The 69,494-nt window shown below is 36.3% G+C and overlaps 8 protein-coding genes and 2 non-coding genes across 11 annotated transcripts; 7 read left to right on the top strand and 3 right to left on the bottom strand.

Moving 5' to 3' along the window:
• Positions 1–1,502: 1,502 nt before the first annotated feature.
• On the top strand, positions 1,503–9,323 carry LOC125478094 (potassium transporter 5-like). Its single transcript, XM_048585875.1, has 8 exons — positions 1,503–1,778; positions 2,036–2,261; positions 5,514–5,762; positions 6,717–6,767; positions 6,868–7,128; positions 7,569–7,736; positions 7,862–8,116; positions 8,335–9,323. The coding sequence occupies exons 1-8, from the start codon at positions 1,584–1,586 to the stop codon at positions 9,321–9,323; spliced, it is 2,394 nt and encodes a 797-aa protein (XP_048441832.1). The 5' UTR covers positions 1,503–1,583.
• An 8,412-nt stretch (positions 9,324–17,735) lies between these two features.
• On the bottom strand, positions 17,736–18,892 carry LOC125477996 (nuclear transcription factor Y subunit B-5-like). Its single transcript, XM_048585581.1, has one exon. It carries the CDS (start codon positions 18,581–18,583, stop codon positions 18,023–18,025), a length of 561 nt encoding a protein of 186 aa, XP_048441538.1. The 5' UTR covers positions 18,584–18,892; the 3' UTR covers positions 17,736–18,022.
• A 5,043-nt stretch (positions 18,893–23,935) lies between these two features.
• Positions 23,936–28,508, top strand: LOC125477998. Of its 2 annotated transcripts, XM_048585586.1 has the most exons (3): positions 23,936–24,454; positions 25,557–26,191; positions 26,499–28,508. In XM_048585586.1, exons 2-3 carry the CDS (start codon positions 25,580–25,582, stop codon positions 28,224–28,226), a joined length of 2,340 nt encoding a protein of 779 aa, XP_048441543.1. In that variant the 5' UTR covers positions 23,936–24,454; positions 25,557–25,579; the 3' UTR covers positions 28,227–28,508. The 2 variants fall into 2 exon arrangements, with proteins under 2 accessions (XP_048441543.1, XP_048441544.1); XM_048585587.1 differs by lacking the exon at positions 23,936–24,454 and having other exon boundaries at positions 24,937–26,191.
• A 5,713-nt stretch (positions 28,509–34,221) lies between these two features.
• LOC125478102 (zinc finger protein GAI-ASSOCIATED FACTOR 1-like) lies at positions 34,222–37,253 on the top strand. The gene is made up of 3 exons (XM_048585891.1): positions 34,222–34,438; positions 34,934–35,330; positions 36,065–37,253. The coding sequence occupies exons 1-3, from the start codon at positions 34,222–34,224 to the stop codon at positions 37,251–37,253; spliced, it is 1,803 nt and encodes a 600-aa protein (XP_048441848.1).
• Positions 37,254–38,307: 1,054 nt separating this feature from the next.
• Positions 38,308–38,402, top strand: LOC125478154. Its single transcript, XR_007258914.1, has one exon. It is a non-coding gene; the product is annotated as a small nucleolar RNA R41 (small nucleolar RNA).
• Positions 38,403–38,460: 58 nt separating this feature from the next.
• LOC125478155 lies at positions 38,461–38,536 on the top strand. Its single transcript, XR_007258915.1, has one exon. It is a non-coding gene; the product is annotated as a small nucleolar RNA Z155 (small nucleolar RNA).
• Positions 38,537–39,395: 859 nt separating this feature from the next.
• Positions 39,396–43,349, bottom strand: LOC125477942 (metal tolerance protein 2). Its single transcript, XM_048585468.1, has 12 exons — positions 42,869–43,349; positions 42,352–42,421; positions 42,121–42,218; positions 41,835–41,977; positions 41,585–41,700; positions 41,370–41,466; positions 40,954–41,038; positions 40,717–40,779; positions 40,528–40,633; positions 40,174–40,310; positions 39,816–39,907; positions 39,396–39,722 (listed from the first exon to the last, which is right to left on the bottom strand). Exons 1-12 carry the CDS (start codon positions 43,205–43,207, stop codon positions 39,602–39,604), a joined length of 1,467 nt encoding a protein of 488 aa, XP_048441425.1. The 5' UTR covers positions 43,208–43,349; the 3' UTR covers positions 39,396–39,601.
• Positions 43,350–45,877: 2,528 nt separating this feature from the next.
• LOC125478016 (homeobox protein LUMINIDEPENDENS-like) lies at positions 45,878–52,506 on the bottom strand. Its single transcript, XM_048585658.1, has 13 exons — positions 52,164–52,506; positions 52,005–52,032; positions 51,668–51,813; positions 51,058–51,407; positions 50,879–50,972; positions 50,673–50,766; positions 50,164–50,293; positions 50,034–50,088; positions 49,909–49,946; positions 49,740–49,834; positions 49,050–49,487; positions 47,169–47,746; positions 45,878–46,993 (listed from the first exon to the last, which is right to left on the bottom strand). Exons 1-13 carry the CDS (start codon positions 52,326–52,328, stop codon positions 46,244–46,246), a joined length of 2,961 nt encoding a protein of 986 aa, XP_048441615.1. The 5' UTR covers positions 52,329–52,506; the 3' UTR covers positions 45,878–46,243.
• A 1,964-nt stretch (positions 52,507–54,470) lies between these two features.
• Positions 54,471–56,590, top strand: LOC125477923 (bifunctional protein FolD 2-like). The gene is made up of 5 exons (XM_048585439.1): positions 54,471–54,612; positions 54,690–54,873; positions 55,102–55,259; positions 55,441–55,653; positions 56,070–56,590. Exons 1-5 carry the CDS (start codon positions 54,499–54,501, stop codon positions 56,298–56,300), a joined length of 900 nt encoding a protein of 299 aa, XP_048441396.1. The 5' UTR covers positions 54,471–54,498; the 3' UTR covers positions 56,301–56,590.
• A 955-nt stretch (positions 56,591–57,545) lies between these two features.
• Positions 57,546–66,953, top strand: LOC125477992 (desiccation-related protein PCC13-62-like). Its single transcript, XM_048585567.1, has 4 exons — positions 57,546–58,128; positions 62,768–64,762; positions 65,430–65,655; positions 66,392–66,953. The coding sequence occupies exons 2-4, from the start codon at positions 64,401–64,403 to the stop codon at positions 66,809–66,811; spliced, it is 1,008 nt and encodes a 335-aa protein (XP_048441524.1). The 5' UTR covers positions 57,546–58,128; positions 62,768–64,400; the 3' UTR covers positions 66,812–66,953.
• Positions 66,954–69,494: the final 2,541 nt, after the last annotated feature.

The following is a 69,494-nucleotide window of genomic DNA, read 5'->3' as shown; positions in this document are numbered from 1 at the left end:
TAAACGCCAGCACAACAGTTAAATTGAAAAATTAACTGCATAATTGCTCTCATGACACTGTTAATTCCAGCTATACTTTGGAAGATCCGATGAACTTTTTTCTCTCAAATTCTTGGTGAAATATTGTAATACAATCAACATCGATCTAAGTAGTTGGAAGTTGGCATAAAGCCATAAGGCTTGTTAGCAGTAGCAATTGCCACACAAGAAAAATTACCAAATTTGGCACTTAACGCCTGCTGATTGGCCCTACCGCAGCTAAACAGCATGTAGTAGAATTTTGACAATGCCAATGAAGAGCTTTGGTTGTGCCATTCCATGCATTCCCTAAGTCAAACACTTGTTGCTTTTCTCTGATACTTCCAAAAGCTTAAAGCCTGAATCCTTCTCATGTCACACGTGACGACGATTACGTACACATCTTCCACTAGAAAACTGTCTGTGACTTTTGCTCTAAGCTAGCTAGCTATCCGATTATAACTATGCAAAGCAACAAATTAACCGTGATCAGTGTTAATACAGTTTCTTATTAGCTGAAAATTTAGCTTAATTAGCTATACATTCCACCTGTTTCACGTACTTAATTATTTCATTACATACCAGTACTTAACTATTTCATTACACACAAGTTCTGATTTTCATGGTTATTATCCTATACTTTTTTCCTTAAGCATATTTGTGCAGTTGTGGGTAGAATGTTTGGCTTCTTCACATGATATCATTTCAACGTATAATATTATAATCTGAACCGTTCATTTTCTTATTATCATCTACAAATCATCTCAAAATTTATTTGTTGTACGTCTCCGAATGACATGTATAATTTGAAAAAGTGAAAAAGTTCACAGGCAAATGTAAGTGCAAATGTTGCTAGCATTTTTTAGTAAAATATGGTGGAAGCACAATTGGAGTATAAAATAAAATTTACTTATCAAGAACTTGAATTATTGGCCATTTAATTACTTATCCAAAAACAGAAATATCTAATTGGGCAACGTGCATTACAATTCCTATGCCAAAAGAAAAAAAGACCAAATTTAATAGTATATTAATATTTTTTTTTTTCAAACAAACTTTATAACTGTTTTATATGTCGTATTAATAAAAATTAAATACGCGTGTTGTAATTTGTGTAAAATAATACTGCATAATAATATTTTTTAATACAACAAAAAATCTCTCGTCCTACCTAGCTATTGTTCTGCTAGTACCATGAGATTTGTTTCTATATATTTTATTCAAACATTATATGTACATATGCCAACCATGCGTAAAAATATAGGTCAATGTATATGAGTATAAAAGTAAATGAGTATATGGGAGTACGCGTATGAGTTGTGGCCTCTTCCTTAATTTGCCTTTAAATATCACCTTCTATCCTTACATCCAGGAGAACACCTCCCCATACTTGCGCACCCCCGGATTTCAACTCTCTCTCAAACACCTAGCTTGCTTTTGCTCTCAAAGAGGAAACTACCTACAGTTCTCTCTCTCCCTCTCTCTCTCTCTCTCTCTCTCTCTCTCTCTCTCTCTAGAAATTAATTTGAGTGTGTGTGAGAAGTGGCTACCTAGGTGTTATAGAAATGCCTGATGAAGAGGTACTAGTGGAACACCCTACAGATCAAGGAAGCCAAGATCTTCAGGAAGTTTCTGATCATCATGATCATGGTAAGGATCAACTCAAGGGGAAGAAACTTTCATGGCAAAAGTTGCGAAGATACGACTCCTTGGACCTCGAGTCACGCAGTTTCACAGCTGCCCATGGCCATGCCTCCAAGGTCCGTCTCCATTTTCTTATGTTATTTAATAAAAATAGTACTATTACAAGTTGTTTTCAACAAAAAAAATATGACGAGGGTTGGAATTCAATCCTCATTTAACATAAGTTGTTTTCAACCAAAAATATATGACAAATTCGTTATTTATTCGAGTTAAACTTGAGATTATCATTTACAAGTACGGAGATATATAGCCAAACTTAAGTACTAAATGACAATGATTTCATGTGATTTATTTTCCTTTGGACATTTTTTAGGGCGCGGGCTGGGCAGTGATAATGCAACTGGCATTTCAGAGCATCGGAATAGTTTACGGGGACATTGGTACATCACCTCTGTATGTGTATGCGAGCACCTTCAGCAAAGGCATCAACCATGACGATGACATTTTGGGTGTTCTTTCTTTGATCTTTTACACTCTCACCTTAATCCCTCTCATTAAGTACGTTTTTATCGTCTTACGGGCCAACGATAATGGCGATGGTAAGACTCCATACATCTTCTACATCTGTATAATTACAAACAAAAAACATCGATCACTTATTAAATCCTTCCTACTTAACTATATATTCTTGTTTCCGTGGGGGGCAGCGCCAATTGTTTTCAAATGCCCCGTATCCTCATCTCTTTTTAGGTTGGCATAACAACGAAAGAGAGTGCCAAGAAACAGCACATTCAAAACAGCAGCCATTAATAGCAAACAGAAACCTCACTGAAGCTCTCAAAGACACCACCGCCCTAATCCAAACACTAGTCAACCAAATTCATATAACTATATAGATATAATTAAAGAGTCTATTTTCGATTAAATTACTCGATTTTATTTAAAATTAAATATTTAAATATATATATACACACACACGCATTCCCCTCTCTTCCCGGCCTCATCCCACAACCCAAAAAAAAAAAAGAACACATAGCCTGGACCTGACCCGTAGGTCCGCTAACGTAAATATAATTAAACTATTCTCAACTTTTTCATAGGAAATAAATAAATATAAAAAGGAAATTTAACTTCCGGTGCCTCATCAGATATGGTTAGACTCAAACCTTCTTAGTTTGCATATTTTGGTTGCTGAGGTTAATTTGTCAAACTTCTTATAATTAAACTATAAAAAAGAATGAGGAATTCCAGAATGAAGAATTCCCTTATAAATTCTTCCACTTCAAATCCCTAATTTTGTCTTTTTAATCCGACAAAAGCCCCAACCTAACCCGTGTGATTTTCTGACCACGTATAAGATCAAATACACAGATGTAGGTTTTTTGGGTAATTTTTAATAAAATCAATAATATGTTATCTAGCAGCAAGTGATCTCCTACCATAGTGATGGTGAAGAGTGTTGTCCTTGCACCATGGCAAAAAGTGTTGCCCTTGCACCATGACATGGATTTAGATTTCGTTGGTTCTCTATTCTACCATCTAATTTAACAAATCTATCGTTTGACCAAAAAAAAAAAACAAATATATATATATATATATATATATATATATTATCTGATATAGCCTAATACCCAGTTATGATAGTTTTTTCTAAATTGCCAATTCAATCATAGTCTTTTCTATTTTTCAAAAAAAAAAAAAAAAATTCAGTCTTTTTTAATAACTGATATCAAAAAGATCTTTATAGGGGATCGAAAATTAGTAAGCAAATACAAGTTCAGTCAATTGCTTTCGAAAAAGCGTTTTATCTTTTGTGTTTCCTGTCACTTAATATTATGATCTAATAATATTTATTTTTATTTGTAAGTAAGAGGTTAGATTCGATTCTGGTCAAATGTGTATTTGAATCATATTATTGTTAGTTTTTGTGAGGCTAAACCCACATTCTCTCCTTAACGTAGATAATATCGTTTGTTAAAAAAAATATTTGAATTCTCCCTTACTCATGAAAACACAATTTGATTTTTTAACCATATTTCATTTGATTCTAACCCATAATACTAACAATACGCTTCATTTGAGCAAATGTACTCATATTTGTCAATGGAGTAAATATGCCCATATTGGCCATGTTACTAGGAGTTTAAGTGTCTTAATTTCTTAGTTGTGCGAAATTAACTTCAGATAAAAAAAAATAAAAAATAAAAAAAAACTAATGAAAAGGATTTCAAAACTTTATGTTTTAATAAAAAAAATCATCCTATAACTTTATTTAATTATAAAGACAAGAGAAAGAAAACAAAAACAAAAACAAAACAAAAACCTAACTAAAGGCGCGTGCAAAGAGCACCCAACCAATCCTTCAGTTGCATAACCCTTAGACATAATCCAAGCATATTTTATTCCTCTAAAATTAAATTTTCAAATTGAAGGGGGTTCTGATTCAAAACCACATCTGGGGCAGTATGATTGGGAGGGAGTCAATCAAGTGTGGTTGGGATGGTTGGGGGTAGGGGTGGGGCAACATCATTGACAACATCGTTGGACACATCACCCATTTTTCTAGTAATGGTATTGAGCTATTAGCCATGAGTGACTTTAACAGAGTGGATGTTGATCCCTATCATGTTTTTTTATTTATTTATTTTTATTTATTTATATATATATTTTAATCTTTTTATTGCATTCTGGTGAAAGAACTTGAAAATATGGAACGAGCATCTACCATTAAGTTTCATAAACAGTGTAGTATCATTATGTTTCATAAACAATGTCATACCGTTAAGTTTCATAAACAGTGTAGTGTCGTTAAGTTTCATAAACAGTGTAGTATCATTATGTTTCATAAACAGTGTCATACCGTTAAGTTTCATAAATAGTATAGTATCGTTAAGTTTCATAAACAATGTAGTAAGTTTCATAAACAGTTTATGTGAGAGGTGCGCAGGTCCGCAGGTTAGTTTTTTTAAATATTAAAATTATGTCTTTTTCATTAAAATTTAAGAGTTTTTCATTAAAATTTAAGTATTTTTCATTAAATAAAGTTATAGCATCATTTTTTTATTAAAATAAACTTAGTCCAAATCCTTTTCATGAAAGTCTCCAAAATAAATTGGTCACTAGAGCAAATATAACGCTTCAACTCCCAAAACCCAATTTTGTTCTGATTCAAAACTCCTTCGGATATTCAATCAAATTACTCACATTCGACCTTCAACTCCATAGCCACCTCCCTCCGCCAAGATTTCCATTGCCTTGAAGACTGTTATTTTCGGAGGGGAGATGGAGATTGAAAAGGCAATCAGAGAGTGTGATGATCGAAGGCTTAAGACCAAGTACAACAACGCTATCTATGTTACTCAGAGAGCTCTTGTGCTCTACTCTATTGAAGAGGTTGCCTTCAGATTTAATGGGGGAAAGGATTCAACTGTTTTGTTGCACCTACTCAGGGCTGGCTACTTTTTGCATAAAGGGGAGCAAAGCTGTTCTAACGGGGGTGTAAAATATTTTCCAATGCGAACGATATATTTCGAGTGCCCATCTGCTTTCCCTGAAATCAACTCGTTTACTTATGATACGTACAGCCACTACCTATGGTTTGCAACTGGACATCATTCGCTCTGATACCATTAACTACATTGCAAAAGATGAAGAGTTGGTACAGAGGAAGAGAAAGAATTGGTAGAGAGAAACAAGAGAGATTGTATTGATTGATTAAAGAAAATGTATACAACTGAACTTAAGAAAATGATAACTATACAATCCCTTATATAGTCATATAACCCAATTACAATAATACCCTTCTAACTATATTTCTGTTATATCAGTTATTAATTTTTATATTTTTGCAGGAGGGACGTTCGCACTATACTCTTTGCTGTGTCGATATGCCAAGGTTGGTTTGACTCCAAGTCAACAAGTGGAGGATCGCGATGTTTCAAATTTTCAGCTTGAGTTGCCTACCAAAAGAGTAAAGAGGGCATCAAGGCTTAAATCTTCATTAGAGAACAGCCCATTCGCCAAAGTCTTTCTATTATTCGCCACCATGCTTGGTACCTCCATGGTCATTGGTGATGGTGTCCTCACTCCTTGCATCTCAGGTTTGTCAAATCTTTAATTAAAAAGAAAAAAAAAACGTATATATCTATATCTCGCGTCATTTGACATGGTTGCTTGATAATGTGTGTGTGTGTGTGTATATATATATATATATTATATGCTAGAATTCTTGAAGCATATCCTTGTTCGAAAATTCTTTTTATATTGGATAGTATCACTACGAGTTCTATCTAGATTTTTTTGTTTTTTTTGTTTTTTGGGTATAAAATTTTATTGAACAAATGATCAAGTCAAAAACAATATCAATGTTGAGACCATCTTTGTAGTTTTGACAAAAATCTCTCTACTTCCATGCTCATTGGTGTCACTCGAGTCATGACCCTCCAAACTCCAGTGCTTCATAAAATGCTTCAAAGAGGAGTTGCCATTTTTATTAATTTTTTTTAATAAAATATTACCTAGCCAATTACATGTGTATAATCATGTGTATTTGCTAACTACATTGGCTATGGGTCTACTGGTTGTTGCTACTTCAGTAGAGAAAGCTTTTTCGCTATGAATATTGTGAAAAGTCCATTGCGTAACCAAATGGAGATCAATGGTTGAGTGATAGTATGATGGTTTATACTGAGAGCAATGCTTTTTCTTCCATTGATAATGAAGTTATAATGCAGCATTTTCAAAATATCAAAATCCATTGTGGACAATTGTAACTTGTATTGTTATCTGTTTTATAAATTATGAAAGATGGAACTATGGTTGATTTCTAAGGTTATTATATGTCTAAGAAATATTTTTAAACTTTTACATGTGACCCTCCGAATAATTTTTTTCTGAATCCGCCATTGGTGTTACTGACTGGAGCACTAAAACTTTGAGCCATTAATTCTGCAATAAGACAAAATCAGTAGCGTCCCTTACTCTCGCATAATTATGTGCTCGATTTCTTTTGACTTGATGTTGTAACAAATTTTTTTGTTCCAATTTGATGGCAGTTCTTGCGGCCGTTGGAGGAATCAAACGAGCCACATCTGCAATGACAGAAGGTATTGATAATTTGATACACATATTGTTAATTTGTGTGTGGTGTATAAAATGGATAGTGAAAAATAATGTGATTAATTCTAATTTAATATGTGTGTACAGATCGGGTTGTTTTGATATCAGTAGCCATCTTGATTGGTCTATTCATGGTTCAAAGATTTGGAACTGATAAAGTAGGCTACAGTTTTGCACCAATTATTTGCATTTGGTTTATCATGATTGCTGGAATTGGAGTCTACAATTTCATCAAGTTTGATCCGACGGTGGTCAAGGCTCTAAACCCACAATACATAGTAGATTACTTCAGGAGGAACAAAAAAGACGCTTGGATTTCTCTTGGTGGCATTGCCTTAGCAATAACAGGTTTCCAATTTACTTCATTCAAAAATTTAGTAGTGTTTATTTTGGATTTTAAATGAAGTTATAAAAGTCCAAAGGTATTTAATCAACATTTTTAAAGGGTTTATACAAGTTCATAAAAATGCAGGTGTACTCAATCAAAGATTTTGAAGGAATTAACTTATAAGTCCACGTGGATTCAATCATGATTTTGATTTAAAAAATTAAGAGTTTTGATGAATTTTGAGGAATTCCATATATAGTGTATCACTGTATTTTAGATTTTAGTGAATCCAGTCTTTCTCCCATCATATTTTAAGAGAATTCACTCAAAATTCACGTAAAATCTATGAAAACTCAATTAAAATTCCATGAGTTTATAACTCTTTTAAATTCTTCAAAATCACTAATTACACACCAAAATATTTATTAATGAAAGCGTCAATTACATTCACAAATTGCAGGAACTGAAGCTTTATTTGCTGACGTGGGACACTTCACAGTGCGATCCATTCAAATAAGTATGTGCGCAGTTACTTATCCAGCTCTTGTATTGGCATACACTGGACAAGCCTCTTTTCTTCGCAAGCACCATCTTCTTGTTGAAGATACCTTCTTCGAATCGATACCAAGTAAGAATATAATATTATAATAACCTTTTACGAGCTAAGTATCAAATCTCCATAATATCTTAATGGGTACGATGTTAAGTTTTTACCCATACGTCTCGGATTCTAATTGTGCTGAATGCATGCAGAACCTTTGTATTGGCCTATGTTTGGAGTGGCAGTAATGGCATCAATCATAGCTAGTCAAGCTATGATTTCAGGGACTTTCTCAATAATCCAACAATCACTATCATTAGGGTGTTTCCCTCGTGTGAAAGTCGTGCACACATCGACCAAGTATGCCGGACAAGTTTACATTCCGGAAGTGAACTACCTTCTCATGTTAGCTTGTGTTGGAGTCACTTTAGGGTTTCGAAGCACTGAAGAGATCGGCAATGCATACGGTAATGTTCGCTTGACAAACTTATATCATCAAACAAATGCTTTTTTTTTTTTTTTGGACAAATTCAAACAAATGCTTATGTTGCCATATCGATCTAACCCTGAGCCAAATTAAATTAATACATGGTCCACATTCAAGAAAGAGAGTCAAATTAATACATGGTCCACATTCAAAGTCTGACAGGAAAATTTTTTTGTGTCCGTACGGATATATATACAGGTATAGCAGTGGTGTTTGTAATGACGCTTACATCATCCTTCCTAGTGCTAATCATGATCATGATATGGAAGACCAACATATTCCTCGTCATCTCATATGTTCTTGTCATTGGAAGTGTAGAGTTTCTGTATCTAAGTTCAGTGCTCTACAAATTTAACCAGGGCGGATATCTTCCCCTTGCGTTTGCCACAGTGTTGATGTTTGTAATGTTTGTGTGGAATGATGTGCATCAAAGGAAGTACTATTACGAGCTTAATCACAAAATTTCTCCCGAACAACTCAAAGAAATCTCCATTGATGCAAACTTTTCTCGTATGCCTGGCCTCGCCGTGTTCTATTCGGAACTTGTTCAAGGCATCCCGCCGATCTTCAATCATTATGCTGCGAATGTTCCTGCATTGCACTCCGTCCTTGTTTTTGTCTCAATCAAATCGTTGCCTATAAGCAAGGTTCCGTTGGGAGAGCGCTTTCTTTTTCGGAGAGTGGAGCCTAAGGATCTGAATGTGTTCCGATGTGTTGCAAGATACGGGTACACGGATGTTCGCAATGAGAACGAACCCTTCGAAGTATTGTTGGTGGAAAAGTTGAAAGAGTTCATAAAGAATAGTTTTTGGATATCTCAGAGAAATAATATGCATAGTACTAATGGGGAGATCAAGTTTGAGATTAAGGAAGAATTCAAAGACGGGACTTTGGCGAACGGTGTAGAGAATTGGAAGGAGGATTTGAAGAAGCAAGTTGATGATCAAGATGAGCAACAAGATTTGTTGGACAGAGAGATTGAGGCAATAGACAAAGCATGGAGGTGGGGAGTTGTTCATTTGATTGGGGAAAATGAAGTGACGGCTGCCAAAGGAGCCGGTCTAGCGAAAAGAATTTTGATTGATTATGCTTACAATATCTTGAAGAGAAATTTGAGGCAGAGTGATAAAGTATTTGATATTCCTCACAAGCGCATGTTGAAAGTGGGCATGACTTATGAAATTTAGGGCAAAAGAAAGTGGATACAAAGATTGGGTACATCCTTGGAGAAAAAGTTACTTGGAACACAGCCTCGTACACAAAGTGTTACAATAAATTTATTGAATTTTATTTTAAAATTAATCGCCATAATAAAATTTACTGAATTTTATTTTAGATGTATCCAACCAATTGTTTTGTAACACTTAGTATACCGAACCATATTCTCGGTACACTAAAAATCTCTCTGCATCCTTGAGAAAAACTTATTAAGGTGATTAATTACTAGCTACATCAAATAGAGAAATAAATCTAGTAATTGTTTAGAACACTATTCATGTCGTATAGAGTAAATTACAATTCCGGGCTCCTCCACGAGAAAGAGTGCAATTGTAATATGTACATATACACACACTTATATTTATATGTAATCCTCCATTTCTAATGCATTTCTTTACATTTGTCTAGTAAAGTAGCAATTGGTCATTCATGCTATGTATTTTGTCTACAAGTCTTTCTTCCTTCTTTTCATGGTCTACCCTTATTTATATGTTCTTTCTCTAGTGTAATATATTACTGATTGTGCTATAATTTTATTAATTCATGTATCATATTATTAATAGACAACATGTATTGGGGAAATTTAGAAATATAGCCATTATGAGAACCACCTAATGAAATATAGCTTATCTTTTCCAATTGTTATTAAATTAATCAAAATTAAAGTGAAAACAACTTAACTGCCCTTAAGTTAAAACTCTCTTCTCCTCCTATCTTTGGTGTTCGTCTCCTATGCTCAAATTAAGAGTAAATTGTAGCAATGGTTCATCAACTTTAATTAAATTAGAGCAATAATCCCTCAACTAAAAATTCATTACCATTGATCCCTCTACTCATCAAAATGTGGTTATGATCATTTTCGTCAACTTTGTTAGAATTTTGTCAAAATAAGTTATGTTAGAATGATCATTGCTACAATTGGTGTCCCTCCAATCATAAAAAACATGTAGCTATGATCATTTTCGTCAAGTTTATTAGAATTTTGTCAAAATGAGTTATGTTGGAAGGACCATTGCTACAATTGGGGGATCATTGCTCCAATTATGTTAAAATTGAGGAATCATTTCTCCAGTTGAATTAAAGTTGAAGGACCAATGTTAATGAATTTTTAGTTAAAAAATCATTGCTCCAAGTGAGTTAGAGTTAAAAACCATTGCTATAATTTACTCTCGAATTAATTCTTGGCACATTTCCCAATCCATCTTCCCAAATCGATTCACCAGAAACAAACAACTGAAAAACAAATCGAACCAAACATAAATTATGTTACTCATCTCTCAAAACCCCAGAGTATACCCAAATTCAATGTCATTTTCCGTCCTTTTTGTCCCATCATTTCTCATACAAATTCGAATTCCGATGGCCGGAACCCTATTCTCGAAGCTCTCCGACGACGTCATTCTAAATATCCTTTTCAAGCTCGACGGGGACCCGTGAAACTGGGCTCGGCTCGCCTGCTCATTCACCAAGTTTTCCTCCATGATTGGAAGACCAAATGCTACAAGGTCATCCCTTCCGTCGTCTCCGATCTCCTTGGCAACTCCTCAAAGCCTCCTGGCAACTAGGCCGCCCTTCACAAGCTCGCTGTCTGCTGCCCCGACCTCCTCAACTCCGGCGTTCTCTTCGAGAACTCCGATTTTGGGATCGAGCGCGAGCTCGGTCCCAACGAGAATTAGTGGAGATAGGCACATCCACAAAAACGGCACCCTTACGACGCCGTACGTGCCCCAATTCTACCCAATTAAAAAAAACCCCTAGGTAGATGGAGAAGGGAGAGTTTTAACTTAAGGGTAATTAAGTCTTTTTCACTTTAATTTGGTTAATTTTTCAACAACTCAAAAAATAGGTTTTTTTTGTTTTTTTTAAACAAACGATATTAACTACACTAAGGAGGAGGTGGTGAGCTTAGCCTCACAATGTGCTAGCAATAATATGGTTCAAACTCGCATTTGGTGAGAATCGAACCTAAGACCTCTCCCTTACAAGTGAAAAACAAATAATTCTCAATGTGGCTATATTTCCTAGTATATTATGCTTTATATTATTTATAATAATAAAAATATATACACCTAAAAGTTAATGTTGGTACCACAAGATTCCATGGTTAAGGATTGTAGCGTTACCTTACAACAAAGTGCACAATTTCTGATTATAATATGTATACAGTGATTACGGTAGTAAAATATCTTAAACCACTATCGTTTTGAACAGAACTAAAGTTAAGTGGGATTTTTATTCAACATTTGATGAGTACTTATTTTAATAGTCACTGATAATTAAACTACGATTTACTATCTAATAGATGATTAAAAAGTAAATATAAAAGTTGCAAAAATGCCAACTTTTAATACGTACATTGTGGTGGCCGGCAAAAGTTGAGACCCTTCGTAAAGAAAAAGCAGAATGTGCCATCTCTTTAGCACGTGTTGAGTTGGGGACTCAGCTAGGTGTCACATGGAGAACTCATGAACCACATGCCTCTGTCAGATTTACTGGTTTGGGAGGAGATTCCATGAAGTACGAGTTTTCTTTTATTTCCATAATCTCAATTAGATATTTCAAGGAAATTTTTCCAAGGTCAAGAGTGTCGGGGGGGAAAAATACATTTTATATTATCAAAACTAAAGGGTGATTATAAACTAAAGGGTGAGTAAGTAGGTTAAATTTTACAATGGACTAATTATAATAATTTGATTTGAATTTATTTTTGATGAGATTGAAACTAAGCTTTCACTTATAAGTGAAAAAAAATATGATTAAATCATAATACTAAGTGGTAATTAAAAAGAAAAAAAAAATCAAAGTATCAAAAGCTCACGAAAGCACTAAAGCAATTTCCACGAGTGAGAAGTGTGTGTGTCTGTGTGTGTGTGTATATATGTATATATATTTGTTATATTTAAAGGTTTTTGTTTTTTAATAGCGTAACATACTTCACTCTACTGACTCTCATCACTAAATTAACTCTAGTTGCTTATGAAGTCAATGCATTTGCCTTGAATGGCATTTTTGTAATTTTATATTTTAAATTTATAAACATCGTAATATTTGAGGATGGGTCGTTACACTAATTTTCCGCAGAAAGTCCGTTACTTTCCCAACAAAAATCATTCTTTTTGCTAATCAAAGAATTGGAATGCAAGGATTGTCTTTGTAAGTAAAACATTTCTCCATAATTTATTGTGTCTCTGGCTTTTTCTCTCATTTTCTCTCGTAATTTAGCTTAAAATAGTAATATCGCTCATAGCTGCTTGCTCCTTCCCATAACACAACCCTAAATCTACAATTTTCGTACTTGTTAACCCTTCACTCTAGCTTGGGATTGGTGGTAGCCCCTTTTTCCCTCCCCTCTTCCTAGCCCTTTCTTCTTTCCTCTTTTCAATGATCCTTACTCCCTATCACCTAATGGACCTACCTTCTCCTCACCGTCAATGTCCGTCTTTTAATTTTAGGGTTATTCGATTTGCTTAACACGTATGAATTCTTGTCCCTCTATTACTAAACTGCCTTTAAATTTTTGTTTATTATTAATTTTTATTTAATTTTACTATACTGCCCGTGAATTTGTATTTTCTATTAAACTTGGGGAGATTTTATTTGCATCCATACTAATTGTGAAACTCTTTTTTATGAGAGAGTCTCCTTAGCATTTTTCTTTTTTGGGTAAATCTCAGTTTACTATCCTCAAGTTTCGTAGTTTTCAACATTTGATACATGAAGTTTTTTTGTCCCAGAGACCTAAAGTGTTAATTTTGGGACAGTCTCATACCTCCGTTAATTTGGCTGTTAAGTCTCCCGTTAACTGTTAACGTGACGTCCATGTGGACAATGACTAGGCACCAAATGTCATTAAGTCTCCCGTCTTCTACCTCTCTTCTTTCCTCTGCAACCCGTACCCTCCAATTCTCTCCTCTGCAACCCATACCTTCCCTTTTCTCATCTGCAACCCTCACCCTCCATTCTCTCATCTGCAACCCCCATTCATCATCCCTCCATTCTCTCCTCTGTAACCTACACCACCCTCCATCGTCTCCTCTGCAACCTACACCACCCTCTATCGTCTCCTCTGCAACCCACACCCACCTCTCCTACCTTACCTCATCCCCGCTCACTTCCTTCTTTCCTCTACGCCCCCCCAACACTCTATACCCAACCTACCTCCACCCTCTTCACCTCCCTTCTTTTCTCTCTCCTCCATCCTCTTCACCTCCACCCTTTGCAAAAACCCTAATCCCCAAAATCTGAGAAACACAAACATCTAGGTCACCATATGTTCTGCTTCTGTATTTCCCATCATTTTTTGGTCCTTCAACACCAACGCCTAGGTCACCAGCTACAATCAGGATGAAAGTTCAGTCCCCGTCCGTTGCAGCAACGCCGACAGGTCTCCTTCTTATTGCCGTGACCTCGGTTCCCCCTTTTTCTCAGGTAGTTGCTATCTGGTTCTCTTTTCTTTCCCCAATTCTAGAAGCGGTTCTATTTGTTCCTGATCAAATATTTGAAATTCTTAACTGGGTTTGGTTTTCGATGTCCTATCTCAGTAGGGTTTTCGTTTTGGTCACATTTCTGATTTGGGTTTTGTTTGTTTTGTGAAGTGCATTCAAATTTCTCCAATTAAGGTTATTCTTTTTCCACTCAATGTTTGAAATTCTCGACTGGGTTTGGTTTTAGGTTAAATTTCCCAAGGGTAAGGTGAAGAGGATGGAGGGTGGTGCAGGTTGTAGAAAAGAGCAGGGATATAAGGGGTACATGTTGCAAAAGAAAGAAGGGAGGGAGAGGGTGCCGGGGAGGGGGGTGAAAAAGGTGGAGGTGGGTCGGGTATAGGGTGTTGGGTAGAGGCAGAGGGAAGAATGGAGGGAGCGAGGGTGAGGTGAGGTAGGAGGGTGGTGCGGGTTGCAAAGGAGAGAATGGGGTACGGGTTACAGATGAAAGAAGGGAAAAAGGAGGTTAGGGGGAGGTAGAAGATGGGTAGATGTTTTTTTTTTTTTTTTTTTGAATTTTTAATTTCCATGTGGACTCCTTAATGACACATGGTGCCCAGTCATTGTCCACTTGGGCGCCAAATCATCAGTTAACGAGAGACTTAACAGGCAGACTAACGAATGCATAAGACTATCCCAAAATTAACACATTAGGTATAACTCTGGGACAAAAAAAATTCATGTACCAAATGTTGAAAACCACAAAACTTGAGGGTAGTAAACTGAGATTTACCCAAATTTTAATTTGGTACTACTCTCAGTCTCGATCCTTCATCTGTTAATAACAGTAAAATTGATAGTATTTGATTAAGTAAGTAAATTAGAACTTCGTTAAAAAAAAATTTATTACAAAGGAGTCCAAAGCCCAAGTAGAACGAAAAGGGATCCTCTCCGGATCTCTTCTTCCTAATTCACCAAATCAGGGGATCCGGGCCATTGAAATTTGATCCAACGGCTATAAACAAGAGCCCACTTTAAAAGTTATAAAAACTTTAACCATTGGATCAAATTTCAATGGTCTGGATCTCCTAATTTGGTGGATTAGGAGGAAGGGATCCGGAGAAGATCCTTTTCCAAGTAGAACTGCTAAACAAAGAAATAAATCAGCTTAGAGGCTGACACAAACAACTCGAGACCTAGCAACCCCAAAAATATCACTTAGAAGTAAACCAACAATTGAAGGAAGATGGTCATCCAATATAATACAGCCTAGGTCTAAAGACAAATTCAGTTTTTCCAAACCATCAGACAACATGTTCCTTTCCCTATAAATATGGCTTAAATGACATTAATCAAATTGAGAAATCAAGTGATGACATATGTTGGAGAATAGGGTCTATCATCAGTCATCTAACAAATTATATACGTTTAATATATAGAATTATCCACTGTTAATATCAACGAGGAATTTTGTGATAAAATCCAACACCTTACAATATGTTGTTAAGTTGGGAAATAACTAACTACTAAATAACTAAGCCTTCGAAAAATGGTGCATTGTCTCAAGTGATGAACTACTGAATATCGATCAGACTCTCGAAAAGTCATGCGTTAGCTCTAATATAATGACCTAACCAATTCCTAATGTGGGAATTGGTTTTCTTTGTGACCCCCTATGGAGCCACTCATGAGGAAGCGTGTTGGTGTATAAAATCTTACATCGGTCAGTCATATGACAAATATATACAATTAATATATGAGAGCTTTCACTCCTAATTTCACAGAGACCTTTCATGATAAAACCCAACAAGGAGTTGTCAGTCTTAATATCACCGAGACCTTTTGTGATAAAACTCCACACCTAACCATAAGTGATTAAGTTGGAATAACATCGATGATGTTGGTATTGAACCATGTTGAGCCTTAAAATTTATCATCATCCATATAAAAAATCCATAGATGCAAATCATGCAACAACACATTTAAAGAGTGACAAAATTAATTAAGTAGGTGCATCATTGGACAAACAACTCTGTCTCATGCCTCATGACATCTTAAATTTCCATCCATTGTCTCGCCTGTCTGCCTGTCTCAGATCTTGTATCATATCGATCGATCCTCTTTTCTTTTGGAGTTATCAAGGAACAAGAGGAGATGGTTTCTTTCAGATCGCAAATCTAATTAATATAAATTAGTACTTGACACTAGAGAACCCTAGAAACCCTAATAATTTATTCAGTCTCTCACTTCTCCCTTAGTTCGTCTCCAATTGCCAAGAAATCCTCACAAAATACTGCCATACAACTTCACATATTGGAGCTCAGTCATCCTCACGTGTGGGAAAATGATCCAAGCTCATTTGTATATATGTTAAAACCTTCGGCATGATCCAGACTTAATGGGGATGCTTAACGACAAATTAACCATGGAAGGATGAGCCGTGGCTGCTAAATTTACTGTGGTCCCCGGTGAAAAAGTATGCCCTCGGTTGTCAAAGAAAACCCTAGCTACCCATTGACTAACATAATTAGCCTCATGATGTACATGAGTGATGGCTAATGTGGGTTTTTTTTAAAGTAATTAAGAAAATAACTAGCTAGAGTATGCATATGTATCCATGGTTAATTAGATGACAAGCAGACAAACAGAGAGAGAGAGAGAGATTTACAGTAAGAGTACAAGATGTCTAATGCTCAACCAAACTGCATCATAAGTGCTAAAGAGTTGCATAAATAGGGTTTGATATCCAAGTCCAATATAATTAGTACTAATTACTTTGGTTCCAGGATTGATAATAAAACTTGAAAACATGGTTCTCAAACCTTAATTATGCATTCAATTTCTCATGTAGATTTTAGTCACATCAGTAATATGTAATCAAAACATGGCTTAACTAACAATTGCTGTCTTGAAAGAAAATTTCATTTTTATAAGGAAAAGCCCTACATGGCATTTATGTAGACTAACAAATAAAATTTTAACTCAGAGAGTTTTTTTTTTTTTTTTTTTTTTGGGTATCAAATATTGATGAAATGAGACTACAACCAAAGGTAAAACTATGGTGGATGAAGCTATGGGAGATTAAGTAAGCTGGATTACACATCAGGACACGTTCTCAGTCTGAATTTGCATCACTGCTCGGAGTAAAATTAACAACAAAGCATCAAAGTTTGTTTTGACAAATTTCAAAATTTGACAGGACAAAGCACCTTCGGATAGACTCTTCAAATTATTCTTTTCATATTCAAAGGAAGGCGAACGGGAAGGAGATAGATTTGAAAATAGTTTTAATCTAAACAACCAGATCGTACTCAAATGCAAACCAGTTCTCAAGAGAAAATGCATAGATATGATCTCCCAGTCTTTTTATTATATATTATCAGTAAGAAACCAAACCTAAAATCGAATTGAAACAACTGTTTTCCCCAAAGTAAAGATGGATCCATGTATAAAGCCCTAAGCATATCCAATTTCTTCCGTAATCAATCATAGCAGATCTAACTCGATCACACCAGAAAGATTGTGATCGGAACATGACTTAATTATCATCAAAATTGAGACGAGATTATGCACATTTGATTTTTGAGTAGATTTCATAATTAAGGGGCAAAAAAACTTAATGGCAGCTTGCACTAAAATCTGATGCTTAACTAATCAGATGCATATATGGTTGGTGATTCCAGTTTTTGTTGTGAGTTAGCACAAATGGGATGTTAGGGTTTCCATCACCCTATATATGACATAAATTAGGGGGAAAAGCATATCCAGATCCCATTCACTAACCCTAAGCTTGAATTTAGGTTGCGGACAAAATTGAGAAGGAAAGATTAGCAAGATAATCTATGTTCAAGATTTCACAAGTTATTTACTTCTTGATCACGACTTAGAAAATTAACAAGTAGGAATACAGCTCAAAATGTATATCTCATACAATCACCTGCAATAAACTTCATATTTGAATTCGCTATAAAAACCTTCATATATATATATATATATATATTTGAATTAAAAGACAAATAAGTCAGTGGATTAACTCCAATTTCTCATAATTCTTGACCTAATTACAGTCAACCGAAGAAGGAACCCAAGACTTTATGAGCACACATGATAACAAAAACCAAAAGCCTAAAATTAAACCTCCCCACTTAATTTTATATAGTCAGTACCTTCAACACATGAAATTTAATTAAGATCTAGTAGTACTAATTACTATATTAATTACCTCGCTTAATTCATATGATCAGTACTCAAAATCGCCGGGAGAGCGAGCTATTTCCCCTTTCCATATATGGAGGATTAGACATATCAGCTGCCGCTGTAGGAAATCTTGTCCTTGGTGGTGAAACTTCAGTTTTTTCCTCATTACTGTTAGCCTTACCTTGGTGAGCAGCCTTCTCACCTTCCAATTCTCTGTACCTATGCAAGTACCTCTTCAGCGGTTCTGCGTAATCATCGAATCCAAGAGTTGCCAGAGCCCAGCAAATGTCATCCCCATTCACTGTCTTGCGCTTCTCTTTGTGGCACTTGTCAGATGCTTCTCCAGTCACAAAACTTATGAACTCAGAAACACATTCTTGCATGGTTTCTTTGGCTTCTTTCGAGATTTTTGCATTTGGGGGCAAAATCTGCTTCATGATCCGCCCAACATTAGCAATTGGAAGCAACCGATCTTGTTCCTTGATGACCCCCTCTTGATTATGAAGATGGTGGTGATAATCACTAGAGACATTACCACTACCACCTGTGAAATTGTACTTAAACCCTTCTCTATCAGCTGATGAATTATTGTTTCCTATATTATCAACCATCTCTATATTATGAAATTTTGATCCTCTCAAACACAGACACGTCGCTACCTAGCTCCTCTTTCACTTGCTAATTACTTGGGCTGCTTTATATAGAACCTTAGATGTCCATACAGGCATACTTATGTACATATGCACCATATCATATCATATGATGACATGGCATGCCTCGACAAATACCTGGTCAGCACAACAGGCAATTCTCTATGTTCGTATAATTGGCTTCTCATTTGTTTATTCCCTAATCTCACTCTCTCCCTCTCAAGTGAGGAATTTTTATCTGTACTATGAACATTTGTTATGTGATGTATTATTTCACGTGTTATAATATGAGTGAGCGACAAAGTCGATATTTCCCATTTTTAGAGTATATTAATAATAAAAACATATACATCTGTCATAATTTGACTGAAATAATAATACCAAGTGTGTTAGAATACATCGAAAAATCTCTCCTTAGATCACTCTATGTTTAGAGTTTTTTTTTTTTTTGTGGATCACGAAGCGCTACTCCTAAGTAAAAGCGTTGGAGAATGGTGAAGGACTCAAACATATCAATTATGGAGAAAATGGTCCCCCCTTGGTCTTTCGTCGATCTGTTTGATTAAAGCTCAATAAGATTAACAACTAATAATTAGTCTTTAAATAATGAACTGAATTTGAATTTGTGAACAAAAGTCATGCACGTGTAGTTGTTGCACTACAGATACAAAGGAATTAAAACCTAAAAAGAATGGACTAATTGTAAATTATAAACCCCAGTGTTTGATTACCTACTGCTAGCTCTCTAATTAAGGTTTTTACATGAGATTAGGTCACTCTAACAACAGCAAAACATAGTTCTAATCAACTTTTTACGGTGACAGCCACGTCCAGGAATTCTGGATTGATTTACAACATGCATTGATAATTCGTTTGCCTAATAAGAGAACTATTATTGTTAGGTTATGTAGGGGTTGGCATGTGGCAGTTCGCGGTAGTTGATCTAGCTAGGGTTTTGGGTTTTATATAACCATGGATACAATTTACTTGGTGCAAATCAATTCACATGTCCTAATCTTGATTATTATGCTTAATGGAGAAACCTCCCCGCACCCACCCTTGTGAAAATGACTTAGTTATATATAATTTATTTGGTCTAGTCACTTTGCAAAGGTTCAATTATCTAATTATATTTTCATTTTATAATTACTAAGTTTCTTTTTAAGTATGCAACTTAGCGATAAGTATGGATGCTTAATTATAAATCTCAAAAATCAAAGAATCATCTGGAAAAGAAACAGGAAAGGAGGCAAAAGAGGGTCATGAAATTATTCGACGCTAAAGTCTTTTGCAATGAAATCTGATTCGTTTCGTTAAATTATGATAGACGTTAAACAGAATATTGAGCAAATTGTCTGTAACCATACATTTAATTTCTTTTTAACATATGTATTAGTGTTTTCAAATTGTCCTCGACAAATCATGAGAAAGAAACATGTATGACACTATTACTCATATGCATATGTTGAAGAACATCAAGTCATAATATATACTCAATTAATTAAATCTAAGTAGCCTATGAATGGAAAAACATGTGCAGTCAACGACAACACAAACCCGTTGATCTATGCAGGAAAACATTATGTGTTGCGGTTGTTCTAATAAAAAGTCATAGACACTTATCTTAACTTATGCAGTCACATTTCTCCATATAATCTTGATCGTGAGACGACCTAGTTGCCTGAAAGGGGATAACACTAATTTATAGATGAGCTGAGGTCTGTCTGAAGATGAAAAGGACAATAAACTTGCCAAATTGGGCATTTTATATATAAATTAGAGCCAGACATAGAGAAGGTTCAGACAGAAAAAACTAAGAAATTACACTTATTTATGACGTCCTTTGAAAATTAATTTGTAGGGTAAATTGGAAGCTAAGACTTACACAATATATCCCTTTCAGTTCCTGTCTGAATGATGTAATTTAGCTAGCTAATGAAGAAAATTCAAAACATTATGTAGTTCAGTATTTTTTTTTCTTTTTTCTTTTTTTATTTTTTTGAAAAACCTCAACAGTACAAGGAAAATTTATTGATATGAAAAAAAGAAGTTACACTTAATCAATGAATACACCTCACCCGTCATAAAGTAAGAAAACTAAAATACAAGAAAAATGGGACATAAACTTTACCTCTCTTGAAAAAGAAAATACAAGAAAAAGAGGGAGTGGACATAGGACTAAACCCCTTTAAAATAAAATTTAAAAGGTAAGAACATGCAAGACAAGTTGCAAAACAAAAAAAAGGAAAATCTAAAAAGATTAGGTAAAAAAGAAAATCACACATCAAGAAGGGAAGTCCAAAATGAAGTTGTATGCAATGTTTTAAATACATGAAAACACATTGAGTTAATTTGTTGTATGAAAAACATTATGAATTAATATATAAGCGTTTTGTTTACTACATTCTCAAACCTTTTAATTTGTGACTTTGTTGTTTGAGAATGCCCTCATCCATGCAGATCTCTAGCTTTGTCGTTGGCGACCAAGGAGGAGAAAAAGAACCAGAAACAAAACAAGATATCACTCTAAAAGAGTCACTTTCAAGCCATAAATTGTACCAATCTGCAGGAGCCAACTCCACAACAAGAATGACAACATAAAGCTTGTCTTTGATATGTGCGAAGCAGCCCAACTCCTTATAAATGTTTTAAAAACTTTTGATAACAAACGTTTCTTCACATCCTCACTGTCATTGCATGTACTGCTTCTTTAATTTTACAACTTACATTACTTCTTTGAGGATAGAACATATTGGATGGTGATAACAAAAGCTAAAACTTAATAAGGCTGCAACTTTTTACATGCATATTCGTAATTAAATGTATACTTCTTGAAATTAAAATTTAACAATGTCAAAAGAATATATCCCAGGCAATAATATATACCACCACATCTTTGTAAATATATATATATATATATATATATGTTCGTCCCATGGTTACTGCTAGTGGCAAAAAGGTGCTGCTTTTGGAGTTCAAGCTGAAACCAATGTTTCTGCTTCTTCCCGTACGATTTCTCAGCGTGAAACCACTGTTTAGAGAACATGAATATTTGTGGTTGTTCAATGAAAATATATACCTACTCTCAAATCTGGTTGATCAGCAGGCAGATCGTGCGAAAAAGTACAAGGATAAGGACACACACACTCATGGCTCTCATATCTTCCAAGTATGCTATTAGCTAGTCATTTTGGTTTTTATTAACTACCACGAAAACTAATTAGGCTTGAGAACCCTAATTCCAATATTTCTTACTTTTCCAGCACAATCATCATCCTTGCGTGATTATTTTGGGAACTCGGTGGGGTAGAACATACATTTCCCTCAATCAACTAATGATGTGAGATTAAGACGGTTCTAAGTTTTTAGAGGCTTAGTCAGAGGACAAAAATTAAGTGGACCTCAGAAAAATGCGCGTCGTATTGTCATATACAGTTTGGGGCCACACCTTCCTACTTTCGTTGGATTCTCCAATTTACTTGCTCTAGTGGGCATCTTTGTTGCTCCGATTAATTTTTAAAAAAAATTAGGGTTTTGGTACGTAAAGTACTGCCATTATATTTCCTGTTTCACAATTTTATGTATACTTTCTTTAGGTACCTTAACCAAAGCATGACTAATCACAAGAATTTAGGAAAATCAATATGAAGAAACAAACGAAATCGCACTCAACTTTTGTGATGGTAATTTTGACATTTCTCTTTTAATTATTCTCTTCAAAGCGTATATAAGTGACAAAAAAAATCACATAATTAACCAATATAATACACTCTTGAACCATTTTGACGAACATAATGGCCTAGTGTGTGTGTATGTGTGGCACCACTTTTTTTTACACATGTTTTTGTGGAGTTGACTTCGTAATGTATTTTAACAATCTGAACTGTCTTTCTTTTAGGTATTCCCTAGCTAAAAAATCATGTCTACCAAAAATCATCTCAATCTGAAACTATATGATTGTTGGATTAAGAGTTTAGAGTTTATTTGTGGAACTGCATTCATCCATTTTATTAACTACAAATAAATGTCTTAATGGCAAGGTTCTAAAAATCGCTAGGCATTAGTTGGGCGGCGGACAAAGGCCTATCGCCTAGGCGGCCCATGTGGATTTATGTAAATTTATTATATATCTTGTAAAGAAGTGCCTATTTACACCTAAAAAAATTATACTTGTATGGATAATAAAAGAATGGACTAAATTCTTCTTGTTCATGATCCTAGCGTTATATTGGACATAGACAAAATTATTTAACCTTGTTGTATCTAGTTTATTTCTTTTCTTTGTATATCCCCTCAAAAGTGCTCCAATTCGTTTCACTATTGGATGAACTTGTAGTAAATCCATCATTTGCAAATTTGGCGGCGGACAGGTTGGCGTCGCGCAACAAGACAAAGATGTGCAATGTCATATGGGTCAATAGACCTCCATCTTCATTGCTTTTTGTTTTAAATAATGATGGATTACCTTGTCCTCCTTGGACTTTTATAGTAGTGGAGGGGGTGATGCTCGAATTCGGTTCTAGCATCTTCACTCCTTAACCCCTTCGCTGCTTGGTTTTTTGTTGGTTAGTTGTTGCTAGCCTCGGTGTAGGCTTCTTGTAATGTTGTGGTTTCTTTGCCTTGGTAATATTATTCCCAATTTCCAAAAATAAATAAATAAATTTGAGGGATTTTGAAAATAAATGGTCATACGTGGCATTTAGGTACTGCAGAGTCCTTCTGTTTTGACGTCATGGTGAAAAAGTTAGAATGAACAATGTTGCAAATCCAACATTGTTTGTACAATAAATTATTATCTGATATTGGAACATAGGTACATGAATTTCGTATACCAAATCAAGAGAAGTATCTAACCGTCTCTTTTTTATAGTAATGTTTTTAAAACCTAATCTCGCTTTTTTTTTTTTTCTTTTTTTTTCTTTTTTTTTTGGTAAACACCTAATCTCTCTTTATGGCAAGTAAAATGGTCTTGTTATAGCTTCGAGAGATGGAGTCAATGTTGTTATATACTTCTGATGGACGAAATCCTGTGGTGGGGTTGATGAGTTTTTCTTTTTTTTGTCCTAATTTCTTTAAGGTTTTCTCAAGATTTCTCAATTTTAAGGGCGGAGCTAGGAATATTAATAAGGATGGGCTATGTTTTCCTTTTTGTTCAAGATAGGTTAATTTTGCTAGAAAGAAGTTTGTGCTAGTATTGAAATTAAAAGAAAACTAATGAAAAAAGGTTGAAAACTTTGAGTTTTAACAATAAGGACAAAATAAAAGGTAAAATGAATAGTACCATAATTGACTTTTTAGTGTAAAAATGTGGTTTTCGTTAAAGTGAACAGTATCGGGAACTTTTTGTTAAAGTTCCCTTGAATTAAACTACTTTTTTCATGCAATTTTTCAGAAATCCAAAATTAGCCCTAGGCCGCAGCTTACTCGAGCTAGCTACTACCTTGATCTTGTGCTCTTTGAATTGCAATTTCTCCTTTACTATTTGATATCGGATGGGAGTATTATGACTTTTCTCGAGTGCCAAATGACAACCCCAAAATAAAATTGAGTTTGTTTTAAATAAAATATAAAAAAAAAAAAATAAAAAGAAAAAAGAAAAAGAAAAAGAAACTACTATTATTACCCATTCATAGACAAGAAACAAAATTAAAAAACTTGACCAAGGGTGTTTTGGTAATTCAGTCAGTATAAATAGAAGCTTCGCCTTTATTTCTTTCTATTTGCTCTTTATTTCTTCTCGTTTTTTCTGTGCCTCTTCCTTTGCAAGTCCTCGAGATTTCAACTTCCTCTCTACATCCATGAAAGCTCAACTCTCTCGCCTCGTGTAAAAAGGTAAAATCTTTCTCTCTCTAAAACGCTTCTGTCATTCTCTCTCTCTCCATTTTCTTTAATTAATATATATATTCTGTATTTCTTTTCTTTCTTTGATATTCTTGTTTTCTTTGAAAAAATAGTTGACAATCGAGGTTAATGCAACAGGAGCATTTACCCAGGTTCATTTTTCTCACGTGGGTTTTAACGTGATCAACTGCTTCCATGGCCATGGAGGTTTTAGATAGTTTATGAGCAAATATTCTCTCTCTTCCAATCATTCTTTAGGAAAATTAATAAAAATAGTTTGAAAATTTTGAATTTTAACAATCATGGCAAAATAAAAAGTAAAGTGAATAGTATTGAATATATTGACTTTATAGCATAAAAATATGGTTTTTAGTTAAAATGAAAAGTACTGGAAGTTTTACGTTAAAACTCCCTCGTTCTTTTGCATGCTTTGCTCTCAAGCCTCGTTCTATTCTTATTTTGACAGTTTGTTTTTACTGTTTAATATGTATAACTCAATCTTGATGTTCTTATTTATATTTCTTTTAATTATTACTTCAAAATGAGTACTCGATAGCTATTTAGTTGATTTATTTTACTTGGGTTTCTTTAATTTTGCTCATTTTTCTTTAATGCTTGATACTAAAAGTATGATTCATTTTGCTGCATAAAGTTGTTTGCTGATCTGCATTTGCATAATTAGAAATTTTCTTATGGAAGCATGCTTGTTTTTCGGGATAGTGTTCTTTTCGTATTAGTTGCGGCTTGATTACCTAACTTCTGATTTAATCTGTGATGAACAATGCATATAATTATTAGATTCAGAGAGCTTATTGGCACCAAAATTGACAATGTTCTGGTTTTTTCGGGTTACTGCTCTTTTCGTATTTGGTTGTTGGTTGATTAGTCCATTTGCGATGAACAATGCATTTAAATTATTGAGTTCAGAGAGCTTTTTGGCACCAAAATTGAAAATTTTCTGATCCTGTTTCAGTAGATTTTGTAATAAAGGTACAAGCTTTTGATGTTTTTTTTTTTAATTGGGATGTTGCAATTAATACTTTGACGTAACAGACAGTCATGTAATTTCAAGTTTTTCTGTTCTGGCATATAGGTTTTTAGCATTTGGATGACTACATGGAGAATGTCACAGATAAATCTGCAGTACATCCACAGGTGGTTCCTCGAATCGGAAATGAGTATCAGGCGGATATTCCACCCTTGATTGCTAAATTCGAGCGGTTGGAGATTACAAACAAGCATGCTGATTCAGAAGTCCTTGATCTGTCATTTTCACTGGGATTACCTATCCCATGGAAACATTGTGAAGCTGGAAAGTTCAAGGGAAATGTAGAGTCTGTTGGAAGCAGTAAAGAAAATGAAATTTCAGAACTTGAAGTTAAACCTCGAAATGCTGTGTTGGGAGATGCAAAGGATGTCGAAGACTCTCAGATCAAACCTTGGAGCAAAATTGAGGAAGATAGTTTTCTCCTCGGTCTGTATATATTTGGGAAGAATCTTACTCTTGTGAAGCGATTTATTGGAAGTATGGATATGGGGGATGTACTGTATTTTTACTATGGAAAGTTCTATGGTTCTGATGGATATCGCAGATGGTCAAAGTGTAGGAAGTTAAAAGGTAACCCCTGTATACAAGGGGAAAAAGTGTTTACGGGGTGGAGGCAGAAGGAACTGTTATCAAGATTGTTTTCTCGTGTGTCCAAGGACTGCGAAGATATGCTGATGGAGGTAGTTATTTCAATGTTATTTTGCACTAGTTGTGTCCTTATCTGCTTGCAATGAGTGGGAAGATGAATCATCGTATAAGAATGCATCATTAGGTATCAGTGCAACTTTCATGTTTAGAATGCATTGTTCGTATAATTTTTCTTTGCTGACGTGCATACTTCTGGTGGCTTCTTGAATGTCATGTTCTTGTGTTAACTTCATGATATTGTTTCTGTTGTGATTTGCACTTGCAGCTAGATGCATGAGTATGGTAAGGAAAGCGTATGATCTGTTCCGAAAACCTAACAAGTTTCTATCTTTTGTGCAGAGTTCGAGATGTTTTGCAGGGGGAAAGATTTTATTTGAAGAATATATATTCAAGTTAAGGGACATTGTTGGCGTTTGTATGCTTATAGAAGCAGTAGGTATTGGAAAAGGGAAGCAAGACCTTACCGGCACTACTTTGAAGCCAACAAAGAACAGTCTTGCCATCTCTTTTCGTCCAGAAGTACCGATTGGAAAAGCCTGTTCCTCCCTTACAACGCCAGAGATCATCAAGTATCTAACAGGAGATTTAAAGTTGAGTAAAAAGCGGTCGAATGATCTTTTCTGGGAAGCTGTTTGGCCCCGTCTTTTAGCACGAGGATGGCATTCCGAGCAGCGTAATCTGTCTTTGGTGTTTATTGTACCTGGTATAGAGAAGTTTTCAAGGCGCCTTGTGAGAGGTAATCAGTACTTTGATTCTGTCCATGAGGTCTTGAAGAATGTGGCGTCTAACCCCGATATTCTTGAGCTTGATAATGAAGCAGCTAAAGGCAGAGAAGAGGAATCAGCTAAATTCAATGAAGTTGATATGTTAAATAAGCAACACCGTCATTACCTCCTTCCACACAGGAGCACAAATGGGGATATAGATCTAATGAAGTTTACAATTGTGGATACAAGTATGCTTCATGTAGCAGAAGCAGAACAATCGAAGGTACGAAAACTGAGGAGTTTGCCTGTTCAAACTGAAAGTATAAGTACTCCCTCCAATCCTTTTACTGAAACCGAACAAGATATATATGAAGAGTCAAAAGATGATGCAGAAGAAGAAAAAACTACCTCAAACCCCGCTGAGGATATAATTGACAGGACAACATTTCTCGACTCCTCAGATTGCGTAACTAGTATCCATGAATCTCAATGTTTAAATCTTCTCAATGACAAGTCTCCAAGCAAGGCAACGAATTATAACTGCATCCCCACGATGAAGTCAGACGATTTGAGATATTTGGCCCCTGAAAGAAAACAGAAGGATTTGACTGATTGTAATGATGGAGACTCAAGCTCCAGTGATGAAAATGTGTCTGTGGATAAGAAGCTAACTCCAGATGAGCCCCTTGTCGAATCAAACTTACATAGTTCGCGTGTAGGCCTGCACTCCGAAAAATCGCAATCTTGGATATGCATTGACTTGAACCTTCCTTATGTTCCAACAGATGCGGACATTGATAAACCCTTGATCAAGGACACAATGCAAAATAATGACAACGCAAGTGCGAACGGGTCAGCATTTGATTCATTTCTATCCAAAACAAGCGAGCAGCCTGAGCCACTGAAGCTTCCTGAACTGTTGACCAAGGACATGATGCAACATAATGACAACTCAGGTGCAAACAAGTCATCATTTGATTCATTTCTATCTGAGACAAGCCAGCTTGAGATACCGAAGCTTCCTGAACCAGTGATCAAGGATGTGGCACAAAGTAATGACGACTCAAGTGTGAAGAAGATAAGCAGTCTATCAGAAACAAGGAAGCAGCCTTTCATTAAGAGCCAGAGGCAGAGTACAAGGAACCGGCCATTGACCACAAAAGTGCAGGAAGCTCTTAAGCATGATCTCTTTACGACAAGGAGGAAGAGAAAGGGTGAGACATTACAAAATAAGTCAACAACACCAAGGTCTCAAAGAGCTCGGGGAAGCTCTATCGTTGGTGCAGCTTTTGATGATAGTGTTGTTGCTAATGCTGCAGACACAAGGATAGAAGATGAACATTCGGATAGAGGTTTGTAACATTGTATGTACAGCGAAAAATGCCAACCCGGTTAGAGCATTCGAATATTGCACAAGGAGGTCCCTTGAGGCAAATTCACTATTTGTTCAATGAGGTAGAGCAGATTGTTTGAGGTTGTGCTGAATGGGGCTGATCGGAAAAGGCGTTTCGCACCCGTATATGATCTCCTGGAATTCAAGATGTGAGTACAGAGTTGTCCGGTTTGACTCAATTTTCTGAAGCTTTTGAAGCTTCATCATGTAAATTGTACAAGTGAAATCATGAATGTGTTTTTTTTGTACCTAACTACTTGCTTCACAGAATATACAGACATCCACAAAAAGAAAAGCGGTGCTACAACTTCGTGGGCCGGGCCGAAATCTGATGTGCCTACCAATTTTTACTTGGGCCTAATACATCAATAGATTAAGCTGGGCTGGGTGGATATCAATTTTATAATCTAATCAAGATGGACTAGGCAACTTGGCCGAGTTCACAAGAAAATCTAAACCGTCGGGCTATCATCATATTGTGAATACAACACTTTGTTTAATGCGAGTCGCATTCTTAAACACCATGGTTCAAGAAAATAGTGGTCGCTTATTTTTTGATTTAATTTGGTGGTAGGTGATCGTTTAATTTTTGTTGTTGTACTCTCTTCTATCATTTGGTTAAGATCAAACGGTGGGTGACAGCAATTTCTTTGGACTTGGGGATTTCGGAGAATGGGACTCTGTATAATGTAGTGTGCTCCTCCGTGCTCCCCCATTTTCATCAAAATTCAAATATTCCTCCCCATTATTTAAAACATTAATAGCTGCATTATTCACAAAACACATTATAAAATTTATTTTCGTGTTATCCTAAACCCATCATAAAATTTTGCAAATCTCTACAAAACACATCATAAAATTTATTTTCGTGTTATCCTAAACCCTAAACTCTAAATCCTAAACCCCAACCTAAGCTTCTTAACATTCATGTAGAACAACTTAAAGATTTTCGATCCAAGAAATCACTTCTGAGGCCCGCGTTTGTAGGGCAGATCATCTCTACAAAAGTAACATTACAAGTTCTTGCTTGAGTTGTTAAGGAACCCCGCAAATTTGTAATCAACAAAAGGAAACTAGTAACGCAAACTTAACAAAGTTGCTCGATAATTACGCAAATGTGGAATATACTTGACAGCGGTGCCTGCTTAAACCTAAAACCAGACAAACCCTGAAATGGAAATCCAATTGACGAAGTTGAACCTTGATGGTTGACTACAAATCTAAAATATCCTCCCCATCTCCTTAAATTTCTTTCCATTTTGTTTAAATTTTTCGATGTCCATATCAAAACCCTAATTTGCTTTTGTTTATTCAAACATCGTTTTCAAACTTTTCATTACACAATATAATACATATATTATGCCTTTTCCGTCTTTTGTGTTGGTTTTATCCATGGGGCTCCTTTGCTTGTGTCAATTAGCAATTCATGAGTCACTAGTCTTAATATGTTATGAAATTTAATTAGCATCCTAATGCTGCTTCGGTCCGTAAATTCGGTTTTAATCATAAGATAATCAAGGAAAACATGGAGGAATGCGTGGTGATGTTTGGATCCCGTTGTTTTTACATTGTTGTGTTGATGTTAGCTTCCTCAATTGCATCGACCCTCCTCGATGATTACTAAGCAATCTTTTTGTTACCATTTGGAATGATTAGCGATTTGTGATCAAGAAATGGAATCTGGACTCTTAAAGTTTTGAAATTATTGACCAAGTATTTATAATTTGAACCATGTTTGATATTCTAGCTTCTGTCTCCTTGTTGTTTTCCATTTTATAGGCTACCTACTTGTTTTTTCCCATTAAGCTTCTGAAAAGCTCAAGGATAAACTGCATGTCCACATTTCTTTAATTTATGTGCATATATATATATATATATATATATATATATATATATATATATATATATATTATAGCTTGGGCAACAAGTTAAGACTTTATTTTAATTTATTCCTTTTAATTAAGACAGACAAATTATATGTGGTGAAGATACAGATTAGTATTGGTTCTCCCTTAAGTTATGGGTAATGGGGATATTTATATGAACTGAGCTATAGTAAAAGCGATTACTCACACGCATATAATTGTTTAGAATTACTGACTTGATGTGGTAACGAGTAGACAACTAACATTAGAAGTTCTCTACCATGCACTATAAAATTTTCATACGATATTATTTGCTACCTAACAATATTCATCACATCAAAATTGCTGAGATTAATTAATAATTTATAGGTAGGAAATTAAATATATATATATATATATATATATATATAAGATAGGTAGGAAATTAAATATATATAAGAGGAATTGTAGCAAGGGTCTTTTAATTTTTACTCAATTGGAGTAATGATCCATCAACTAAAAATCCACGATCTTGGTCCCTTAACTCATCAAAACATGCATCTATGATCATTCTCGTCAACGCCGTTAGAATTTATGTCAATATGAGTCATGTACCATGTACGGGAGGCTGAATCAAGAGAAAAATATGAAAAACTAAATGAGAAAATCGTAGCAAATGTCCCTCAACTTTAACCCAATTAAAGAAATGGTTCCTCAACTTTAACCTGATTGAAGCAATGATCTCTCAACGTTAATTAAATTGTAGCAATAGTTTTTTCCAACATGACTCATTTTTACAAAAGTTCTGACAGAATTGATGAAAATGATCATAACTGCACGTTTTGATGAATTAAGGGACCAATGGTCACCTCTATGTACATGTAGGTCACATAATAGAATGTAATGAATATAATTTGTGCCTAGTGTTCTTCTTCATGATTAATAATTATCTTAAGCTATTAGCTAATGTCGTTACTCTCATTCACATTGAACTTGACCTAGAAAACAAAGCAGCAACATCTATTATATATGTCATTAATTAAATTGTCAATAAATCTTTTAAATAAAACAAATATGGACTTTGTTTGGTTCATCTTCGATTGTTTGGAAGTAATAAGACAAATAGGGTTCGGCAACTCTCAACTAATTAATGTGATTAAGCTTAAATTAGTTGTGCAATTTTTGTTTAAAATACCTTCGGGTTCATAATTACTGACGTAGGTTTGAATTAAACTGATTGATCTCAACAGGTAGGGATGCATGGTAAAATACAAGGGGATCTAGTCAGGAAGGTTTGTTATGAAAGAACGATAGATAGAGAAATAAAAGTTGAATTATATAGCTTGGAAAAGCATGCAGATGCATGCTCATTCTTAAAATGCAGTTTTACTTTGAACTTAAGAAATTACTCCATTCTTTGAATAGCTATATTTCTTCCTATCTAAACTATACTATATATATATAGAACCTAAAGGCTAAAGCTACGGGGAATGGCCATAAGATAAGTTTGATTAATTAGGACATTGTCTAGACTTTAGTGAATGTCTTTGGAGAGATTTTTTTACCCAAAACATGGGCACGTGATATTATTGATATGAGTGAAACATCACCTTGTCACACATGCATAACATAACACGCATAATGGTAGACCCCACGCGGCAAGTGTTCCTGGTACATGCAAAATTTATCCACCCTTTTATGTGCTAAGTTTTACCAAAAGCCAGATATTATCTCTTTTTAATCATCACATTTTTTTTGTTTAAATTGAGGTCCCATGTTGATTTTTTTTTTTTTTCTGTTGACTTTAATCTTCTTAGAGCAAGTCCACCAAGGACATTTAGGCTGAAACCCAGCAACCAAAATGACCCGGCACCCAGCCAATCCCCTCCAGCCCAGACCCATAGGCCGATTGACAGCCCAAGCCGTCCCATAGGCTGGCCTAGATTGTGCTGAGCCAAGGCCCGGCCTATGTGACGTCATGCTAACGCCAATGTGACGTCACATGCCCTTTCAATTATTTTTTTTGCGCTAGGCGAGTGGGTGCATGTCCCTAACAAGAAAATGCGGGTGGGGTTTGCATGTGCAAGCACACTAACGGCTCTTACGGGGAGGTCACGTGGCTCGTTCTAGGCTGTTGGATTTCCAACAGCTAGTTTTTTGGACCGTTGGATTTCCAATAGTCAAAAAAATTTGAATTTGAAATCCAATGGCTAGTGATGTGGCGAGATTTGGACCGTCCGATCCACATTTTTTAGCCTAAATTTTTTTTTTTTTTAAAAGGCACAACGGTCAGAATTATGACCGTTGGCCACATGTCAACATATAGGCAGTTGGATTTGAATCTTTTTCAAATCCAATGGTCCAAATTAATTAACTAAATTAAAATTAATAAAAATTTAATAAAAAAACTATTAAAATTTGTTAAAAAATACGGAAAAAACAAATATTCCTATAAGTTCCTAACCCTCATATTCCATCTCACACCACATTTCAATATTTTCAACACTTTCTACCAAAACTTTCATATACTTTTTGTGTGAAAAAAATGGCTACGTGGAAGCTCATCGAAGATGTTACATTGTGTGAATGCTAGGTTCAAGTCACTCATGAGTTGCGAGAAATGTGGAGTGGAATTACGGAAGCGTTTTGCGCTATACATGGAAAAGACTCCATATGCAAGTATCCGCAAGGCAACAATAATTTTTTTCTCAGGAAGAAGACCTTGAACATGAAAAGCATCTTTTTTTTACACAAAGTATGGATAATGGTTGCAAATAGCACTCATGATTTTGTCGAACAAACTTCGTTGCATTCTAAAATGACGTATAAAAACATGATCAGGGAATACATAGTTGAGGATAAAATAATCTTCCAAGAAACCTTTACCTCGTTTTTCCCTCTTTCTATCCAAGTTTGCAGCACGTATGGGTTTGAATATTTAACACACAACTTCCATGACACGATGGGAATGTGAAGCCCTCTGCCTTCTATGTTCATCATCCTCATCCTCCTCCATTGTGAAAGCCTCATCTCCACCTTCCTCGAAATTGAACAATTCTTCCTGTTGTGCCAACAATCTTTTATGTTGCTCCTCAAACTATTTGGACAATCTCCTTGAAGAAGACATTGTAAGAACTCAAGATTTAAAAATGATGAAGAAGAATCTTGAGCTAAAAAGAAGGATTGAGTTTGGTGTGTGAATGATGATGGATGTAGAGATGTAGGGTTTATATGGACAAAACAAGAAAGGATGATGTTCTGGACACTGTCACGTGGCACTACGTGATTGGTCATGTGTGTCTACAGGCATAAATATATATAGTTAAGGAAAGGTAAAGTTTTTTTTTCTATTTTTTACAAGCGATATTTTATATTAACTCATTTGAATTATAAAAAGGGAAATTTGGGCGTAAATGTGGAAACACACTACTCACAGCTTAGTTAAGTCGAGTACTATAATTTTTATTTTTATTTTTTTTGTCAATAGTTAAATAGGGTCTTAAGGGGGAAAGGGGTGGGGGAGTCTTGAATCTGGGTAAGGAGAACCACAAGGGTGCTTAATTTCTACTATGACGCTACCCTTCTCAACTCGAGTACTATAATTAATTAGGGTTTTTTTTTTTTTTCCTCATTGAATTAGAGGGGATAAAAGAAACGGATTAACTTACAATAATAAATGAAGTATGTAATTCATTGGTTACATGTGAACACAAAAAGAAAACCAAAAGGAATACAAGGTAACTAGCAAGGTTAGGGTTGTATTTACCCAACAAGTCAAGGGTACTTGGCAATTAAATTAAGTATTTCAATAATGTGTCTTGTGAGCACTATATATAATTATGTAAGGCCAAAGAAGACCAGGTTCCAAGATTAAGTCTAAATATTGCACAAAAGTTGCTTCTCCTCCTCTCACCAGTGTCACCAGAAATGAAGAAGCTGAATTCCCTGCTTTTGTCTTCCTCTACCAAAAGCAACTCCTGAATTTTTGTTCGCCAAAAACAAGTCTCTAGTCCTCTAGTCCTTCTACCAACATAGAAAATTTGAGCCAAGTGTTAGAAAGGACAAGCCAAGTAATTTTAATTGTATAATCATCTCTCAACCCTTTTTGCCTGTCAAAAATGTCAAATATTACAGGTGATGTTGAAGAAGGAAGCTTCTCCTCAGGGAATAATACTGGAGAATTAGAAGTTCATCAAGACCAGCAACAAAACCACTTGCACGGTTCCAACTCTGGCGGTGCTTCCGGTGCGCAAAGCAACAGTAATGGCTCTGTCACTCATCAGCAGCCGCAGCAGCCACCTCTTAAGAAGAAAAGAAATCTTCCAGGAACTCCAGGCAAATAGTTTTGAATTAATTTCTTCACTACTAATGTCGAGTAGTTTCCTTGATTCGTTTGCCATGTTTCACTATATGTATGACATACAACTCAAGGCGCGCAGATTTGATTTATTTTAGAAGAACAAAAAAAGGGTTTCTTTCCGAATCATGTCAGCTTTTATGTTGAGACTCATCACTGGACGTTGAGAGTGATCACTGGAGAATGTTTACCTATGTTTGGCGCCATGCTTGAGTCTTGTAATCTTTTCATTTCAGCAATATATGTTCTTCTTCTTAAAAATGGGAGTTTCTAAATTGAGTTATCTTGTGAAAGAATCAAAACATTTTGAAGAATTGTTGCCAATAAAGTAGAACTGTTTGCTTGATTTCACTTTTTGTTGGTCACAAGTATATATGCTGTGTAGCATAACACAACTAGTATTGCTAATTATACTTAGAGTTGTGCCAGTTAATTAATTATGTTCTAACAATTTTGTATTAATTTGTGATCAGATCCGAGTGCGGAAGTTATTGCACTATCACCAACAACCCTAATGGCAACGAACCGATTTGTATGTGAAATCTGTAACAAAGGGTTTCAAAGGGATCAAAACCTTCAGCTGCACCGGCGAGGCCATAACCTTCCATGGAAGCTCCGTCAGAGAACCACAACTGAGGTTAGGAAAAGGGTCTACATATGTCCCGAGCCGACGTGTGTCCACCACAACCCAGCTCGAGCGCTAGGAGACCTCACCGGCATTAAGAAGCACTTCAGCCGGAAACATGGAGAGAAAAAATGGAAATGTGACAAGTGCTCCAAGAAATATGCAGTGCAGTCGGACTGGAAGGCGCATCAGAAGACCTGCGGCACTAGGGAGTACAAGTGTGACTGTGGGACCATCTTTTCCAGGTTCGTTAAGTAACTCATACTCATGGATAGTTTAATTTTGTTAATTAAATATTGCATGTGCATGAACATATAATCAAGATTGGATCACAAAAAAGTACTACATGTATATATGGTTGCTTAATTTGTCGAGAATTAGCTCCCATATGTTTATATAATGTATACATATATTATTTTATTTTTATACTAAGTGATAATTTTACTAAATTAATCTATATACTATATTACAAAGAGTAAAATTCAAACTTGTTATGAATCACTTTACTTTAACCAACTTGACTACATTATTATTATTCTATGAGCTAGTTATAATTTCTGCAGCATTTTTCTTACAAACTGTCACAAATGTATTTGTAAAATGACTTTTAGTGTAGTGGAGCATTGTTGGATTGAGCCCTCCAAACGCAAAAAATATTCATTTAGGAAAGAAATGGGCAATAATTGAAATAAAGTTACATTCATCGATCTCTTTTTGAAACCTTTCAATTTTATGTCACAACTCTTCATTTTAACTACCGTTTAAACACACAATATTAACACATTTTATTGACAGTTTTTAATATACATGGAGTTCACATAATGATAGGGTCCATTTATATTAGTTTTATGTCTGTTTTGTATGTCCAAATAATTTTATTATTTTTGGAATTAAGATTACCATACATTCTTCTTTCAAATTTTTATGTAATCAAACAATATCAAGTACAAATTATGTATTTTTGCATGAGTTTGTGCAGGAGGGATAGCTTTATCACCCACAGAGCCTTTTGTGACGCATTGGCAGAAGAAAACAACAAAGTAAACCAAATGCCTATGCCACATGATCAGCTCATATCATCAATGGCCATGAACACCAACACCTCCCCCATGGGAGGAAGAGTCTCCGAATTCCTCAGTTACGATATTAACACTAACAAAAACAAGCTTCCTGAAGATCTTGTCCCAATGCCATTCAAGAACATGAACATCCCAGGTGGTGGCGGCGGTGGTGGAGGACCAGGCATGTTCTCTAACACCACCGGTTCGCTCTTTGGCGGGCCAAGAAGCGTGTCTTCCACCTCGGCCTCCAGCCTTCAGCTGAGTTCCAACAACAACAACAGCTCATCAGGGTTCAATTACCTTCACCACCAAGAAACCAAAAACGGAGGCAGCAGCCTAAGCAGTATTACCGGGGCAGCTCAAATGTCAGCCACCGCCTTGCTTCAAAAAGCCGCCAAAATGGGAGCCACTGCAAGCAACTCCACGATCAACTCGCCGATGATGCAGAAGAGCTTTGTTAGCAGTATGGCAGGCCCTGATCACGGCCACCTCTCTAGCCCTAATTCCATTCTAAACAATAATATTCGACCCCCACCGTCGTATGATCATCAGCCTCACCACTTCCAACAGCAACCTCAGCCGTCTGATCCTCAGTCACATAATTCACACAACATGATCGGAGGGTTCACTGACCAACTCATTCAAAAGTACCCACAAGAAATGTCACAGCCTTTTGATCATCACTCCAACAACCCAACCGCCAGCTCGGCAATGAATGACATGGGACTCTTCAGTCAAGTCTTCATGGGGATCGGCGGCGGGGGTCCCCACCAGAACTATCAGAACCACCAGGCAATGTTGAAGAATTTCGAACAAGATCATCATGATCATCAGGACATTAATAGCCCTAACAACAATTCTAGTAATACTAATTCGACTCATCGAATGAACAGCGCGCTGGGGCCTTGCGCAACGCTCGATCTGCTGGGCATCGGAGGGTCGAGACCGCCAAGCTTGCATGAGCAGCTCCACCACCACCAGCAAAGGTTGGACTTGGAGGCAATGAGTCAGCACAGATTGCCGGCAATGATGAACCCTTTTCAGCAGCAGCAACAGCAACGCTCGCACGGAGATTCGGCTATGGAAAAGCAGATTTGGGATGTTTGAGTAAACCTTAATGTTCCTTATAATATCTACATTTACGATTTATCCATTACTTGCAGAAGAAGAAGAAGAAGAAGAAGAAGAAGAAGGGAAGAAGCAGACCAGGGTTTGTTTTTCTTCGGTGACACGTTTGAGATTTGGGCTATTTTAGGCCCGGATTAATGTCCACATTCGTTCGGTATAGTCAAATTTGTGCCTTTTTTTTATCAACCCAAGTTGCATTTTATGTACTAAGTATGACCCAATGAGATGATAGAAGCTCTTGGTACATTTGCTTAATTCAGAAAATCCCATTTGTGTTTTTCTTTTCATATCAATAAATTACTTGAATGGGACTTTGCCTTCCCTTTGGAATGAATATTAAACGTTTACATCAATGCCTTGAACCAAACAAGGAGGAATACCACAAGACTATAAAAACACTGAAAAGGCATCACGTAGTATATCAGTGTTATAATATAAATGGATAACAAGTTTATATATTAGAGTATAGTATGAATGGATTTATTTAGTTTATTTTCTAACAAAACGATATTTTATTTTAAACTAATATGTTTTACAACAGAAGGGGATTCAAATATGATTCAAGAGTACAAGCACAATGCATTGGCGACCTCTGAGGTTTTCTTTAGTGCACATATAAGTTACACATCTAAATAAAAAACGGTTAGATTCTTTTAAGTTAAATGATCTAATAGTTGTTATCAAATGTGTAACTTATATGTGCACTTCTAACGTATATTAGAGAAACTCCAACAGGGCTCTTACCTACCATTGGATTTGGAAATGAATAATAAGCCCATTGTCACTTCCAGCTTGGCAATATCCATTGCTCAATGGGCCTTATTGGGCTGCAGAAAATTGCCCACCCATAAGACGGCAAGACCCTTCAACCCTAATTCAAATCGCTCTTCTATAAATATTCAGAGCTCAACCCTCTTCTGTCACAGCAATCCCCCTCTCCGTCTCTCTCTCTCTCTCTCTGGAATTAGGGTTTCTGTAAATTAGGGTTTTTGTAATTTGATTATATATAGTAGGAAGAAGAAGGGGGTTTGAGTTTGAGGCAGTGATGCTGAAAAACTACCTATTTTCTGAGGGATTAAATTCCCTACTGTGATTACAAAATTACCAATGGATCCTTCTGAGCCTCAACTCCTTTATTTATTTATTTATTTTATTGGGTTTTAATTTTCTCTGTTTAATCAAGAACCATTTACGTGATGATATGTTTATCGGAATTTTCATCGTGTCGACTAAAATTACAGACTACAATTATCTGATCAATGGTTCTCTTTTTGTTTCGTTTTTTTTTTTTTTAATTTGGTTTCTCATTCTTTTTCCGTATTATTTTCAATTTTATAACCCAAACAAAAAAAAAACCCGGATTTCTTTTGCCTAATTGTTTTGTTTTAATTGTCTTGAATTTATCATCTAAATCAAAATCCAAGACATTTTATTTTATTAATTTAAAGGGGCCTAAATGTAAGTCGTGGACAGATTCAAGACCATAAAGCCAATTAATCCTAATGACAACTAACTATTTTACACACTAAAACTATTATTCTACTAAAAAACATTAACCCTAATAACAAATATTAATGGAGCATCAAAATAACTGAAATTTTGGATGGTCAAAAAGTAAAAAATAAGTGCAGCAAAGATAAAGATTAATTGGACACACGAGAAATGATAAAATTAAGAACGATGATATCCAAGGTAAAGTAAGAAAGATCACAATTGAAAATAAAATGAGCAAAAGTCAATTAAGGTGGTTTAGACACATAAACTGGTGATTTGGACACGTGAACCTAAAATAAGCAAAAATCAGTTAAGGTGGTTTAGACACGTGAACTGGTGGTTTGGACACATGAATTGAAGACAGACAAACAAAAGATTATGACAAAAAAGGTAGAGAAAAACTTGGAAAGGCTTTAAAAAAAAAAAATTATGAAATACTTGGAGCTCGCAAAAAACTTTGACTTTAAATCAAGCCAAGTTGCGTTTTATGATTCATAAAGATAACTCCACTTAGTAGAATAAAACTTGATTATTATATTAAAATAATTGGAATTTTAAATATCCCGGTGTATAGGGATAACGGTTGTATGTGTTGTAGAAAAAATTTCAAAGTAAACATTCAACAAATTGAGAAATTTGTAACATTACATTTATGAGAGACAGATTTTAAGAATTAATATATTATTTTGGTACATGAAACGTAACCAATCAAAGGTTAATTAATTATTCTGATATATCATATATGCAAATAATCTAAACCTAAAAGAATAAATTTTTATTGTGGTATTGGAAAACCATGTAGTCTAACACTTGCTTGCCTTCTTTCTGGCTTCTTAGTCACCGTTGAACTGTGGAATTGGATTCCTCAGACGCAGCTGAATGCCGACGTGAATGAGATTCGTCGCCGCCGTTAAAATGTCTTGCTCGGCTTCTTTTGCCACCTCCATTGCATCGCTGGAATCAGAAACATTTCTTTAAAACCGTTACGGAATGGAACTGTAGACGGGACTGAAATCGTCAAGTTGGTAAAAGAATACAGGGTTTTACCGAATTAAGATGTCCGGAGGCATGGAAACCTCAATTTGGAGATACATCTTGCCTTGTAACAAGTGATGCGTTATGCGTTCGACAACCATTTTCTGAAACACACGCAGAAATAAGAACATTGGGTGTCTTGTTTCAAATCCAATCTTCTAATAAGATCGATATTTGAAATCTACTCATAAGATCCACATTTGAACGAGGAAGTGAACGCATATATTGTTGAACTCTAATTTTTTTTATCAAAAGCGTCAAGAGCTAACCGCCAGTGAAGAAATAACACATTCATTTGGAGTAACATCATGCAAAAGATCAAAGTCAAGCTGAGCTTGAATTTCCAACTTGATAAAGAGAGGAGAAATACCTCTGCGTACTTCGATGAGATGATGGTAGAAACGGCTGCCTCAATGTCTTTTTCCGCAGGAGAAACATTTGGGCATGCAGTTTCTTTGAGAATTTCTGGCTGATCTTCACTGGTGAAAATTTGTGAAATTGAAGGATCTACAAAGTAAGAGCAAGTAATGAGAATTTAGAAGATATAATGAGAAACCCAAATCATCTTATCCAACATAAGTGAATTGAACCATGGGATGAAAATTCTGAAAGGTTAAGCACGAAAAATTTGGATAAAAGTCATTCCTAGTTTGTCTAAGACTGAGCGTTTATAGTTTGTCTAGCTCAATATCGAAAACTCACAATTAAAAAATTTGTAGCATACCTATGTGTATGAAAACCTCAGAGACTTCAGGATGGGATTTGTGAATCTGACGACGAACATTTTCTCCAATGTCATGTGCAGCACTAACACTACAAAAAGGATCAACCTGCCAGGCCAAAAGAAACAAATGAGATACATTACAGGAGATGGATACATTATTTGACAACGCCACAAAGTTTCAAAGAGAACCTCAATATGCACATCAAGGTATAGAGATGAACCAGCCCTCCTTCCCCTCAAGCGATGACAACCCTGTACACAGCCTGAAAGGTCATTTCAAACAGCAAAACAAAAAAGCTAAGATCCTAGCTAATACCATTAAGCTTAACAGAATACAGCCTTTCTTTGAGTGAGTGAGTTCAAAGACCCGATGATACATGGAGCAATAATTTCGTAAATGCATTATAAGAATTAATAACCGGATACCTTCACACCCTCGACTTGTACAATTGTTTGTTTCATAGGATCCAAAAGTTCTGCTGGGATTGCAGCATCCACCAGTTCCAAGACACTAAAATGGGGACACCGCCAAAAGAAAGAAAGAAAGAAAGCACACACATATATTATATAGGGTCTTGAGAAGTTAACAGAGACTCATACGCATACACAACAAGAAATGCATCAAGCTTGCGTTGTTTTCTTTTTTGGTGAACAAGCTTGCATTATTTGAATAAAAATAAAGACCAACGTTAGATATATAGAGGTGCCATATATCTTTGCAACTATATTCATGATTGTAGGAACCAGCATGTGCAACAGCTTAAACAATCGCATGTACTCCTTTGAAAATCTAAGAAGCAGTGTGATATAATGGTGCATTTAATAGAGAACAAAAATCAGACCTCTGATGCCCAGTTTCAATTCCCGCCTTCAGGATCATGCCTGCGACAAGAAGTCCAGCTAGGGGATCCAGAAACTTTACTCCAAGGATTGAACCTCCTAAAATCACAGTGATTTAACCATGCTCAGTTTAGGATCACGGGTTTTAACTAGTTAATTCAAGAATATGAAATATAAGTTGATAAAGTGATCTTTAGGAAAAGCCAAAGTGTCTTACCAACTCCAATGAGAGCAACTACTGACGAAATAGCATCTGCACGATGATGCCATGCATTTGCTTTCATCAGTCCACTACCTTGTCTTTCCCCAGCCCGTAATGTAATCCAGTAAAGTCTTAAAAGCAAAAAAGAAAGGCAAATAGTGAGTGGGAGAGAAAGAGAAGAGAAACGGAGGAGAAGAGCACGCATAAGGAGAGAAATGAACATAGAAGTTGAGATGGACAAATAAGTTTTTATAAACTTTGGTACCCTTCTTTAACAGATATTGCAAAAACAGTCATGCTCAATGCTAGAACAGGGTGCTCCATGTCAACTCCATGATGATGATGATTATGCCCATGCTCATGTGTCAATGACTGACTAACAATAGCAGGATCTGCTGAAAACAATCCCTGAACATGGAAGATCAACGAAGAATTGGATTCAATATCAAGAGAAACTGATCATGATTTTTTTAACTGTCAATAGTCTATTGATCTGAAACCATTTGGAAACAGAAAAATAACTACATATGAGTAGTCGACTTGACACTTACCATCAAAAGATCCAAAGCATGCCATGCAATGCCACCAGCCGTGGCCAACAGCATACAAGAGATTCCAAGTGCTCCCAGAGTCTCAAATTTACCGTGTCCTGGAAAAACAAGAAAACAATTGTATAATGTTTCAAGTTTCCAAAAAACACATGGCAACGAAATACACAAGTAGGGTGTATATGCATAATGTGAGATCAATGGAGTAGCGTGTAGGTACAAATCAAGAGTGACCATATGGGTGTTCTTTGTCTTTCGGAGCCTTTGCAGCTTTAAATGACCATAAAGCAACGCTGCTAAGAACCTGAAAATATAAGCAGAAAATGAAAAACAAAAAACAAAAAGCGTGCATGATACATCTTAAAACAGAGTAACAGACATGCAATATGGGCAACCCCAAAATTCTAAAGAGTAACAGATATTCAAGCAGACAATATGCAACATGGGCAAGCAAGTTCAGTGAAAATTCAGCTCCTAAACATGTAAGTTCAGCTCATAAATACAAAATTCAGCTCCTAAACAAGAACATCTAATTCTCGCAAAAACCAACATGGGGAAGCAAGAATATCATAAATTCAGCTCCTAATTACAAAATTCAGCTTCTAATTACAAATTTCTGCTCCTAAATGTCTTGACTCCCAATTACAAAATTCAGTTTCTAAATACATAATTTCTGCTCCTTAACATCCAATTCTCCAAAAAGCAAAAAACCAACATGGGGTAAGCAAGAACAAAAACACAAGAATGTTACCACGTCGGAGACCGAATGGGCGGCATCAGCAATGATCGCCGTGCTTCCGGACAAGTAACCCGTCAAAGCTTTCCCGGCAGCCAGTCCAACATCAGCTGCCAATCCCATCCGGAAAATCTTCTCCCCCTCTTCACCGGAGAGGCGATGCTGATCATCGTTTTGGTGGTGGGAGTGGCCCAAATGCCACCGTCTGGCGATCGAGTAAATAGGGTTTTGCGGATGGGAATCGAGGATTTGGGATATTGTGGGATTGGGAAGAGGAGGACGATGATTGTGCTTGTGAAAGTGGAAAGCGAGCCTTTTGCGTACAGAATTGAGATTGTGGAATCTGAATCCCATTGCTGGAGCTTGAAAGAAACGTCTTCAGAAACTGGCTTTTCAGTGGTGGAATTTGAAATCGATCAGAGATTGAGAAAGAAGGATGGAGCTTGAAGGTGAAGGTGAAGGTGAAGCCATTAGGCTTTAAGCTATCAAGTATCAACTGTTTTTTCTGTCAATGTAACTTTTGTGTTTGGAATTTGCAAATTTTTATGCTATATGCTTTTGGGCTTGATGGGTTTAGAATGAAAAATAAGGCTCTTGGAAGTGCTTATTTAGAAAGCACTTTTGCGGATAAGCAAATTTATTATATGGGAGTCCAAATATTTGTATAGATAAAAAAAGCTTTTAACTACCAAACGTCATTAGAAATGCTTAAAACATCTCCAAATGAGATGTTAAAATGTTCACATAAGCTATAACAGTAAAAAAAGATCACACTAATATTCTTCAACCGAAATGTCAATTCCTATGTGGCGATGACATAGATTGGCAACAAGAAGGTTGTTGTCAAATTTGACAGCAACTTCAAAATTAATTATTAAATTAATGGTTTTTATTAAGGGAGTTTTAACGAAAACCCCACGGTACTATTCATTATAACGAAAAATCATATTTTTACACTAAAAGGTCAAACCTGGTACTATTCACTTTACCCTTTATTTTGTCCTTATCGTTAAAACTAAAAGTTTTCAAGTCATTTTCATTAGTTTTCTCTTCTATTAATTTTTTATTGATTGAATCATTATTATAAGGAATGCTGGTGTTGACATTCATGTCTCTTTGGTGCATTTGATGACCGGTCCCAATTTAATAAGTATTAAATGTCTTTAATTAAATTTTTATTGGTTTAATCATTTATTTTGTAATATAATAAAATAATAATTTAATTTGACATATCGGGTGGAGAGTACAACTTTAAAAAATGTGAAAACACCACATCGGCTGTTAAATTTAAATTTTATGTTCAAAATTTGACACCTCCTTTGGAAGATGCTCTTAGTTAACTGAAAATGTAACATCCCACATCGCCCAGGGGTGTGGATCCTCTAAACCTTATATGTATATTCTCATCTCTATCTAGCACGAAACCTCTTAGGAGCTCACTGGCTTCAGGTTCCATGGGAACTCCGAAGTTAAGCAAGTAGCGCGTGAGAGCACTTCCACGATGGGTGACCCACTGGGAAGTTCTCGTGTGAGTTCCCAGAAAAAAAAAACATGAGGGCGTGGTCAGGGCCTAAAGTGGACAATATCGTGCTACGGTGGTGAAGCGGGCCCGGGATGTGGTGGACCCCGGGCGGGGATGTGACAATTTGGTATCAGAGTCTAACCCTAGCCGTGGTGTGCCGACGAGGACGTTAGGCCCCTAAGGGGGGTGGATTGCAACATCCCACATCGCTCAGGGGTGTGGATCTTCTAAGCCTTATATATATATTCTCATCTCTACCTAGCACGAGGCCTTTTGGGAGCTTACTAGCTTTGGGTTCCATGGGAACTCTGAAGTTAAGCGAGTAACGCGCGAAAGCACTCCTATGATGAGTGACCCACTGGGAAGTTCTCGTGTGAGTTCCCAGAAACAAAACCGTGAGGGAGTGGTTGGGGCCCAAAACGGACAATATCGTGATACAGTGGTGGAGCGGGCCCGGGATGTGGTGGACCCCAGACGGAGATGTGACAGAAAACACTTTTAACTATTTTCAAACAGATCTGTAAACTCACAAGGATTTTATTATATTAGGTCTTAAAGTTAAGGCAAGACAAACTTATTTATCAAATTTACAAATCTTTAAATATTATTTATTTTTTGGCTGTTTATTTTTGGATCAGTATGTAATATGTAATTAGTTAGGACTTTTTTATATAAATCCTAAGGCTATAAATAGGCATTGTAACGAGAAAGAAATAATTCTTTGATTTCTTCTCCAATCTCTCTTGTTCTTCGTATCTCTTATATATTACTTGTAACATTTCCAACTTTTTAAAAACATTTATTCCAAAGTTGGAAAATGACTTAGATACATCTCCGACACTACAACATCTTAAATTAATATTACAATGTCATGTGGGTAATTATCATGGATTTGGGTACAATACAAACACATATACATATATATATATATAAAATACAATCACTAATTTGACGATTAGAATATAAGCGATTTTAATACTATGAACTACACTAAAAGAAGACATAAGAGTAAGAAGAAGACCTTACGACCATCTCCAACCGAAAGGGCTTAATATAGCCAAGTCTAGAATTAAAGCCCTACAAAAAATTGTTTTTAAATGAAAAGTGTCAGACCATACTCATAAACCATCTCCAACCAAAAAGGCTAAACATAACCCTTTCAATAATAATTGGTTAATTTAGTTAAATTATTGTTAGATGTTTTCAAATCTAGTATTCGAATTTGAATCAATTATTACAACTGAGGGGCTGACTCCAAAAAAGGGCTACGAGAGGGCTTCATTTGGCCAACCTGATGCTCCTTTGGCCAAATAATTATCTGATGAACTCCATACAATTATAGAACAATCATCAGTTAAAAAATAATTTTTAATTAAATCAAATCATTTTTTCGCATTTAACCTTTAGCCCAACTCTATTGGAGAACCAGAACAATGTCAACATTTACGGTTTCTCTTTCTCTGGGCCAGAATGCCAGCCCAAAACAATAATTCAATTCCGATAACAAATCCAATCCTTAAATTAAAGTATTAGGCCCAAGAATTTTTATATTTGTTTTTAGTACCGAGACAAAGGCTGCTCAAATGTTAGAATATTTTTTTCACCCTATTAAAATTAAAACTAATGATCAGTAGAGAGTCCTTTATGAGCATCCCAGATCAACACAGTCACGATGGCTTTTACAAGCTCTCACTCGTTTCAATAATCCGGTCATCCCAAAACTGTGAGGCGCTTGAGTAAGGGTTTCTCATCCATTCGAGTTGAGATTTCCGTGCCACATCATCTGTCTGCCCCAAAACTTGATCCAATCAAAGGCAGAGAGACAGAACTAATGCGTTCTTAACACATCCACTCTGGATTATAGGACCTCAGCGTCCGCCGCGATTAGGCCATCTGTTTCCCTGCTGCCTATTATGGTCCCGGTATCCGGCAGGATTCCTTCTCCTCGACCTGTAATCCTGTCCCGGGTTTGTTCTGGGTTCTCTTCCGTACATATACCCAGGATTTCTACTCGGACTATTATCCGGACTCCACGATTGGAAATCTTGTTCGCCACCAACATGTTCATTTCCTTCCCAAGACGGACCTGGCAACAGGTGTGCCTGCAAATGCCCTCCATACGAAGCATTATACTGATTTGGGTTCTCTATGTAATGGTAATTTGAAGGCAAATCCTGCCTGGCTCTCCACGAATCGGATGGAGGGCCGGGTTTGCCCATCGGCTGTTTAGGCGTGTACATAGGAATGTGAGGTTCAGAAAAAGGGGATTGTTGTACTGGCTGCGGCTGTCTTTGTTGCCTTGCCGGAGTGGAAAACAAGGGCTGCTGCCGTTCTGCTACATTATAAGAGTTAGATAGGGGAGCTCGTTCGACATTGATCGTGCCTTCACCCCAAATCGGAGGCACGGCCGTGTTTGATACGTTGTGGAAGTGCGTGTTCTTCATGGTTAAAGCCATCTCAGAGGCTGGTGATTGCATACGATGATAATCTGGTGAGTATGAAGGTACTGCCGGTTGGGAAGTTGATAGCCGTTGCGGCGGAATAATGTGATGAGCAGATGACACCTGCGGCATCTGTTGGGGAAATGCATTCCTTCCAGCATCTCCCTTCCATCCACTCTGCGAAAAGCACAGAAAACCAAGCAGTTTAAACAGTGTATACAATGGAGGTTTAACTTTTACCAAAAATCTCATGGGAACGCAGTGCACAGTAAATTTTTATATTACTAGTCAAAAACTGCAACAGTGTATACAATGTTTGGCAAAACTTGCAAAATGAGCCAGAGTAACGCACCGTTCCAGGGTTGCTTGAAGGCGTCGGGGATGGAAGAGAAACTTCGACCCTCTCCTCCGTTTTTCTACCTAAACCATTTACATTACCAGCAACACCAGTCCCACCAGACTTTATCATATCCAGCAATTTTACTGTGTCCTCGCTCGACAAGTTAGCAGCATCGCCAGAAGTCAAAGCAAACACCAGTTCTGGATTTTTTAGCAGTACGGCAAGCAGTTCTAGATCTGGTTCAGCTGCGCTAGCGTTATTAATTTGAGATAAGGCCGGTGGAAAGGAAGCGACATTGTTTGCTCCTTGAGAACGAACGACCATTGTTTCTGCATTATATACTTCTCTGTTATGGGAAGCCTGTGTTTCAGTGGTATCAGCAACATCAGGCGGCTGTTCGATTGGTATTTCTGGTGTTAATGAATCATCATAATCCATTTCAATGTCCCATGGTTCCTTCGGGTTAGACGGTATCTCCTGAACTGTCCGGTAGATGGTTTCCTTCTCACGGCGGTTTCTGTTTCTCTGGACTTCAATTTCTTTGCAATATTCACCACCACCAACGCTCCACGAAGGATCGAGTTTTATTTCTGCAGAACGGAAAGACAACACATGAAAAAGGTTGATATCCGCAGAAAATGTTACCTTTAGCACTTACAGAAGCCATCAAGCAACCAAAAAACTATATTAAATAATAATGGACGAATTTAACATTGTCCGGAATTTCTGTTTTTGCTTCCTCTAAACAATGAACGTCCATTTATCTATCAATGCCTTCGGAGCCAAGTCCATTAGGTATCATAGGATAAAACACGTCTCGTGCCTTCAGAGCCAAGTCCATTAAGTATCATAGGATAACATTGTCCGGAGTCTCGTGCCCGTCAAAGGTAAGTCCCCCTCGTCCTTCTCAAGATACATTCTTAGTGAATCATGTTACCAGAGTTTCAGTGTGAACTCACAGAACTGTCAATTACCGGATGCGAGCCGTATGGATTTGGACAGTAATCAGTCATTCATTTTTATCATTTTCATGCTAATGAATTCAAAATTGATGATATTTCCATTCACTCAGCCTGCTTGGTAGAATTTCCCACTTAAACTACAGAAAACATGTCGAGTGGACCTCATTCAATAGGAACCAATAAAATAATCATGACAAAGCTAAACTTTATTTAAATTTCTTACAAGAAAAAATGTAATAAAACTAATCTTGTATCACATTACTTCGGTAACGTGTGTGGCAAAATGGCCCCCAGAAATATCAAAATCCATAACGGTGATTGAATAGAGGAGAAAGCAAGGAAAGGAAAACGAGGTACAATTCATTTCTGTCAACAAAACAAACAATGACATTAATATGCTTAGAAAGCTAGAAACCTAAACTAAGCGAGCCATTTTTATCCGGCAAGGAAACACCCACTCAGGCACCAGTACACCCAGCAATTATCACATATAAGAAATTACATCCTCCAATCGTTTTCTCTATGCAGCACATTTAATCTACTGGATAATATTGATGCCTGGACTGTAACATTCCCTACCAAGACCAGGCGTCTAAGGAAAGAGCAACACTCAACTGCTATGAGATTGAGCTAGAGCACCTGTTTAGTAGGTGGGAGGTCTTGAGTTCAACTCTTATGAGTGAACAAAAAAGACGAAAAATAGTTGGGCAAGCAAATTATTGATCAATGAGAAGCTATTAACTCTCCCACTATGATATATGTTGGAAATACTGAAGGTAAACTCTAAACAAACTGTATACAACTTGGGAGGATATCTTCTTTTTTTTCCTTTTCCCTTTTCCCTTTCCATTAAGCCTACTGATTTCACAAATTTAAAATTACGAATAAAGAGTCAAAGGAACCAGAAAAGAGCCACTAAAAGCATATGTACCTGGAGGCATCTTCCATGGGATCTGGATTCTTGGGCACTTCTCTAATATGGGCTCCTTCAAATCCAGACTCCGCTTTGGGGCAAGAGAAGTTTCGGGCTTATTAGGAATTTCCCTCTCTTTCAAAGGATTTGTCGAGGGTTTCTTGGGTTCCTCAATATTAGACCGAATTGGAACTTTGGGTACCATGGGCAAAATGCTTGCCTGAGAGATTGTAAGTTTGTCCACACCTTCAGTCTTCAATTCTTTATTTTCCTGGGATGAACGAGATTTCCCGTACTTGCTCTGCATAAATTGTGCTCGCATTTTTGCTTTTTGGATATCATCAGCAGACATTGGACGAGCCTGACTCACAGTTGTTGTCCTTGTGGCCGGTACACTTCTCCCAGCTGATTGGCCGGGCTGTTCCACCAACTGAACTTTTCTGCGCTCACGAAATTCTGCCACTAGCTAAGGAAATAGGCTTCTTCACTCTCATATGTTTTAAAAAATCAACTTATACACAAAATATTTGTATAACCTTTTTTAGGCCATACACATAGAAACATAACAACACAGAAATAGAACTTATCATTGACAAAGGCTACTTTTCTTAACTAGTGATATAATTTTTTTTTCAAACCAGTAAATGTTGCTCAGGAATTCTAATATACCACTTGGGAGAAAATTGTAAAAACCTATATTAAGGATACGAGATGAAGATACACCCAAGATGTTCTTCTTATTTGACTCATCTGGTGATGCTGTCAATAACTTCAAGGGTTCTGAGGCCTCTAATTTCCTGAAAAAATACATACAAGATTAACACCACAAACACTATCTTACGAAAATGTACGTCAGAAGAAAGAAACATTCTTACCTGTTTTCTGCACTTCAAAAGGTGTTCCAAGGATGTCTTCCTGTACAACATGAAAGAACAATCTGTAAAACTTATGCAACTTAAATCAATTTGAATGAATTTTTTATTAAATCACAAAGGCACTTACAGAAATATCCATATTTGACTTCCATGATTCTGAATCGCCCATAACTTCATCGATACTGCAAGAAAATCATAGATTATTAAAAACTGTTTACACAATTTTTCAGTGCATTGGCAATGAGAAATGTACTTGCCTCTGCTTCAGAATTACTAACTCTTCCGAATCACTAGATGTTTTAATGCCATTTGGTTTCTTCATAGCTTGGCTTCTCGCTAATAGCTTGCTCCACCTTGATAGCAAAACTCTTGCCCTGTTTGATATGTCTGATCTTCAAATCAGATAAAATGAGATTCAAAAATTTCATGGTTTATAAAAGAAATGACAGATAAAGCACATATAGAAATGCTTATTATACAAAAGAATATTGCCACGGACATAAAACTAAGATGAATGAGAAGAAAAATGTCATGGTGTATAGTAAAATACAGCCGAAGCACCTATAGAGTTGCTACTTCTACTAAACAAAGTTTAAATACATCAAAGAAATAGAATTATCAACACATATGGAGAACCTTGATTTATTGAGCAAAAACAAGTTTAACCACACAGAGATGACACGAAAGAAGAACTTGAGAAAGACAACGGAAGATAGAGAAAGGTGACAAAGAAAGCCCCAAAGAACTATCTGTAACAAATACACACCTGGTGTCCTGTAAAACCGGAGTCGATTAACACTTTGCAGTACGGCTGACATATGCAAAGGAAGAGCTTTATGAAGAGGCAAATGACAAAGGACCTGTGCAGCCAGTAATTATTCGAATTTTAAGCAACAATCATTAACTGTGGAAGATAGATAATTGACAATATGATTCCATATTTGACAATATGGATTCCAGTCCAATAAATACCTTTAAGATAACAAGTAGAACACTTGTTTGTTCTTCGACAGCAGCTTGACTCAACCATGTTACTAAAATCATTACACCACCATTAGTTAAAAACCTGCACGTATACAAGTGGAAGTTTGGAACATGAAAAGAGACAAACTGCTTTGTACTATGAAACCTATAAAGTGATTTGTAAGTACCAACATAATACTGAAGAATTTTGTATCCGCATAATCCACTCCATCAGTTTCACTTGCCCAGAAAATGTTTCTTCTTTCCGCATCAAGTTGAAAATATCTTCTACAAAACGTTTATCTAAGTCGTCTAATCTAGAAAGAGCACTATCTTGTGTTGAGCATGATGGTGCGTCGTCAACATTGGAGGGACCAACAGAGTTCAAGGGAACTGGATCACTTGGTATCAAAGAATCAGGGCTTGTTGAGACCCCATCGCGCAAATCTTCATGTTCACCGGATTTCAAGGCCTTTTCCCTTGACAACTGGACTAGTTTTCTGACTCTCGACCGTTGGCTGTTAAAGAAATCACGAACCTGTCAATCAATGGAACTCATGTAAGAAGCAATTAAACTAATCACCACCAAAGAGCAAAACTGAGAAGAAAACGTCATGTTGGGTATATATAATCAACCCTAAAATAGCCAGTAGTAAAGTGTAAGGTCCATATAACATTATCAGTTTGAACAACATTGGCGCTCGTGGGAAGGGTCGTATGATGGCTTAAACTAAATGCATTACGAAAACATTTAAGGAACAAGTAATTTGAGAAGGAAAGCTGAATGAAAGAAAGAACCTGTGTGACTGTAACGCCGAATAGAGCACTGAGCTCCCGAGTTTCCTTCTTACTAATCGTATCTTTAATCGAAAAAATAGATTGCATATACTTTATAGCCTTTGGATTTAACAAATCTCTAGGTCTTTTTCCTGCAATTGGACCATCTAGTTTAATATAACAGATGATGGCCACATGAAACAAAGACGAAAAAAGTATAAAAATTTGTGAATAGAAAACTATAGCATCCAGATGGGTATATAGCATCTCACATAATCAAACTAAATAAGCAAATTAAACAAGATTAAACATCAAATTAGCCATAATTAACAATAATAATCCAACTTCCAAGACTTACCAATCTTAATTGAAAGAGCACCAGCTGCCTGCGTATCACAAAACGAATGCACAAAACATTAGAATTAGGGATTGCAATTTTCTTTCAAATTTTCCTCCAATTTCTCGGAAACCAAACACGCAGAACGCAAATTCAAATTCAAATTCGAAGACAACGCACCATTTCTTGGGAGAGAGGATTGACGCCGGTGAGTTTGCACTGGGTGCCGACGATTCTCTGGAGCTGATCGATCTGGCTGTGGAAAAGCTCCCTCTGCGAGTCCAAGAACTTCCCCAAGGACTCCGCAGATGTCCCAATCTCCACCTCCACCGAGGGATTCTCCATTGCCAACCTCCAAGCTCGAACTTCTGAAGCTAAATGCAGCACATGAAGAATTCGAATACAGCTATTAATCGCTGGGAGTGTGGGATAGAGTTAGGGTTAAGGCTTCGATAAGAGGAGGGGAGAGAGAGAGAGAGAGAGAGAGAGAGAGAGGGACAGGGTAGAAGCGGAGTAGGAACGTAAAACCCAAAACGTCCACGTCGCACGAGCGCTTATTGGTTGTCACAATTGGCGCGTGTATTTTTCGGGCCCAGTTCGTGGGTTCTGGGCTTAATTACTCTCAGGATTCGGTTAGTAATTGAATCGTGTTCAAGTTTGTCATCACAACTGCAAGTGAGACGAGAATGGTGTTTTTAGTGGTGGTCGGGTGAGTAACGATTAAGAATTTGTCTTTGAGTGGGGACAACAGCTGAAAACAGCTGCTAATACTTCGTAGGTTGAGGAGCAAAAGGAGGAATCTGCCCGAGGAGAGGCTCGGGTCTTATTAGCTAGTTGGTGTGGACTCGAACCATCGACATCCATCACATAGTAAATTATCGCGTTTTCAGGCCCTGACTGATTCACCACAGAGGTCAATGATAGACAATGACTCCCCCTATCCTCTCCCCCCCCCCCCCACACAAAACACAGCTTACAACTTATTGTATTGTGCTCTTATTTATATGTGCATTCGTATACTTGAAATCAACACGTTTAGGTAATTAGAGTAGTATCTCTTTCTATGAATTTGATTACGTCAACGATAGACAATAACTCCCCCTATCCTCCCCCCCCTCCCCCCCAAAAAAAACCAAAAAAATTAACACAGCTTACAACTTATTGTATTGTGCTCTTATATGTGCGTTCGTAGACTTAAAATCAACACGTTTAGGTAATTATAGTAGTATCTCTTCCTAAGAATTTGATTTCTCATGTGATGGTCAATTAGTCAGCTCGAAGTGAGTGAGTAACCTTACCAACTAACAAGAACCAGGACGATTCACGTTGCATGTTACTAATATGCGTAAAGCTTGAAAAGATCACGTATAAGGGAATGTTTAGTTGTAAGGAATGAATTTGTAATGAGTGAGTGTCATTCTCATTGTTGTTATAGCCTTAATTTACTAAAACTAAGGTAACAAGGGAATGAATAAAAAAGTGGATCGTATGTGGATTTTGGTTTGAAATACCTGAAAATTTAAGGTATCTCGTTAACATAGAAAGAGGTGTTTACTCCATACTTAAATCTTTCTAATCTCTAATTCTTCTTATTCTCATTTATTATCGTACACATACCAGAGTTGTAAGTTGGACTGAAAATTCCAAATCAAACCGAAAATTTTCGTTTCGAATCCAAACATTTCCTATTCTGAAAAATTTCAAAAGATTTAGATGACAATTGAAATATACATAAAGTTATAGGCCTTAGCACATAAGGCCTATAAAATGTTCGGGTTTTATGTTCCAAAACTTGCTCTGCTATTCTACCCCATTCTGGCTGAGGAAGAATTACGAACCGTAAAAAAAAAAATATGCTTGATTCTTTTTGTCTAGATATATTCAATCAGAATTTTAATCAAATTTATGTCATTTTGAAAAAAAATTGAGAGATTTTGTAGTGTTTTTTTTAAGCAGTGTTGAATTTCACTTTTCTTACGAAAATTTGATAAATGCACAAATAAAGTGTCTTCAATTGAAATTTTAAAGAATTTTAATAAGTTTATAACTTTATAGATTTTAATGGGCTTTAAGCAAAGATTTATAAATACATTAAAATCCATCAAAATACAACTGTACACCCTTATCTCTTTGGAAAAGGATTCTCGGATTATTTTTTCTAGAGATCCTAGAGATTCATTGATTTTATCCGTTACATTGTTTGATCAGAAATCATTTTAAAATTTAAAATTAAATTTGAATAATACATAATGAAAACGACTGCACACGTAAGATCACGATAGGAAAATCCTTTTCCTATCTCTCTCTCGTCCTGCCACTATTTCCTCACCGCGACTTCCGGGGTTGCATCTGGGAATTTTCCTAGCTCTCTCGATTCTCCACCCGACGCCCTCTCTCTACCCGATTAGGGGTTTGCAGGTTTGTTTTGCTTGATTACAGTAACCCTTTGCGGTTCGAGGTCCGAGTCAGCCCAACCCATCCTTAATCTCATCAAGACCGAGCGAGTGGTTGATCAATGGCATCACAATCTGATCACAAGGCTACGATAATCGATGGGAAAGCTATAGCTCAGACCATCCGAAATGAGATTGCGGAGGAAGTTCGTCATCTGTCCCAGAAATACGGCAAGGTTTGCTTTTGCTCTGGCTGGATTTTTGGCATTGTTTGGTGCATGAATCTTGACGATGCGATTGTGTGATTGTTTAGGTTCCGGGACTGGCAGTGGTGATAGTTGGGACCCGGAAGGACTCCCAAAGCTATGTGAGCATGAAGCGAAAGGCGTGCGCTGAAGTTGGGATCAAATCTGTGGACATTGACCTCCCGGAGAATGTGTCCCAAGACGACCTCATTGCCAAAGTTCACGAATTGAATGCTACTGCCGATGTACATGGTTAGTTGAATGAATGATAATTGCCCAGTTTTTAATTTTGAGTTGACAAATTATTCTGATGGAAGACAAAACCGAGCGCAATGGCGTTGTAGGATTCATATATCCAACCCCACTTAGCGGGATAAGGCTTGGTTGTTGTTATTGTTGTTGTTATAGTTGACAAATTATTTGGAAAATCTTTGATTTTGGTTAAATGGGTTTTGAAAGTAGGTTTGATTTTGTTGATAGGTATACTAGTTCAGCTCCCATTGCCAAACCATATTAATGAGGAGAAAGTGTTGAGTGAAATCAGCATCGAGAAGGATGTCGATGGCTTTCATCCTCTCAACATCGGCAAACTTGCAATGAAAGGCAGAGAACCTCTGTTCCTTCCTTGCACTCCCAAGGCAAGACTCGAGTTTGTATTCAAACACAGATAGATGCTGACGCACACACATGTATGTTTGGTTTGTTCAAGTATTCTGTCAAACGAGGAACCTTTATTGTCCAAGCAATATTTACATAAAATCGTGAAAGCCATTCATGTACAGGTTGTAGTTTTGTTTTGTAATGGTTTTTTTTCGGCAGGGATGTCTTGAACTTCTGTCGCGAAGTGGGATAAGCATAAAGGGGAAGAAAGCAGTGGTTGTTGGCAGAAGTAACATTGTTGGATTACCAGTTTCATTGCTTCTTTTGAAAGCAGATGCTACTGTTACTGTAGTCCATTCCTGCACACCTGATCCAGAGAGTTTCATTCGTGAAGCGGACATTATTATTGCTGCAGCAGGACAGGCAATGATGGTAGGCAATTCATAGATTATAGTTCCTTGGTATGCCATAACATCGTCTTATGACATGCAGGTGTTATCTTATCTCATATTGCTTGGCTTTCCAGTAAAAAATCTAGTACTTAGCTTCGTTCTAGTTAGAAGAATAGGACTAGTTTTTTGGTTCCATTCATCCCAAGTGAAAGAAAAAGGACATTCCATCGTTCACTTTGGAGTTGGAAGACAATGCATTAGAAATTTATAAGCTTTCACTAGGCTCTATCGTTGCATAAATGGAATAACAGGACATCTGCTGGTGCAGCTAGCATTGTGTCGGTTCTGTGCTTTCCTTGTCTTCGTTAGCTCCCGTGGCGATTATTGTTTATGTTTTAACACAATGAAATCTATTTACCATCAATTTTGTTAATCTATTTCCTTACTGAATTTCAGATCAAGGGTAGTTGGATAAAACCAGGTGCTGCTGTCATTGATGTCGGCACAAATGCTATAGACGATCCGAGTAGAAAGTCAGGCTATAGATTGGTTGGAGATGTAGATTTCCAGGAAGCATGTAAGGTAGCCGGATGGGTAACTCCTGTTCCTGGTGGCGTCGGACCAATGACGGTGGCAATGTTGCTCAAGAACACTTTGGATGGTGCTAAGCATGCTATTGCTCAATAAAGCCCCCCCTTGTCCTTTGATCTCTTCATAATAAGCTGCAGCTAATTCCAGAACAAAGTTTTGCAATAAATTTTGATTTTTATGCATGTAATTTAGAAATTTTACTTTTTATTTATAAGCCTCTGTAATTTCGCTCCCAGTTTTAACTGATCTTGAGCCGTTTCATGCTATGTTTGTATGAAGAGTTAATGGGAGATATTATTCTGACGTGTAATAATAGGGAAATCAACTTTTTAAATGATATTTTGTAAACTATATGACGAGTTGTTGATGATTTGATTATTATTTAAGTGTTGATTAACGTGTTTATATTTTATTGGTGACACTAAAATAATTTGCAAATGTGGGCTGTGGCCTAAAATATCTTACCTAGCATTACTGATATTTTCTAATAGAGATGGCGCATGCATACAATGGTAGGACCTACCTTCATTAGGGTGTGTTAATTTGTGTGTCCAAATAGTTTAATTGATAGGCTTGACGTTTATTTACTTGTTAGTTTTTTTTTTTTTAAACAAATATTATTATTTATATTAAGGGAAAGAGATACAACAAACGATATTATCTACACTAAAGGAGAGATGTTATGCTTAGCCTCACAATGTGCTAATAATAATGTGGTTCAAATTCAATTTTGGTGAGAATCGAACCTAAGACATCTCACTTACAAGTGAAGATGAATGTCATTAGACCATAGTACTAAGTGACAATAACTTGTTGGCTTTGTGTTACATTGAAAGTCCAATAACCCAACAAGGGTTGATGAATTGATAAGGATAGTTCTCTTTGCTAAACTAACAAAAGGGCTAAAAAATGTCCAACAAATCTAATGAGATTTTGTTAACTATTCTAAGCATTTACCCACCGACAGAATAACCCATTTGCTGTCGACGATCTTCAAAGAACCCTTTTGCTGCCCTTTGAACATGTTCAACTATTCTAAGCATTTACCCACTGACAGAATAACCCGTTTACCATCCGATTAGAAAGCTTTTCCTTAGTCTTACGCGTTTTCTTAATGAGATTATGTTATGTTGATCAAGTTATTAATTACTTACCTGAAAAATCGTAGTTCAACCATTGAGATAGATGTGCGTCCAATCGGAGTTGTTTAACAACTCGTTGAACCTTGGAAGTCATCTTCTCATTTTGTGTTGTATACTCATTTCTCTCTTATCACGTGACTATTATGACGAAAAGATAAAGAACGAGAGTATAAAATATGTGGTAGCTAAGCTAATTCAATGTCCCGCTCAGTGGCTCAATTGTAGTAAAATTGATTAGACGGTTTTGATATAATTTGTTTTCCCCTCAATTATTGGTTAATCGACTGGTTCATCCAACCAAATCAAACCCATCATCTATCGAAAATAGAAAGCTTCTCTAAAGCATTTAATAAAATCTATCATGCTCACCACCATTTAGTGTGGTGTGGAGCAGAGATGAGAGTCGATAGAGGGAAAAAGGGGGGAAAAGGAAAAATTTCTAGGGTTAGGGTTCCACCCAATTTTTTCAATTAATGTTGCGTTTGGGTTCCATCTAATTGGAGCTAAGATAACTAATTCGCTAATTATGCGGTTGAAAATTCCTTTAAGTTACATGTGCAGTAGGAAATTAGGGAGTGAGGGTGATTTGAGTGTTTGCTGTTTTGAGATTTTTGGAAGTAGCAATCATGATCAGTTCGAAATAGGTGATCTCTATCGTGTGAAAAATGGAAGATGGGGATATACAGAGGCCGAAGACATTCCCAAGAAATCAATCATGGTTGGTGACATCGACTTTCGATGGTTGCTGCAAGGTGGGTGTTTCCCCAGGATGGGTGTGCAAGGTAAGTTCCCTATCTAATTGGACTTATTATAGCAATGTTAATTATGGTGCTAGAGGGAAGCTAAAGGGTTGCTATTACTTGTTTGGGTTTTCAATTTCTAGCTCAAATTATGATTTCGTAAAGGTAATTATGAGGATTTATGTGTGTAATTGGATTGCTTTTATGAGACTCGAGGCTAAGCATGCTTGTCATGTTGGTTGGATTGGCTCATTTAGTGTTCTGCTAATTATATTTTTTGAATCCTTTTTATCTCGATCATTTTGGTCATAGATGGTATGCCATTGAGTTCACTGATGAGGAGGAGTTGGAGTTTGCTTTGGATAATAGGCCCTGGTATGTCAGAGGGCAAATTTTTCATATGGAAAGGTGGAATATCCATTTTTGGGACATTGAGTTTATCTCCAACCTAAGAGTTTGGTTAAGGATTCCAAGGGTGCCAGTTCAATATAGGGATGCTGAGATTTTGGAAGTCATTACTCATCCGGGAAATTTTATTAGAGTGGATGAGACCACCATGTCTGGTTTGAATGGTTTGTTTGTGAGAGTTTTGCTTGAAGTGGATCTTAGGATGCCACTTGAGAGGATTTTGGTGGTGAATGATGATGAGGAGTGTCATTTGCTGTTGACCTATGAGAAACTCTTTGAACTTTGTTTCTACTATGGAAGGAAGCATTTTGAGAGGCACTCGTGCCCTGCGGATTATGATAATAATGGTTGTCTACTAGTTGATAAGATCTTTGAGGATGAGCCTTTGATTTGCCCAGCTGATTTTCCAGTTAGTGAAGAGACTAAGAATGAGTTACAAGATGGGGTTATGCTGTTATTCCCTCAACCCACTCTAGTTGATGAGTTTAGCTCTGCGGAAGGGGATGTTCAAGCTCGTGGTGACAACACTCAGGAGCATCATATGGAGGATGAGGGGTGGACTGTGGTGCCTGTGAGGTGGGCTAGAAATAACAATAGGGGTAATAGAATTTGGGTTTCGAGGGCTGATTTGGTGTCTAAATGGTGCCCGATGGCTGATGGGGGTTCTGTTTCTGGTACTGTTGGTGGGAAGAGTGATGTTGCGGAGTTGGCTAATGTTAATAGTAGTAAGGGAAAAAGTGTGAATGAGGTCATAGATCTTGAAACGGGGGATGAAGTTTTTATGGAAACTGAGGATGGTGAGTTTGAACAAGTGCAGTTAGGGGGAAATAGGAAGAGGATAAGAAGGGAAGCTAAAGGAGGAGAGGGACCGAGCTACAATTTGGAAGATGTTGATTGATGAAGTTGTTACTTTGGAATTTTAGGTGCTGGGACAGGCCTAATTTTGCCAATCAGTTTAATTTTCTATGTAGTTTAAATGTTTTAGATGTTATTTGTATTGTTAAACCGAAGTCCGACCTGGATATTGGTCTTAGTGCTATTTTGTCTAAGTGATTCATGAAAATGTTTTTTACAAGATGGTAGGGTTGGAGGCCTATGTTTATGTTGGAATGACCTAAATATTAATCTAAATGTTCTTGCCCATAATTCTAGATTTATCCTTTGTGAAGTTATTGAAAAATGTTCGGATAAACACTTCCTCTTTACCTGTGTCTATGCTTACCCCCAAAAGAGTCTCCAACCCTAATTATGGAATGAAATTATCTCTCTGTTTCCAAGTAATAATTCTAATCAATCATGGATGCTGTTATGTGACTTTAACAATATTGTTAATATGGAAGAAAAAGTTGGAGGTGACAGAAATATTAGTGATCACATGGTTAACTTTAATAACTTCCTTAAGAAGGAAATTTAATCTATATTTCTGCCACTGGTGTGCCGTTTACCTAGTGCAATGGTCATAAGGATAGTACTATTATTTTTTAGAGGCTAGACAGGGTCATTGCTAACATGAATTGAATTAACTCATTTCCTAATGCTACCCTCCATAACTATCCTATTTTTGGGTTTGATCATAGCCCGATTTTGCTTGAGACTAGTAGCTATAGAACTGTTAACAATCTGGGTGCTAGTACCCTTAAATTTGAAGCTATGTGGCTTTCCCACCCTGGTTTTAGAAATGTTGTAGGAAAAGCTTGGGAGCAAAACATTACTGGTAGTGCGTGTGAAAAAATTAGAGGCTACCTAGGGACTTTTAAGTTTCTGATTAAGAATTGGAATAGAGAGGTTTTTGGGAATTTATTTGAAAAAAGAAGAAGAGAAAAATCTTCTGTGGGACCTAAATAAAGTGTAACATGAGATTATGAATAATTCTGACCCCATTAACCTTTTTGATAAAGAGATTGAAATTAAAAACCAGTTGAGAAGTGTGTTAAAGAATGAGGAATTATTTTGGGCCCAAAGCTAGAACTAACTGGTTGTAGCTTGGAGATAAGAACACTAGATATTTCCAAATGGTGGCCAACATAAGAAGGAGAAGAAATGAAATTAATAAAATAAAAGATAACCAAGGTAATTGGTGGTGGAAGGGAGAATGTCTGGAGAGGGTGTTTGTTGAGGATTTCAAAACTACGTTCTCTGCTTCTATCAAACCTTCTCAAGAATCTCTAAATAATTTCATTGGCATTATTGATCCTTGTATAAGTGATGAGCAGAATGGTAATTTAAATAGGCTTATCCTTGACAGTGAAATGTATGAGGCTGTTAAAAGTATCGGTGCTTTGAAAGCACCGGAACCTGGTGGTATTCATGATTCCTTGTATCAAAATTGTTGGGAGATTGTTGGCCCCTCATTTGTTAATTTAGTTAAAGATTTTTTCAATAATGGTTCAAGCCTAAAATTGATAAACCATACTACTATAGCTCTTATCCCAAAGGTGGAGAATCCTGAATTGGTCTCTAATTTTAGACCGATTAGCCTCTGTAATGTTACTTATAAGATAATTATAAAATTTTGGTGAGTAGAATGAAGCCTTTGTTAAATTTTTGCATTTTCAAGAACCAGGGTGTTTTTGCCCCTGAAAGATCCATTCAGGATAACATCCTCATTGCGCATGAACTCTTTGCCTCTTTTAAGAGTAAAAAAGGTAGGAGGAGTGCTATGGCCATTAAGCTTGACCTTGAAAAGGTGTATGACTTCCTCAGTTGGGATTATATTAAAGGTGTGCTAGCTAATTTTGGTTTTAATGATCACTAGATCAAGCTTATCATGGAGTGCATCACTTCGACTTCATTGTCTATCCGTATTAATGGTAAAGCTCATGGTTATTTATGTCATTCTAGAGGTATTAGACAAGGAGACCCTTTGTCTTCTTAGATTTTTATCCTTTGTATAGAGCCCTTAATTAGACACTAGGATAAGTTGGGAGAATCATCTAGAAGTAATGTTGGTATATTGACTAGGCCTAGAGGTTATAGAATTTCTAATCTGATGTTTGCAGATGACTGTTTGATTTTTGCTCATGCCACTGGCACTGCTGCCAGGAATATTGCTATAGTGCTAGATAATTTCTCTCCAGCTTCTGGTCAAAAGATAAACTATCATAAGTCATCACTTTATTTTTCAAATAACACTCCTAACCATACAAGAAATGATATTGTTAATATTCTTGCTATTCAACATAAAACCACTATTGGTAAGTATCTAGGCATACACAACATTATTTTCTGGAAGGATCAAGTTAATACAAAAGAGCTCATTATCAAGATAAAGAACAAGCTAGCCGGTTGGAAGGCAAATACCGTCTCTAAAGCTGGAAGACTAACTCTTATTAAGGCTAACCTCTTAGGTGTCCCCAATCATACTATGTCTTGTTTTAAGTGTCTTGAGAAAATCACAAAAGCTTTAAATAGAGAAAGTAGGAAGTTTTTTTGGGGTAAAGATTGCAAGCTTGTCCTGGTAGCTTGGGATAAAGTTTGCAGCTCTAAGGAAAGGGGGGGGGGGTGCTTGTTTAGCAAAACTTGGATGGAAAATCCTAACGGATAACCAAAATTGGTGGGTACAGATTGTGAAGAATAAATACTTAAAGAGAGAGGACTTCCTTAACACTAAAGTCAGGCAACACCACTCATGTGCCTGGAAAGGTATCCTTAAGTCCAGAGATATTATTAAAATAGGGCTTAGGTGGGTTGGGGGAAATGGAGAGAGCATCCTCTTCTAGACCCATAACTGGATTTTTCTTTTTCCTCTTTCCAACTTTATCTCGCCTAGTCTTGTTAGTGATATTGATCTAAACTTAAAGGTGAGTCATTTCATTAATAATGGACAATGGGATAGAGATCAGCTAAAATTGTTAGTTGATGAGGACATTGTGAATAAAATTTGTAGTATCTCACTCCCATTAACTCCCTAATGCGAAATGTATTGCTGGTGACCTAATGTGAATGGTAAGTTTTCAATCAGATCGGCGACTTGGATACAAAATAGTGATAATAATAATAATAATTATGTAAGTGAACTTCTCAAGAAAATGTGGAGCCTTAAACTCCCTCATGAAGTCAATTTTTAGTTGGCTGCTCATAATTAGAAGGCTTCATACAAGAGACAGATTATCCAGATTTGTCAATAACATCCCGTACACTTGTCCTATATGCAATTCAGAGGATGATAATAAATCTCACTTATTTGTTAATTGTAATTTTACGAAGCTAAGATTAAATCAATCTTTTCCCTTTAACGATTGGCTCAATGAACTGACTGTTAAGATTGATGCAGGTTTGTGTGATCTTAGTAAAGTGTTACTAGTTTGTTGGCAGATTTGGAATGAGAGGAATATGGTGGTTTTCCAAAATAAAGTTTCAAACCCTACATGGATCGTTAAGTCTGCCCTCAATCTTGGGAGGGGTTCATTGATGCTGATGGTGTAATTCCTATGCTGTATAATGGTAGCGGGTTCCCCCAGCCTTCTTCTTTCCGGTGGTCCCCTCTGACGGTGGGTTTTGTTAAACTTAACTTCGATGGCTCTGTGGTGAATCAAGGTGTGGCTGATGGGTTTGTGATTAGAAATGAAAAAAAAAAAAGAGCCTATTGTTGCCGGAACTAGATTTATTGGTCAAGATACTATTTCGGTTGCAGAATGCCTGGCATTGCGGGATGGCCTATGGTTGGCTAAGGCCAAATGCTTGACTTGTATTGTGGTGGAGGGTGATTCAAAACTGGTGATTGAGTCTATCAGTGGAGCCTATAACCCCCTTTAGAGGTTGAAGACCATCCTAGAGGATATTCGTTGGTTTGCGGGGTCGTTTGAGGAGATTTGCTGGAAGCATGTCCTTAGGGAAGCAAATTTTCTAGTGAATGCTATAACTAGAGTGGGTTATTCGGTCTCTAATTTTCATATTTGGGATAAAACTCTTCTTTTGGAAGCCCGTTAGGCTTTCCTCTTTGATTGTATCCAAACAGGTTGCCCTAGGGGCTTTTCTCTTTAACCCAGTCATTTTTCTATCCAAAAAAAAAAAAAAAAGCTTCTCTAAATTATGTCATACTCTATAAAATGGTTTAGGTTTTGTGTGGAATGTCCTTTTAGAGACAATGTTTTTGAGTTTCAAAGCACTTGAAGTGCTTTTTCATGATTCATTTGCATTTTTACTAAATATTGGTTCCAAAACATTCTCACCAAAAATGCTTTTAGTCATTTTAGAAACGCTTCCAAATGAGCCCTAGTTGCTTGAGAGTTATAATAATAGAGTTACAAATATACCGAATATGTAAAAGTTGTTTGGATCATAGTAGTTGAAATGTAAGTTATACAAACAATATTTTACACTAGTCACCCATTGTGAGGCTAAGCTCACTTTCTCCCCTTAGTGTAGATTATATCGTTTGTTAAAAAAAAAAAAACAATATTTTACACTAAATTCATATAAAATATGGAGAGGAGAATTTGAATTTGAGTGAGGAAGGAGCAAAATGCTCTAGTTAACTTGATTAAGCTCAAGTCTACAACGAATAAAAGCTCGTTTGGAAGTGCTTTTAAAATAGCTGAAAGTACTTTTGGTGAAAATGTTTTTAGAACCAATCCTTAGTACAAATGTTTTTGGAACCAATCCTTAATACAAATGCAAGCAATTGGTGCTCTTGCAGAAAGCACTTCATGTGCTTTTGAAATCTAACAACATTTTCTCTAAAAGTGTTATTAGTCATTTTAAAAGCAGTTACACGTAAGCATTTCACTATAACCGGTTGCTTGTATAAATTGAACACATCTTTTCCCAACTGGGGTGTTGCGTCCCAGGTATAAGATTTGATTTATTGTTACCCACAAATTCCAATTTTCTTCCCCATTAGATTTGTATTTTCTATATATACACAAGGATGGAAATGCTGGTAGTTCACAGTTCATATCATATGCATGAAAGCAATGCATATGGCGATTTCTTCAATATCTTATTTCACTACTGCCTTTGTTCTTCTTCTTGCACTGGAATATCTCGGCCTTGATCAGCTGGTCATCGGTAGTACTACTAGTTGTGCTCGGAATCGCTGCAGACCCGTTAGAGCCAACGACACTGACCTAATACAGTTTGCTCTCAACTTGGAATACTTGGAGACTGAGCTTTTTCTGAATGCTGCTTTAGGCAGAGGGCTCGATTTTATCAACCCGAATTTAACGCTAGGCGGTCCGCCTCCTATCGGGGCTCAGAAGGCGAATCTCGATCCTCTTGTTCGTTCTATCATCGAAGAATTTGGTTACCAAGAAGTTGGTCATGTCAGGTATGCGCTCATCTTTATGCAAATCAACAAAGTTCTCTGTGCAAGATAGTGAGTCTTTTGTTAAAGAATGTACGTACATGTTTTGAGAATTGTTCTTCATCATGCATCAAATATCATCTACAGATTTAATCTATAAATTCCTTTTGTATATTTCCATCAACTCCCTCGATTATTATTCTGGTCGAAGGTGGGTTACTTAAAAGACCCGTTTGATAATCATCTTAGTTCTCATCGTTTTCCAAAACTGAAAAATGAAAATAGTTCATTTTTCAAAGAGATAATTAGAGCAATAGTCCCGAAACTTTAGTTGAATTGAAGCTTTGGTACTGAACTTTAGTTGAATTAGAGCTTTGGTCCCTAAACTTGTTATAATGTGGAGCAATGGTCTTTTTGATCCACACATTATAACAAGTTCAGGGACCAATACTTACAAATTTTTAGTTCAGGGACCAAAGTCCAATTGGACCAAAGTTCAGAAACTATTGAATCTATTTTCTCTTTTTCAAAACCAAAATAAAGTCAAATTTTAAAACCCACATAAGTAAAGCTGAAACCGTTTACCAAATAAGTTTTTACTTTTCAGTTTTATAAAAAAATCTAAAAAGTGAAACCGAAAATGTTATCAAACGACTCATAACCTACTTTGTTAACTAATGTGAATTTGCAGAGCAATAATTACCAGATTAGGAGGATTTCCAAGGCCTCAGTTGGACCTGAGCCGTGAGAATTTCGCCCGACTAATGGATGCAGCGGTGGGTTACCCGTTGAACCCTCCATTTAACATCTATGCAAGTTCAATCAATTTTCTCTTAGGATCTTATTGCATCCCTCATGTGGGACTAAATGGTTATGTTGGCACCATTCCAAACCTCACAAGGCCTGATAACCGCAGAGTAAGTATAATTAATTATTAATTAGCATATGGTCACACATAAAGTGTGTGGAAATTTTTTTTTTTGGTTTTTGAAGTAGAAGGAGAAAGGAAGAGAGTGAGAGAGAATGTGGAAGTGGGATAGAACTCTATTTTTTTATTTTTTATTATAGTTTTTAATTGGAGATATGTTAGAATCATATGTAGGTGAGGTTTTGAAAAAAAAACAAAATTTTGGTTGTGTAAAATTATATTTCTGCCCATATTTCTTATTCATGTTCAGTTTTAATTAAAGAGTTAAACTTGTAGTTTCATAAGGTTTTGGTTGACAATGAATGTTTTATTAATATGTAGTTTAGATTACATTTATGCCCATATTTCTTATTCGTGTTCAGTTTTAATTAGAGAGTTAAACTGGTAATTTCATATGATTTTGGTTGACAATGAGTGTTTTATCAATATGTAGTTTAAATTAACAACCTTGACCTAGATTAATTAGTATTTTTTTATACGAGACGTCCATCCTTTGTTTAAAAAAAATTGTCTATATTGTACTGAAACCACTTCAAAACATTTTGATATTGACACGTTAAATGTCAATATTATCGACATATATATTTATTGACATTGTATAATAAAGAACGAAAGCATGTCCGGAGAAGAATTCTCATTAATAATTAGTATAAACCAACTATATTTAAACATCTATTTGAGTAATTAGTACTAACAATGATTCTTATATTCATATTATGATGTAGTTGGTTGCATCACTTATGGGGGTTGAGGCTGGACAAGATGCAGTGATTCGGGCGTTAGTGTATAAGTTCGCTTTTTTGAAGGTGTATCCGTACGAGCTCACGGTGGCTGATTTCACAAACCACATTTCCTGGCTGAGGAACGAGCTGGGGAGGTGTGGCAACAAAGATGAAGGAATCATAGTACCCGAGACGTTAGGGGCGGAGAACCGGACGTGGACTAACGTCCTTTCGGCGGATTGGGAGTCACTGACGTATGCAAGGACGCAGCCGGAGATCTTGAGGATTGTGTATGCAACTGGTAATGAGTCCTGGCCCGGAGGATTTTTTCCCAGAGGTGCAAATGGCAACATTGCCATGCGTTTCCTTAAAAACAATATTATTGCAGATCAGAATAATTTACAAGAGGCAACTAAGCACTGATTGCCTTCTAGCTGCTTGCTAGCTTATAAGTTGATAACTAAGACTGATACACACACACACACACACACACACACACACTTATATACATATATATACTTACATTCAAAATTCCAATAATGATGTATGACTTATAGCTGGCTCTGAATATATCTTAATGATATGATATTTGATTAATGATGTTCTCATCATTTTCTATTTTGACATGTATATGTAGTATCCAAAATTTAGTTGGCCTACGGGCATCTCTAGTCATTTCAATTTGCGGTTTTGGTAGGATCGGGGGATACATATTTTTTGTGGCTTACTTCGTAATGTCTTTGGACGATTCAACTGTCTATTTTATATGTCTTCCCTCATATAACATCTCTACCAAAAATCACTCAAATTTTAAGTTATATGACCGTTGGATTAAATTCAGTATTTCTTTGTAGAACTGTATTCATCTATTTTTTTTTTCATTACAAATGAATGTTTTAATATACTAGTCTAATTTTTTGTACGAATGATCTATGAATGATAAATTAAAATATAAACGGTTTGAATCCTTTAAAAAAGTTACAGAATGAGAGCTACAAAAACGTGTTGTGCATCCCCAAATTCTAACCCTCGAGTTATATATGAACTCGGCTTTGAATTATGCCTAAATTTGGTGACATGAGCTGTTTTTAGTTATGCGGTTTGGCTTTGAATTATTTTTTCCCTTTTGGGATAATTACCTTAATTGTTAGCATATTTGGTGTCTTGCCGACGTCTCACACAATATAGTTGAGATTAGTATCATTTTCTCTAAAGATAAAATAAAATAATTTATTCATGATCACCTTACAAAGATCAGTACAATCCAAGTCATGCAGCTTCATTAGCTCTACCAAATTAAATCAATTAAGTGCAAAGTCGTTTCCTCTAATCAACACGTTAGTTAATACCATCCCAATTTGTGCTTTTGGAGATAAGTCATAAGGCTTTGTAACGTCTCTTTTGTTGTGTTCAGATGAAATTAGTGCATATATAGACAGCACTTACGACTCTGAAATTGTTGTTCAACACAAAAAGGGGGCACTACTCAAGCTGTCACACATGTTTGTTCACAACGACTGTGGTGTCGCAACGACTTACATAGTCGTTGCGAATAACATTCCGCTACCTATCAGGCACAATAATCCTGACAATTTGACAGGCTATTGATTGTTAAGTTTGTATATATTCACATCTTTATATTATCCTATGTGTCATCTTATCTTATGTATTATACATTTTAGAGCATATTCACCCAAGGTACGCCATCACCCAAGAGGGTGGAGGGACCATAGGACCACTTTAATCCTAGGCCCACCCTGCTTTTGTTTATTAAAAAAAAAAAAAAAATTAGTACTACTTTTTTTTTTTTTTTTTAGCACTTTTCCATGACTTTTTCACTTATGCTATTCCAATTTCCTAGACAAAAGATCCCGTCCTCTTAAAATATTTTAAGGGTATTTATGTAATCTAGTCTAACCCTAAAGCCTATCTACTCCAACTTACAACCCTTGTATTGCTTTTCCCAATACTAAAAATTATTATTTTATTATTCTCCAAGTTTCTAATTGACTGCAATCTGTCACTCTGGATTATGGTTGATATATGTATATTACTTTTCGATCAGTCTTCAATTTTCATATTTCTCAAAGGTATGAACTTCGAATCTCCAAAATTGTCATTTTCAATTTTTTTTGCAATTTGCTAATTCATATACGTTTTCATCTACAATTCTAAATTAATTTAACAAATAATATTTCTTTTGCAGATTAAAGAATTCCATTATTCCATCAAAGAAAAGACATTGAAGTTTAATTAATTGGTCAACAACCCAAAGTATGTATTTTACTCTCAATTCCTCTTACAATTTTTTGTTTATAAATTATGATTAAATTGATGTCTTGCAATTTCTCTTAACTATTGCCTAATTTGTTTTAGTTTGTAAAATTAGCATATATATACTATGCAAGTTTCAAAATATGAAAACTCGTCGAGGACAATTATTTTAATTAGGAAGTCAAAAGTCACTAAAAATTGGACCTTATTTCAAAAGGTAGTCTATAAAATTGGACCTATTTCAAATTTTCTCTTTTAATTATTGGTAATATTATCAATGCTATTTTATTTTGAAGTTTGGTTACTTTTCATGTATATACTATGATGTTTTGGTTAATACTTTTGTAACTACTATCGATTTAATTTTTTTTTTTTTAATATTTATGAGAAGCCCGCCTAATCCGAAATCCTGTCTCTCTCACCCAATCCAAACCCCGACATCCACCCATCCACTCCCGCTACTCTTTATCCTTTCATCGTCGCTCAAGCCCCAATTCCTCTCTATCTCTCTCTGAACAACCTCGTATTGTCTTCAATCTAGATCCGGATGGAAATCCATCACTAACCTCAATCTTGACTTTCCCCGAACCTCTAGACAATGTTGCTTAATTTATGGGACTAATCGAATCTGGCAAACAATTTTGGTCTGACTCCAAGTCATCGAGAAACGAAGGACCATCCGATCTCTAACCTCTTCCTCTACCACAAGGTCCCAGCCCACCTCAAGTAAAAGAGCTGACTTCATCTCTAACCGTGAAACGATATATGTCACGCCCCGGGCCAGGATCGATGGCAGAAAATATAAAAATAAAGGGGAGAGTTAAGTGGAAGG

This window comes from the organism of the source record quoted next, unplaced genomic scaffold (genome assembly GCF_019419815.1).
Source record: "Pyrus x bretschneideri cultivar Hongxiangsu unplaced genomic scaffold, Pyrus_bretschneideri_v1 Contig23, whole genome shotgun sequence".
Classification (NCBI taxonomy): Eukaryota; Viridiplantae; Streptophyta; class Magnoliopsida; order Rosales; family Rosaceae; genus Pyrus; species Pyrus x bretschneideri.
This window is presented reverse-complemented; position numbering and strand designations above follow the sequence as displayed.

What these genes read in the sequence shown, in the direction of transcription:
- LOC125477996 (XM_048585581.1), bottom strand. Translation starts at nt 18,583, where the DNA reads ATGGTTGATAATATAGGAAACAATAATTCATCAGCTGATAGAGAAGGG.
- LOC125477992 (XM_048585567.1), top strand. Translation starts at nt 64,401, where the DNA reads ATGAAAGCAATGCATATGGCGATTTCTTCAATATCTTATTTCACTACT. An exon ending in CAAGAAGTTGGTCATGTCAG is followed by an intron (nt 64,763 to 65,429) that starts GTATGCGCTCAT and finishes GTGAATTTGCAG; the next exon opens with AGCAATAATTACCAGATTAG. An exon ending in CAAGGCCTGATAACCGCAGA is followed by an intron (nt 65,656 to 66,391) that starts GTAAGTATAATT and finishes ATTATGATGTAG; the next exon opens with TTGGTTGCATCACTTATGGG.
- LOC125477998 (XM_048585586.1), top strand. Translation starts at nt 25,580, where the DNA reads ATGGAGAATGTCACAGATAAATCTGCAGTACATCCACAGGTGGTTCCT. An exon ending in GCGAAGATATGCTGATGGAG is followed by an intron (nt 26,192 to 26,498) that starts GTAGTTATTTCA and finishes TCTTTTGTGCAG; the next exon opens with AGTTCGAGATGTTTTGCAGG.
- LOC125478102 (XM_048585891.1), top strand. Translation starts at nt 34,222, where the DNA reads ATGTCAAATATTACAGGTGATGTTGAAGAAGGAAGCTTCTCCTCAGGG. An exon ending in AAATCTTCCAGGAACTCCAG is followed by an intron (nt 34,439 to 34,933) that starts GCAAATAGTTTT and finishes ATTTGTGATCAG; the next exon opens with ATCCGAGTGCGGAAGTTATT. An exon ending in TGTGGGACCATCTTTTCCAG is followed by an intron (nt 35,331 to 36,064) that starts GTTCGTTAAGTA and finishes GAGTTTGTGCAG; the next exon opens with GAGGGATAGCTTTATCACCC.
- LOC125477923 (XM_048585439.1), top strand. Translation starts at nt 54,499, where the DNA reads ATGGCATCACAATCTGATCACAAGGCTACGATAATCGATGGGAAAGCT. An exon ending in TGTCCCAGAAATACGGCAAG is followed by an intron (nt 54,613 to 54,689) that starts GTTTGCTTTTGC and finishes GTGATTGTTTAG; the next exon opens with GTTCCGGGACTGGCAGTGGT. An exon ending in CAGCAGGACAGGCAATGATG is followed by an intron (nt 55,654 to 56,069) that starts GTAGGCAATTCA and finishes ACTGAATTTCAG; the next exon opens with ATCAAGGGTAGTTGGATAAA.
- LOC125478016 (XM_048585658.1), bottom strand. Translation starts at nt 52,328, where the DNA reads ATGGAGAATCCCTCGGTGGAGGTGGAGATTGGGACATCTGCGGAGTCC. An exon ending in TGCTCTTTCAATTAAGATTG is followed by an intron (nt 51,814 to 52,004) that starts GTAAGTCTTGGA and finishes ATATTAAACTAG; the next exon opens with ATGGTCCAATTGCAGGAAAA. An exon ending in TTAGTAATTCTGAAGCAGAG is followed by an intron (nt 50,089 to 50,163) that starts GCAAGTACATTT and finishes ATTTTCTTGCAG; the next exon opens with TATCGATGAAGTTATGGGCG.
- LOC125477942 (XM_048585468.1), bottom strand. Translation starts at nt 43,207, where the DNA reads ATGGGATTCAGATTCCACAATCTCAATTCTGTACGCAAAAGGCTCGCT. An exon ending in CCCATTCGGTCTCCGACGTG is followed by an intron (nt 42,422 to 42,868) that starts GTAACATTCTTG and finishes TTATATTTTCAG; the next exon opens with GTTCTTAGCAGCGTTGCTTT. An exon ending in TCTCATCGAAGTACGCAGAG is followed by an intron (nt 39,908 to 40,173) that starts GTATTTCTCCTC and finishes CGTGTGTTTCAG; the next exon opens with AAAATGGTTGTCGAACGCAT.
- LOC125478094 (XM_048585875.1), top strand. Translation starts at nt 1,584, where the DNA reads ATGCCTGATGAAGAGGTACTAGTGGAACACCCTACAGATCAAGGAAGC. An exon ending in CCCATGGCCATGCCTCCAAG is followed by an intron (nt 1,779 to 2,035) that starts GTCCGTCTCCAT and finishes GACATTTTTTAG; the next exon opens with GGCGCGGGCTGGGCAGTGAT. An exon ending in GGCCAACGATAATGGCGATG is followed by an intron (nt 2,262 to 5,513) that starts GTAAGACTCCAT and finishes ATATTTTTGCAG; the next exon opens with GAGGGACGTTCGCACTATAC.